The following is a 72,089-nucleotide window of genomic DNA, read 5'->3' on the forward strand; positions in this document are numbered from 1 at the left end:
ACCAGCAACTTTTCACCTCCTTCAGGGAGATGGGGCTATGCTGTGGCCAAGGATGAGGGTGCTCTTTCCCACGCCAAAGCCAGACCCTTTCTCCCAGAACAGAGTAATTTCATACACCGAGCGGCCAGATGGCAAAGCTCAAATGTCATATTAGCCTGTTTCTGAAAAAAACCCACAGCCCAGGACGAGACTGGCAGAGCAGAGGGAGCACAGCACATGAGCAGACACGCCCACTCACCAAAACACAGCTGGCTGGGGTTATTTTTAGACCCGATTTGACAGGGTTCCTTTAAATTTCGCTGGCTTTTGTCAGTTTGTATCACAGAGCGAACTTTGTTTAAACAGAACACATTATTTTTGGCCCGTGAATCACAGGACCCGCTCAGCAGCCTTTTCATGCAAACCACTGAGAGGCCTCTGTTTTTCTCTGCACCGGATTATTGCAAAAAAAAAAACCCAAAAAATCCCTTAATCACCAGGTACTGCGATTGGCTTCAAAGATTTGCAAATTAGGAGTAAGCTATCAAATAGCTTCCTAGGGGCTGTAAACCACAGAAATCCCATAGCCATTAATGAGGGCTTATGCCACTAAATAATAACTTTCTGTACATGTACACACATATATATACACACACACGGAGTGTACAGCACGCCTGGTTGGTTTATTCCTGCGGGAGGCACATGGGATTTCCCCGATGTAGCATCCTTGGTAAACTTAACTGGCAGGGAAGAGGGAGATCTCCCGGGGACCCCTCGCTGCTCCTCCTGGGAGCCAGCGCCCTGGGAGCAGCGGGGTAATTGCTCAGCTGCGGTTTGAAGGGAGATGCTGGCAGAGGAGCTGTGGGAGACAGAAGCGCCAGGGGACTTTTAAGTATTGCAGGGAAAGAAAAAAAAAATATAAAAAACAAGAAGCAAAGTTGGAAAAAAGCAAGGGCAGTTTGTTTTTCAGCTGTACTGGCAAAGACCTTTGTAAATACGTGTGCCTCGTGCCTAACCACTGTCAGGGGTGACAGGGATCTTCCTGGCTCCTCCGTGGCGGCAGGAGGAACATCCCCATGCCTGAGCTCAGCGCCTACGTCGGCTCGTGGTTCCCCGCTCACTCCGGGCTGCGGGCAGCCCTCCTCCAGCGCTGGAGCATCACCAGGACCCTGAGTCACCGCTGCCGGGGCCAGGGACCGCAGCCTGCGCAATGCCCGGGGAAAGCAAAACAAAAACAAGCCACACGCTCCCCCGCCCCGCTCCCACCCCAGGATGGGGTTTTTGGAATGATCTGCAGCTGTCGCTGAGCTGAGCTCTCAGCTCTGGGCTGCATCGGCGCCTTCCCTGCGCCGAGGGGACGGAGGGCAAGGGGGAAGCAAAACCCGAGGAGGGCACAGCTCTGGGAAGCCGGGGCCATCCCAGTGGGTACTGGCTTTCCTCAGCTTGTGCACATTCAAACCCGCTCCTTCAGAACGGCAGGATTATCCAAATCATGACACATGTGTGAAAATGAAAGGAATGCGTGTGTTCGGGTTTTTTAAAACTCAGATCTGCAGTTCCTCTTCTGTTCTAAATTAAAAAAAAAAAAAAATAGGGAAGGAAAAGACAAAACCAAACCCACATAGCTTCCATGTCCCAGGCTGGAATACAATAGTGCAGCGTTTGCTGTTCTGCGCTGGGGATTTCCAGGATGTGCCTTCCCCCGTGCGCTGCTGGTGTGCCCGGCACAGCTGGAGCCTGTGTCAGCGCCCCGGGCAGAGGGCACGGCACCAGTGGGCGGCCTCCAAAATAAACTCAGCTGCGGCCGCATTTCCTCCTCGCCTCCCGTTCTCTGACAAGTCAGGAGCCTTGCCCAACCCTGTCTAGCCCCACTTTTCTTAACCGAGCGAACGCTGCTGCAGTTTGTCCAAAAGGGGTAAAGAGAAGGCGGTGGGGAGGGATGGAGCAGAGCCCAAAAAAACAACGAGGGACAAGAGGCAGGATTTAAACAACAACAATCATTTCCAGGATAAAAATGGTAACTCCTGAGAAAAGACAGCTTAGAAAGTCTCCAGGCAGATGGAGAGTCTCAAAACTTTCTATTTGTTTATTACAAAAAAAAAAAAAAAAAAAAAAAAAGAAAACAGAAGGAGCAGTCCCACCTAACGCTCTCCATTTTAAAGACCACTTTCCCAGCTGCCTTCACTGGCTGCACAGCCCTGTGCAGCAGGCACTTAACATCACACCCCAGTAACACATCCGTGCACAACTCCTCATCCATTTCAATTTACACCCTCATTCGAGCATCCCAAATCCAACCTTTCAAGAGGTACCTGGGGTGGGAAGCTCAGACAAGGAGGAGGGGCTGAGGTTGCAGGTGAGACACTGGCTCTACCACACACAGGTCCCATCACTTTTCCTCACTGTGCCCACAACAAACAACGAGCAAAACAGATGCATCCAAGGCTCAGGGGAAAGGCTGAGACAGGTGCAAAGCAACAGTAAAAACTGGCCTGTGAACATCAGGGTGGATGGTTGATTCTTTTCTCCTAGCAAACATTTCCATTTTGTTCACTCTCTGATGACACTGTCTTCTTTGTACAGCACTCTTGGAATCTTGGCCCTCTTCAGCATCTTCTCTGAAAGACATATCATCCCTTGGGATTTGTGGATAACTTATCCACTTTAAAAAGTACATGTTACATACAATTACCCCAGTAGCTTAATAGGAATTGTATTCTCTCCAAAATAAACACTCTGGGCCAGTGAGCTTCAAGTGACTTTCAGACAAGGTTTACCAGAACAGAAACAAAAGTGAAAAATGACACCTACTTTCTGTATCCCTACCTCCCAAATAAAATGGTTTTGTCCTTAGTGGAAGGTTCTACTAGAAACAGAGGAGAGACAGGATTACATGGAGCCTCCAACATTTAGGAGAGGATGGGGTGTGCTGTTGAGAGAGAGGAAAAGTGATTGCTATCTGCTGTTTCTCCTCAATGGTTGAGAAACAAGGGAAATGAGTTAGTTTTGACACAGACCTCAGCAGGTTCCAGGGAGTAGCATCAAGACAGCTTTTCCTGAGGTCCTTGGGACAAAATAAGCCAAGTGAGGGCAAAGAAATTAGCACTTCAGTGCAGAGCAAGCATCCACATAGGCAGCTGCTAGGATCACCTAATTTTGGGGGCAGGTCAGGTCCTGGGTTTGGGGACAAGGCTGATATGTGTATGCTTGGTCATTTTCAGTAATGTCTAATTCCAGTTGCAGCTCCAGATCCTTGGCAGCACACTGGAAATATCCTGGATTTACTCAAGCTTTCAATTCACCCTGCCTTGGGTAGGGACTTAGCTATAAAAAAAGCAGCCTACAGGTGAAATGTGAGTTCTGACTGAAGAGTGGTTATCAATCACCAGGGTTTCATACAGAAGTCCAATGCAGACAGACTCTTCCTTCCATCAGGGCATCTGATAGAAATGGAGCAACCCATGTAAGGCCATTCAGCATGTCATCCACATGCATGGGCATTATATATTAAAATAAATACAGCGACTCCAGAAGACAGAATCTCCCTCCCTGCTTCACCAAGCCTTAGCAGTACATCTTCCTTTAAGGAATCAATATCCAAAGGTAACAAGGCCATTCTGACCTGCTGCTCCTGACCTAAATGCCTGCTCACATAGGCCTTTAGGTCACAAGGTGATCTTCTACATTTGAAAAGCAAAATACTTTGGAAAAAGTTATGATCCAGCTTCCTGGAGATTGTTTGCTGTTTCCTCTTTTCATCCCTTTAGACTGCATTTTCCCTTGCCCTCCTATTTTCTTCCTGTAGTTCTCATTATATTTTTGAATCCTTCAAACTTTTCACCCTTCAATTTTCTTGCCAGCCAAACTTCTCTCAGTGACCTAAATTCAAATCTAAGCATTGAGGCTCATTGAAAAAGAAGGTGTACTTAGTGAAACCAATTATACAAAACAGAGAGCTTATTTCTCCACTGCAAAAAGACACTTTACATTTTTAAGAGTCCATTCATGTCCCCCAGAATACATGGCTAACTTCAGATTTACAACAGCAATCCTCAAACTCATCATTTAAAGATAGCCAGATCAATGCACTACTGAGTCAGCTCAGAGCCCATTTAAATCTACATTCTCCCACATGTTTCCATATGTATTTCTGGCATTATTTAATATTTTCTTCTATATATTTAGAAAGAAACCCAAAGAGTAAACAAGATATCCATTTCCTGTTGACTGTATGTATCCAAAGTCCCAGCATTGAAATGCAAGGTTCCTGCTGTAGATTGAAAGAAGGGCTTCTGTTCTTGGATCTTGTCTGCTTCTCCTCACTGTACAAGGCTTGCTAGCAAAATAATCTGTTATCTCCTCTCTGCTGTAAGCTGGAGCCACTACTGGAGTGGCTCCTGCAAGTTCTGCATAACCATGAATTTTGTGGAGTCACTTGGAAGTCACAAAAACTAGTTTTGTGGAAGAAGAATCAGCTTTAGGGCAGCTTAGCTTTCTTTTTATTTTTTTAAATCATCTGATTACTCCCCATAGATGACATTTTTACTAATCTGTAACAAAGTCCTCACATGTCCTGATTTTTGTTGTTGGAAAACAAGCTTCTGTTCTGTGAAGGTACAAGCCATCTTTGATGTTTTCAGATCTGCTCAATGCTTCAATTTCACTCTGGTAAAGACCTCCCCTGGAACTGGCTTTTGGCAGAGCAATGCAAAGCTGCACTAGCAAATCCCTCTGCCAGCTGCAGGTCCCAAACCTGCAAAAGCTGTCCTGGGAAGGAGCCCTTCCAATCTTTTGCAGGACCTCTTCTAATTGACTTTCACTGTGCTCATGGAAATCATCTCCAGCATGATCCAGCCTTTGCTGCCTCCATGGATGATGCCTTGTTTGCCTGTGTGCACACACCCATCAGGATGCATTTCAGGGCTCCACTGGAAGGACCCTGGGGCATGAGGCAGGAGGTAAGTTCAAGAGAAGAGCTCCTCTGGATAGCCAGGGGAGCACCAGTGCAGGGTGCACCAGTTTCTACCTCCCACACAGTACAGATGCAGCCCAGGTGGCTCAGAGTTTTTATTACTGCTCTGATGGGGAAGCTTGAAGGAATGTAGATTTGGACAGTCTGGAAGTCATTATCCCATGGTGCTGTCTTTAGAGTAGCTACTCTGTCTTGGACAAGCTCCCTGAGAATGTACACAGGCTAACTCTTATGCAATAATAAGTGAAACAGAGCTTTACACAAAAATAGCAATTTCCAGAGTGTATAGATTTGTCTTTGAGGGAAATATGCATTTGCTGAATTACAAGATCTGTTGTGGAAAGCAAAGATGCTCTACTCAAGGTTGTTACCAAATATCTGCAAAGAACCAGAGGCCTAACTTCATTCAGCACAGACCTTTATTGTGCTGTGCAGCCAGCAATATTCACACATGATACTTGACCTTCCAGAACTGCATACTTTACAGCTCGAGTTTTTTTAAAAAAGCAAAAATAAAAGCAAAAAAGACACTTCAAAGCATCCTCAGCATGTGTTGCAGTCATGTGCCACATCCTAGCTACAGCTAGTGGGATTGAACTAGACATTGTCAGCAGACAGTAGTTTGATCCAGTCACTGGGATCTCAGCAAAGCCTTTCTTCTAGAAGTGCATCAGTTTGCTTCAGCTCTCACACCAAGCTGGCTAGCAGATTACAAAGCTTACAACTTTTCACATGTTAAGACTGTATTTTTTCCATTTTCCAGTCACATAGAGGGCAAAAGTTCTTTCCCCTTTGAGTGTCCTAAAACACATTAGATTTTGAGTTTGGAAAAAATTTACATCCCAATGGAGAGAAAGACAAAGAACAGGGTAAAATAACAAAATATGTGAAACTGGGAAGGCTCATCCTTTTAATGTGGCAGCCTCTGTTTCTCCCATTGTAGTGTGAACTGCAAGTCCCTTCCTTTAACCAAGATTTGCTATTTGGTTATTTCTCAGTTGTCATTTTGCTCTGTTTTGCTCCTGGTTTCCTCCTGAAGCAATACTGCTCAGTTCCCCAGCACTGAGCCCACTTAGCTGACACCAGCACCGTTCTTTTCAGCCAGGGTAGACTGAACCAGGTTCTCTTACTCCACAATGACTACAGATTTAGTGACAAGAGCAGTGGCATCTGGATTCATGCTTATTGCACGAGTGCACCAGCAGGCATGAGGAAAGACTGTGCTGACATTACATGGCTGTGAGAGCTTCTGCCACCCGAGTCAGTGGCACAACACCGAGCTGAAACCGAGGGCACAGGCAAGCTCTGGGCTCTCAGCATCAGCACAGCATCACCCACTTTTCCCCCTGTGTTTTCTGCATACGTGCTGGGCTAAACTCCAGGGATTAATTTACCACCCACTGTGCAGTTTTGCAGAGGAGGAAAACTAGTCTTTGATCTAGTTCAACAGCATGAAGTTGTCACTAATGACGCAGAGGCCGATATTTCCTCTTGGCAGCCCAGAGTGTGGAGAGGACTGGCACCTCCTTAGGTGACACTAGCACTGCTCTCCATGCCAAAGTAGCACCACTGCAAGGCAGCACTGCCCAGACCCATATACATTTGGCTGTAAGAAAAGTTCCAGGTATGGTATCCCAGGAAAATGCCAGCTCAGCTGGTATGGGGCCACTGCTGATGGTACTCAGGGAAAGCCTCATCCAGATCTGGGGTAGTTTTGATTATTTTTATACTCATCCTTTTTTTCCTCCCTCCATATATTTTCCTGCCTTGATCACCTACACTGAAAGGAGTCATCACAAGACTGACTCCTGCTCTCAGACACCTGCAGCAGCACCACTTAGCATCAGTCCATGTCAGCATGGGGCAAAATTTGGGTAGAAACAAAACTCTCTGAACTCCTAACTGTTCTTTGCCTTTTTACCAGCTTGCATCTAATGTATTGGAACCAGCATATCTGCACAGCTTGTCTTGAAATTCAAGTTTCCTTTTTCAAAGCAAGGGAGATGACACCTTCCTTCCTTAAAGGGTCCTGGAACACATGCAGAGAAACCAGTACTGCGCAGTGCCACTGAGTGCCACAATTGAACAGCAGCAGAAAGCTCCTGAAGAAAACAAGCAGGCAGCCCTGTCCTCCACTCTGCAGATGAACTCAAGCTCACTGCCAAACACAAGCAGCTCTCTCACTGTGTGAACAGTAAACAGTACAATTAGCTGATAACCAGCATCTTGAATTTGGCAAGGGCCGTTTTTTTTTTCCACCCCCACTTTTAGGAAGCAAGAATGCATGAAAAATCCAAGGCTTTGAGATGGGAAGTGAACAGCAAACACTGCCTCGCTTTACCAGCTGATCCCAGAAACATAAAGGTGTACAAACTACCCATGTTTTCACTAAGCAGCTAAAGCACATGACTGAGGAGGTTCAGAGCCTGCAAATACATTTAGTGTTGATGAAACACAGCATGATTTCAGAGGGCAGGGAAAAGGAGGCAGCACAAGAGTTTTATACCAAACAGCCTTATTCCGACCTCAAATTCCTCACAAGTATGTCTGATTATCTGACCAGTAACCAAATGAAGTTTTGTAAAAACTGAATTCACTTCTTCTCAGCACTGAAAATGTGGCAAAGGCAAGCCACAGTTGCTACAGGAAGCATAGGGCTCCCCATCACCTCACTCCCCTGCAGAGGGCAAGCTCAAGCTGTGCCCAAGCACAGCCTGCAAAGCAAGAGACAGGCTCAGAAGCAGAGAGAAAATGCTTGTACTGCCATCTCCCTCACAGGTAGCAGTGCCAGAACACAGGTATACTGCAGGTAGGTGCTGTGGGCCAGAATTTGGTCATGCCTGGCAGAGCTCATTGGGCAATACACATCACCACTGCACTTGGAGGAGGTAGGAAAAGCCACCCAGGGAGGAAGACTTGTGAAAATTAAGAACCACAGTGAGTGTGGATACATGACAACTAAGAGGAAGCTGAGATGAGTGGATTGACATCCTCAGAAAGGTACTGGTGTTAGGAAACATCTTTATGTGGGGGTTGGTCCTGGTCATCAGGATAAGAAGAAATGGAGGCAGCAGACCACTCCAGCTTGGGGAAGCAGGGCAGGGCTTGCCCCTTCCCATCTTCACCAGAGAGGCACAAAAATTCAGAGAATTTCCCAGGGTAAAGGGTCTGAATAACAGGGAGCAATTTTCTAGCTCTTCAGAGTTGCAGGAGTACTCACACATTGCTGATGAAGAACTGCAGTCAAGACTCTGAAATATCATTGGTATCACACACAGCTTCTGCTGCAGGATTTGCTTTTTTTGTTTGAGAAGGGGGAGATAAAGAGCAGCACTGACCAGGCAAACCCAACATTTGCCTGCTGGTAGTGCCCAGCTAGAGTCTGATTGTCATGGCAGTGCCTCCCTGGAGAGCTGAGCAGGGGCTTTAGGCTGTGCCTGAGCCGGAATAGCCCTCTGAGTAACCCCTGCTCCAGAGAGAGCCTTCTAGCAGCTGACTGCTCAGTACACAAGGAGGGTTCAGAGCAGACACTGCTGATAATTTTTGTGAAAACCACAGCAGTGGCTCTTGTGTAGAAACCCACTCTCTACCCATTGCTAGAACAACAGTTGGACCAACCCACTGGTTCAAATTACATGATTCTGTAAACAGGTTGTTAGCATCATTAAAACATTGTAATGTTTGTTTTATCCTGTCTTTGACAGACTGATAAAATTACTTTGTTCTTCAGTGTCTGGTAGTGAGCAGGAACTGGACATGGATGTGGTGTGCAAAGGATAGTAGTGTCCCCAGGGAGAGGAGATCCTGTAGTTGCCACTCAGGCCAACTTGAAAGGTCCCAAGGACCTAGTGGGCTTTAGGGAATTCTTGGCATTTACACATGTTTTGTAACCCACTGAGTCATCCATCAGGATGATACCAGTGGTGGGAAGCAAACAAGCACCTCTTCAACATCTCTTGCTGAATTATGTCCTTTCCTCCAACATGCTTCAGAGGTTATCAGGACTTAATGGGAATAATCATTAATTTACATTTCAGCAAAAGCTTTCCATGTGACTAGAACACAGTTTCACTGCTTTGGATTACACTTCTCCATGCACACAGCAGGGATAAGCATTCCATGCTCTGCTCTGCATTTGCTGCAATCTAGGTACTAAAGGTTCTGACCACAGATTTAGGTACTATACTAATACACACTATAGATAGGACTTTATCTTATTATCTAATAGATAATCTAATATTATCTAAGATAGAGTTGCACATAAATGACATCAATTCAGCAAGCACTAAGTGGAGTCAGTGCTGGATCTCTATTGCCTTGTATGTGGAATAATTACTTATGGTTATAAATGGACCACATTAAGAGTAACATGCTAGATCTGCTATCTTCTGAAAAGGAAGTGGAAAAAATGCTTTTAGTAATGTCTCCTTATTAATGAAAAAGTGACTTCTGTGGTTTTCTCTACTCTGCCACCTGCAATTCTTATCCCTTCAGTACAGCAAGATGCTCTTGTGTAATAAATATTTATGAAACTCTTCTGTCATGGAGTTCTAATGTGTTGTCCTAGAAGTTCCTGAGTTTCAGTGGTAGATGAAGAAACCCCATACAAATTTAAAAATGTTGATATGCAGTATATTATCAAACACACATCTATTTACCAGACCAGTTCTTGACAACCCTCTGGAAAGGGCAAAGCAAAAAAAAAAAAAAAAAAAAAAAAAAAATTAATATCTTAGGTTTCCCAACACAACTGTGCAGAAGGACATAGTCTGAGAACCAGACTTTGTGTATACAGGATAAATACCCTGGCATTTTTTCCCTAGTACACTGTGGTGTGTTTCTTTCACTCTGAACTTCACATTGTTTGTGCACAATATTTCTAAGTAGTCAAATATTAATTTTGCCTCTCTGACAGAAAAGAGAAAAGGTAAAACTAGGAAGCAACTTATATATCTCTTAAAAAAAGTATATAAGTTCTTGAAAGCTGTTGAAAATAAGTGAAAAACATGCCTTTTATTTCTAAACAATATTAACCTTGCCAAGAGAGAACACACTCTTGGGGTTTGGTGGTAAGGTAAACAATTACTAATTTCCCCTATGAGTAGGAGATAATGGCATAGGAAAGCGTTTTTCTGATAAAATGTTTTTTAATTTTAACATATCTACTTTTAGAATCCAAGTTGTTAGCTGAAAAGGTTTTGTTTTGATTAATGTCACAATTTTCATTCATTTAAAGGAGTCAGAAATGTCAAATCATTGTTACACAGGAAGTTTTGGACTTGGATCAAAGTGACATTTCATTTAGCAGTCTGAATAAACACAGTGTAAAAGCCAACTCAATGAGAAGGAGAAACTCTGAAATCTGAGCAAATACTTCTAACTACTGAATCAAATTTCTGCTTGTACACAAGTCATCCCTTTGGGACTGAGAAATACCTCTGAATTTTGGCTTTTTGGAACAACCTTTTAATTCAATTCAGAACAAAGATATTGAGATGAGGTAAGCCACTTCCTGCCTTCTCCTTAAAAATATGTATTAAAAATATTAATCTTACACAAGAGAGGAGGGGAAGATGCTTAAGCTGTCTAAGAAATGTGAAATTTTCCTGCTTGCCACACATTAGGTAGATGTTGCAGCATTGTTTGTTCTGAGATTTGTAGTGAAATCTTTCAGGCTATTTTTAATCAATCTTTATTACTTATTGCTGTCACTGCTGCATTGCTGGGCAAAGCCCTCAGCTTTTATTAGAAGTTAAAATATTTTTACACTTGCTGCTCACACAGCTGTGAAGAAAAGTTAACTCAAACCCCCAGAAGCTACCAAAGCCCAAGACAAATATAACCAGAGAGAATTAAGTCTTGTGAGTTACACCAACCACATGACTTTGCCTCAGGATTTGATGATGCCTGGAGCAGACCATGCTGAGCTTGCAGTTTTGTCAGTTATGTTTCATTTCATACATTGAGGCTGTCATAGAATGAATTGTTATCGTAGATGTCCCTGGGGACATAGAGCTCAGGCAGCTCACACTACATGCTAAAAAGCTTTCTCAGACCGGGCTTGTCAGAAAACACATCTTCAGCACAGGCCCCTGCATTACCTGCAGCTGAGCCAGAACAAGGGAAACAGAGCCCCCAGACACATTCACATTCTGCAGAGGATGCTGCACAAGAACAGCCCCGGGCCCCCCTTTCAAGGGATGCTGCCCTAATGCAAGCCAGCTGACAACAGCAGTAAATTAAAAACAACCAAACTAGGAAATCTAAGCGTGAAATAGCAGAACTGCATCAAGGAGAGAAACATGCATCAAAAAACCAGAAGAAGAATGTACTTACCCAACTCTTCATGGCTTTTCTCACCTTATAAAATCACTCTGGCAGAAGCAAGACCACCTTCTGTACCAGTCTCTTATTCTTAGATGGTGTCTAGAAAGGAGAGCTAAGCACAAAGATGGGGGTTTTTAAAGTCTCCAAACCTTTCCTAGGGTTTTGCATGGCTTTGAATCTGTTCCTATCACCTGATCCTAACTGCTGTCATCTGCCAGTAATTCCCTGCCTTGCTCTTGCTTGTTTTGCTATCACTGGATGCTGCCAGAAGAAGCAGAAAGGAAACCTTGCCAGTGCAAAAATATTGAAGAATATTTGAAAGGCACCTATCTGGTCTCTAAACAAATTGTCAGAAGAGAGGAAGCAAGAATATTTGTTTCTATCAGCTGCTCCATTAATGACATGTTGAGGTGGTAATTAAACACTATATGGTAATGATGGGCTTAATTGGATGCTGCTTGATGGCCTGAAAATACCATGCTCATCAGTGAAGGCACACAGTCATCTAAGATATTGCCACTTCACACTGTTTGCTGTCACCCCTGTACTTGAACCATAATGAATCATAACACCATGAGTGAGTCAAACCCATTTCAGTGCAGCCAAGCAAGCTGGCCTAAGTCACTCTCACAGAATTGAGCAGAGGACATTTTGTGGAGACAAGGTGATTTACACTCCAGTTACTTGTCCTATCCTTTAGCTGAACCGTGTTAATGAACTAACTGGGAGCTCCCAGTTTGCTTCAGCACGAAGTCAGCTATTGCTGCACAAATCAGATGAGCCCCTGAAGAGGATTGGGAGCATTGTCAGAGTGTGTGAATGTGGCTCAGCTCCAGGGGAGAAGCAGATGCAAGCTGGGGTGTGGTACCAAGCAGATGGAAAATGGTGTTTCCTTAAACAGTCCCACTAGATCTGCAGCAGCACATCTGCTGCACCCCAGTGTGCTCCTTCTTCCTTTTTCCACTCAGTGCAAAAAGATTTGGGCTGAATCTCCTATTCCACTGAACCTTCAGTTGATGTTCGTACCCATGGAGAGATGACATAAGATATGACCTCCCCCGTGTATTTGCTTGCTACATCACAGTGGCTGTGAAATAAGAAAGACCCCACAAAGTGTGGAGTGTTGGATTTCAGATCCTATTTGGTGCTCATGCTTTCTTTGCAGTGTTTCTGCATCCAAATTTCATCCCTTAGCTAGGCTGAAGGGAATGTATCTTCCTTCTTGTATAGGGGAAAACAAAGCAGATGGTCTCAGTCTGAGGGACAGATGTCCACATCAGAAAACTGTCACCGTGCTTGACACCTTCCCAGCCATACTGGCCAAAATCCTCCAGAAAAGAAAAAACACACCTTGCCATTTTGCATACATTTACATTCATTTGCATGCATTCAGGCACCTACTGAGCAGAATGCTCAGCCTTCCCATTTTTTAAGTTGCACTCAACCTCAGAAAGACTGGTGTGAAGATTACTTCTTAAAAGAGCTGACTGCCTGGTGACTATGGTATGCAAACTATTAATAAAAGGGACACTTCCGTGCCATAGTCCTATTCTCTTCCTGCCTTTTGACACAGGGATGAGTCTAGACAAAGAAGAGCACTGCCTCAACCCAGAAATTCTGTAAATGCAAATGAAAACCCTTTTCTGCTAGATTTTCTAGGACATGAGCAAAGCATTTGACACTGTCCCACATGACATCCTCTTTCTTGCTAAACTGGAGAGAAACAAATTTGACAAATGCACCACTCAGTGGACAAGGAGTTGACTGAATAGTTGCACTGAAAGAACTATGGTCAACAGCTCAATGTCCAAGTGGAAAGCAGTGAAAGTGGCATTCCTAAAGAGTTGGTATCAAGACCAGTCCTACTTAACATGTCTATCAGTGACACACAAACAGTGGGGTTGAGGGCAGCCCCAGCAGGTTTGCTGGTGACACCAAGTTGTGTGGGGCTGTCAGCACACTGGAGGGAAGGGATGGCATCCAGAGGGACCTGGACAGGCTGGGGAGGGGGGCTGTGTGACCCTCATGGAGTTCAACAAGGCCAAGTGCAAAGTCTTGTATGTCAGGGCAATGCCAAGAACGAATACAGGCTGGGGAGAATGGATTGAGAGCAGCCCTGAAAGGTCTGGGGGTTGTTGACAAGAAGTTCAGCATGGCCTGGAAATATTAATTTACAACCCAGAAAGCCAAAGATATACTGGACTGCCTAAAAAGTAGTGTGGCCATCAAGTCAAAGGAAATTATTCTGTCCCCCTATGTCACCCTCATGAGACCCCACCTGTGGTAGTCCCATTCAGCTCTGTTCATAAGAAGGACATGGACCAGTTGTAGCAAGTCCAGAAGAGGCCACCAAGATGCTCAAAGGGCTGGGGCTCCTCTCCTATGAAGACAGGCTGAGAGAGCTGGGGTTGTTCAGCCTGGAGAAGAGAAATCTCTGGAGAGACCTTAGAGCATATTCCAGTGCCTAAAGGGGGTTCTGCAAGAGAACTGGAGAGGGACTTCTTACAAGGGCATTTAGTGGCAGGGCAGGGGGAATGGCTTTAAACTGACTGAGGATGGGTTTAACTTAAATATTAGAATGAAAGTCTTCACTGATGGTGAGGCACTGGAACAGGCTGCCCAGAGAAATTGTGGATGCCCCATCTCTTCAAGTGTTCAAGGCCAGGTTGGACAAGGCTTTGAGCAACCTGGTCTAGTGGAAGATGTCCCTTCCAGTGACAGGGAACTGGGGGATCTTTCAGATTCAAATAATTCTATGATTGTGTGATTCCATGAAAAGACTAGTGTCAGAGTATAAAAAACATAATCCCATTTTGTTTTCCTTTTTTTTTTGTTTTCTTTTTTTTTTTTTTCTGGCAGAGAGTTTTCTCTTCCAACCTCAAACAACCACAGAAGACTCTACATCTTTATTTTTCATAAGTGAGGCAGCAATAATTCTCTGGGATTGTGGTGGCTGGAATGCCTGGGGGATCTGGATGAGGGTAATCCGAATTAGGGGAGAAGTCAATGAAACACAAGAGAATAGTGAAGTGCTTTTGCACAAGGTCTGTTTCCCAACATGCATGCCTATTGCTGCCTAAGTTCATAGGAAATTATTCCACATGGAGCCTTGTGTCCAGTAGAAGGAGGAAAACAAAAAAAAAAAACAGATAAAAACAAACCAAACCAAAACACAACAGATTGCTCAACATTGTCTGTAGGCCAGTTAAAGGGGAGGAAAAAGAGATCTCTTCATGCAGTCTGCTTGGCTAAAGCTGAGCCCTGCTCATGGGGCAACCTCTGCAGGGCAGGAAGAGCATCCTGCCTCCCCATCCTGCTTGGGAAGGTCAAGCTGTGGGTTGGGCCATGATACCTGCTTCCTGTCAAGGCCCCCATGAAACACTCAGGTGGCAATTACTGCTGAGAGCAGCAATTATGGACACTCTAGAAAATGCTCTGTGTGTTTTCACTGCTAATTATGGCTGCTCGTTGGGGTAGGAGGAGAGGGAAAGCAACAATTCTCATGGGAAATTTTTTGTTTGCTTCACTTTTGGGTTATTTTGTATTGATTCTTCTCTTCTTCTCAGTCCTGATGATGCAATGATGTGCCAGGGAAGAGGGCCTGTCTGAAGGTGAATGGCAGCAAACAAAAAAGCAGAGAGGCAAGACATGCTGCTCAGCCCTTGCTGTTTGTCACCCAGGGCCTTTGCCCTGCATCTCCATCCCTGCCAGAGCTTCAGAGTGACTCAGGGTTTGTCCAAACTGCCATGCAGCTGCTGGGCGCAGCATAAAGGTGGCTGTGCCTTTTCCCACAAAAAAATGTTAACAGCCACAGAGACTTTCAGCCCCAAGGACCTTTGCTTATGAATCCTCTCAGCTTCCTTGCCACCTCCATAGCCTATCAACAAATGAACTAGGTTTGTCTTTCACAGGCCATTACATTTCCCACTTCTTTCTTTGGCACAAAGCAAAAAACAGTCACAGAGGCTTCCCAAGCTGAGCTGGAGACATGGCTGCACACACAGCTACAAGTGAGGAAAATGCCACTTGTTTTCACTCTCTGCCTGATACATGACAGCCTGTTACACAAAATCAGCAGCAAAACTCCCCCCTACTTTTGCAAAAAAAAAGTAACCCAACCCAAAACTTATGTAACTCTGCAACTAATCTTTGTTAATCTTGAGCAAGGCATTTAAATCCAGGGAATAAGCCTATTCTTCTCATCTCCCCCCCCCCCCCCCCCCCCCCACCTCCCAGCCTATCTGCACAGTGAAAAGAGAAACAAATAGAAGCAAAGTTCGCAGCCTTGTGGTTTTTCCTTTTGACAAGAGCAAAGTGGCATCGTGTCCTGAGACTGCTCTGAAGTAAACCCTCCTGCCTTGCCTTACCCCAAGCACTGAGCACCTTAAGAGAAAAGCTGCTTTTGGAGCAGTTGTCAGCTGCTCTTGGCTGAAGCATGGAAATCTCTACTCTGGCCACGTACCACTGCCTTGCTTTTGTCTGGTATTTTTTCGTTGCCTATTCCATCACACACATCAAAACAGAGGAGCGGCCATCTGAAGTGTTCCTTTACGGTGGGCAGTGGAAATATTTGACAGTCCTCAATCTGGTAAGCAAATTGTGTTGTACAGTGATACCAATATGTCTATTTGTTTGTCTGCCATCTGCGCCTCAAGACATATGCAGCTGGTGTATTTGCTGCTGTTAAACTGCTTTCTTTGGTGGTTTTTACCCCAAAGGAAACTAAGGAGGGATCTGTGCTTGTGCTGTGAAATGTATTCACAGGTTGCATGCACAAAGAATATTGACTGGTGACATGCTTGGTTTTCAGAAAGTACTTTGAAGCTAGCTGCCTCCTTGTAAAATGACATTATCAGTGAGAAGGACAGAAAAGTGGTGATATGTCCAGCCAGACCACATACAAGTTTGGTGCCTGTTTTCTATACTTTAATTCAAAACATTTCAAAACTGTTTGGAGTTTACTTATTTTTTAATAGGCTTTTCTATCCTCTAAATTACAGGGAAAGTGAAACAAAGCAGAGCACCATGCTAATTTAGCCATTCAGAGCACCTGCTTTGTTTGACAATCAGTTGAGAACACAAGGGAAAGAAATTCCAGCCTGTGAAGAGAGTGCTTCTGATATTAATACAGGAGTTTCAGCAGTGCTATCAACTGGTTGTACATTTCCTCAAAGCACACAGAAAAAGAGAGACTGTAATGTGTTGTGGTTCTTCTAATGTGCTAACATTTCACAGGATAGAAATCAAAGTGAAAGTACATGAGATACCCAGGGGAGAAGAGCCTGAGGTGTTCATCAGCAGCTTGGGAAAGTAGTGCTGGTGGGGTGAAAGACCAGGCTTGTGGAGAGGTTTGCTACAAGGGAAAAATTTCAGGCAGGCACACTTGCTAATTTGAAGGATGACTACAGAGACCTACACTGCCTTTCATCCATTCTGTGTGATTGTCAGAGTTAAATATCACTGGGAGGTCTGGTCTGGGGCATGTTTGTCTCTACTTTTACCCTACAGAAGGAGACACCCTATGCTGGAGTTCAGTGGAAGCCTAAAGGCTCCCCATTTCCAAGGTCTCTTTTGGAGACCTTCAGGGAGGCAGGGAATTTGGTTCTCTTCTATCCTCAACCATTTTGTGACCCTGTGAAACATTTGTGACCAAGAGGCAGTGAATGGCAAGTGAAGTGACCACAACAATCCTGGGGATTCTGGGGGCCCCAGTGCTCTCCTCAGTGAGCAGGCCAGCTGTGGAAGGATCACATATATATAACAACATATATATCATGCAATCAGATGGCATTTGTACTGCTAATTGTGATGTTTATCAGTATAGCCATTTTGGGGGGATAGCTGACCCCACTGAAATACCACCCATACTTGCAGGCAACACAGCATCTCCACCTCCATCCCTTGGCACCTTTAAAATGAGATTTACCACCCAGCTTTAAAGCATGAGGTTAAAAGGACAAAGCAAGTAACCAATCTCCCAGTATTTTGGGATGAAGAAATACCCACTGAAATTATCATCCAGCTTCTATTAGTGACCAGCAGTGAATGGTCAGGGAAAGGCTGCACAAGGCAAGAGCATGTACAAGCATGAAATGAAGTTTCCATGGCTTTACTGTCCCATTAGCATACTGAGTAACCCAGCCAAAAATAAATCCAGGCTAAGGTAGCTAACAGCCATCCAAAGCCTTCCTTTCATCTATCTAAAGGAAAAACATGCCTGTTCATACTGGTACTTCCCCTATCCTTTGTGCCATGAGGCAAGTGTGCCTTGTGTGAAAGATCAGTTCATTTTGTTGGTGTAAACCTGCTTCCTTGGCCACTGAACTGGCCTCATTATTTCTGTGTTGTAATTTTATCGTCCATCCCTGTTCACATTTTCTTTGCCACTCATTAGAGTGGTATTAGATTATCCTCTCAGTTACTCTTTTTGGAAGTCCAAGCCTTTTTAATTTCTCTCCACAAAGGGTTGGTTCTTTCACTAAAGCAACCATGTCACCCTTTGCAGCAGTTTTTCAAGTTTCAGGAGGGGGTAGGTGGGGCAGGCAGTGGTCAAGTTAAGAGCATATATAAGTTTATACAGTGGCCTAAAGGTGTTTGCTTGCTTCTAGTTTAATTCTTCTTGACTACTCTTAACTCTCTATTTGTCTTTTTTGATCACTGGTAGGCAAGCAGACAGCAAGTTGAGACAACTATCCACACTGAGTCTAAAATTACTTTACTGGATGGTGATAGCTAACATAGAACCCACTGTTGAAAAATATATAATTGGAGCTGCTTTTTATGTTTTTTCTGGAATGCTTTACATTGTACTCATCAGTACTGATTTATGCCTACTATTTTATCGCTCAGGCACTGAGTATCCCGAGATTCTTTGGCAATTTTACAGTCAGGTTGCTTTGACAGGGGAAAAAATCCTATCAGATTCACAAAAGTGTACCACCTCAGTATTTTCTCCCTTTGCCAGCTCATTTACAGATCTGCTGAACAGCTCAGGCCTTAATAAATCTCCGTGAGTGAGGGCTCTTGCTCCTCTTCCCCAGTCCTTTGACTCCCAACTTTTAACCCGCATTGATCTGATCCCAGTGCTAAAATGGAGTTGCCAGCCAACAGGAAATGGTTTGGGCTGAAGATGTTGCCTATCTCTCATGCAGAGAATGTGGCAATGGGACAGGGTGTACAAAATTACTCCTTCATGTATGGTAGTCCTCCTTCTTCAGAGATGCATATATTTCAAGAAAGGATTGCCAAAAAATGAAGAGGGAATAGGGAAAGAAATGGTGTCACCCCCCTGCTCCTGCTGCATTGGGTAGCATTTCTGGGTAAAGCAGCAGCAAAAAGGTGGGAAAGGATTCTTGAGGTGCTGTAGAAGACAGGAAGAGGGTGAGAAGACATGTCCCACAGTGCTGTGGTGCTCTCTGTGGGGCTCCATGGAACCTAAAAGATTCATCCCATGGTCTGCCATTGAAGCACTCCCTGTTGCTGCTGAGGAACATGGAGGGGCAAGAGGTTCCTGTCCATTGGGTGCACATCCAACACATTGAATTTCTGTCAGTCTGGACAAAGTCCTAGAAAACACCTGGGGATGTCAGGAGGTATGGTCATGGGGAAGGAGAGTGGCCAAAAGGTTCACACTGGGCTGTTCTGGTTCAGTGGATCTAGTGTGCTGGCAGGCCTGGGCAGTGCCTTGGAGGTTTCCCCAGAGCCAGGAACACAGAGACAGCCTTTGTCCAGCTCTTCTGCCTGTGTCCTGCCATACTGGGAAGGCCTATCTTCTGGCACTGGCTGTCTGAATCACTTGGGAGTTTTCCCTCCAAAATTTCTCTTATCTCTTTGGAATAGCATTTAAAAATTTCTCTCAGTGGAAAACTGCTCTGGTTGCCTCACTGTGATCTGAAATGGAAAGATTGGGAAAAGTAACATTTTCTGGGGATGAAAATGCTGCTTGTCTCTCAGTTTTTCTAGAGAGATGCTGGAAGAATTCCTTCTAGATATGGCCCTCTTTTAGCACCTCATTCAATTCCTTGCTAGTCATGTGGCTCTCCCAAGAGAGCTACAGCTCTGACATTGCTTCAGATTAATCTTATTAATGATCATAGCAATCAAGATTCAGAAAGGAAATATTTTTGTAGGGGAGGGGGAAGGGATAAGTGAGATTTGTATCAAAGAATTCATTGACCCATCATTGAAGAAGCAGAAATGACAGATAAAAACAGTTTTGTATTAATTTCATTCATCTGTGACACAAAACAGTCCAAGCAGAATCATTCATTGCGTGAAATATCTGAGCTCATAAAAAACTGCTCACAGCTGTAAATCCATTAGTAAATCACTGCATAATGAGCACACTGCACCTTTAAAAACTACTAATTGTGTTCCTGCCCCAATTTATTCCTTGCATTTTTGTTTTTCATAATGGAAATACTTTTCAATTGTCCTGAAAGCTGCTTTGTATTTATTTCAGAATAGGTCCAGTATTTAGTAAAGATATTTTCCAAGACAATATCATGTGAATGGATGTGTGTCTACACTAAATGTTGACTTTTATGTCTAATAACTTGCTCACAATATTGGATTTATCCCTCCCTAAAGGGCAGAGCTTGGAGCCCAATTTATTTGTACTAGTAGGAGATTTCAATATACACATATGGTAAGATCTTATACACAAAAGTAAATCATGTCAGGTTAGTTAAACAGAAACACCCTTTTGATCACTGCACCAGATAAAAATTGAGTTTTGTCACTGTGAGTCTCAGTTTGGAAAACTGATCTGGCCAAATTAAATGTTTCTACAGCACCCAGCACCATGGAACTCTGCAGGGTCTGGAGGGGAAAGCAACCTCTCTCCAGCAGGGATAATCATATCCATATTCTCCTCTTTGGGTTAATCATTAGCTTTCTGAATGCTTCCAGTCTTCCTTCTGTTCGTGTGGGAACACTTTAGGGAATCCTTTCTATTTACAGCCAGTGGATTTATATTCCATGAGCGCCTGCAATGGATTTGTGAGTGCCAACACTGCTGCTTGGGAAATTCACAGGACATCTGGAATAACTTGGTGTTTTCATGTATTATTTTTTTTAATGTCAACATTTTCCCTTTAATGGAGGGCTACAAGATTTGGATGCACATTTATTACAACAATAATCACAGTGGGTTTGGGACTCAGATTTTAATCTACTGGGGGTGTACAATGCCAGACTGTGCAGTACTAGGGACAATCCTAGCTAAGTTCAGTTTTCTGGTTTGAAAATTACTTGTGTAACTTTCCATTGCTCTTGAAAACACAGGGTGATCACTAAAGTGTCTGAAACACCGTTGAAACTATGGTGATGAACAAGGGTAGAGCTACAACAGCACAAATCCAAGCTCCTGAGACTGAGTTCAGACTTCTTCAGGAGTTGTTCTTCTCTGTGTTTAGCCAGAGAAATGGGTCAGGTTACACATTCAGATAAGAATTTTCCATACAGAAGATAACATTGTCCTCCCTTGTGTATAACAGAATATTTACCAGGCTGAGAATGTGGCTGTTTTGGGACTGTTTCTTTTCAGTAATGTTTATTTTAGTCAATTTTGAAGCATGGAGAGAAGCAGCCTATCCCTGTCCCATGATTAATGTAAGGCTGGCCATGAACAAGATAATAATAGCCCCATCCTCTGGGAACCAGGCTTCTCCCTAATTGCTTTATTGGCAATTAGTCACCATGTGTCACTGGACTGTCACCACCCTCATGTTCATTTTTCATGCTTTTTACAGAAAGTTACTGCTCACTCTACAGGGTATAACAAGAGCTTCTGTTTATTACCAGGCTTTTCTTAGCTCTTCAAGGACTTGGCATTGGTGAGGCCAAGGATTGGGACAGACATTTGGGCTGAACATGTGTTTGTGTCTAAGTACACTGCACCCCAGCACAGACTTTACTGAACCAGACTCATGACTTGGAGGGCTGAATCTCTACTGACTGAAATAGTGCCTGCTAATTGTGATAATGGGGAGGGGAAAATCACACTTGAAAGAGAAGATTTGGTGCCTCAGAATTGAACAAAAACCTGTGTGGTTCTGATGAAGCTGCTTAGGTTTTTGGGTTTTTTTTTTATGTAAAGATATGTCTGTTCATTATAGACCTTGATAGGAAACATGAGGCTCTGCAGCTGAACTGGGTGATGCACAGCCTCTGATACTTGGTCCTGGGTGACCCTGGGCCAGTTACCCAGCCTGTGTCAGCACCTCCCTACCTCCACTGCTGCGGGTCTGCACAGGGAGAGGGACAATCCAGCAGTAGTACTTACTGTCCTGGCTCCCTGGGATTTGGAAAGGATAGGGAAGGAAGACTGTATCTTTTAGCTGTTCTGGGAAGAAACAAAATGTTTGAGCATGGTTGCGGACAACTGCAAATTATGGTCATTTTGTTGCCCAGGAAGACACAGTCTCTGGAAACTAAAGCTTGCAGAAGCCCTTGTTTGACAACAGACATGGTGAGATCAGAGTCTCCTCATCCCCTCATGTATTTTGATAATAAAGGAATTTCTAATGGAAAAACATTGCACTAATCCAGTCCCCTCCCAAGCACCACCCTTTTCAGCTTCTTCAGAAACTGATGAAGTAACCAGTCACAGCTTCAGAGACTTTGCTCAAAATAAATATCTGATTCAGAGTAAAATCATGGCAAAAGAGATCTCATACTGAAAGCTGTAGCCCTCTTTCCATTTAAACATCACTACCTGATCCAGTGTTTGCAGTAGGCTGCATTTCCCATATTTATCACTCTGGGACAACCTAGCCTTAAAAAGAAGAGGTTACGTGCTCAATGCAAGACAGTGGGAGTATTTTTCTGCGAGGTTCTATTCTGCTTTTGTGTATCTAAAATATCTGGTTCATCTTGATCTGCTGTGTAGTGTTAGAGAAAATGAAGCAATTAGACAAGCAATATTGATTTAAACCACAATAATATGACAATTTTACTCATTATTTGGAGAAATCCTCCTAGTGTCCTCCCCAAAAAATCCCACCCTCACTACCTATAAATGACTTAAAGAAAGAATGAAAAAACTTCAAACCAAAATACAACCTCCCAATCCTAAAATTCATTAGTTATAAACAGTTTCATTTAAACTTCAGTAAAACTTCATTTTTAGTTGGTGACGTCTGGATCTTTGCTTCTAAGCACTTGAAATCCTTTCTTAAATCCCTTTGAGTTCATCAAAAGAGGTTCTGTTTTTGTAACTTCTGCACCTAATTCTCACCTTAGATCATTTTGAGCTACTTGGCACTGAGATCAACTGCACTGTGAGTCCCTAGAAAGAAGAACCTGTGTTGGCTAAATAGTGGAAAAGCTGTCTAACAATTGCTTCACAGGAAGATGTCCTGGCACAATTTGTTCTCTCCTGCTCAAGTACATCCCGTGGTCAACCATCAACATAGGAAGTGTGATGGAGCTGGCTTTCAAGATGTCACTTCACTTTACATATCTGAATCACATCACACATCTCTGTTTAGTCTGTTACCTGGGATACTGTTAAAGTAAAACTCCTGACCAACTTTATTTAAGCAGTTTGGGTTAGCAAAAGAGATTTAGCCAACAGCTATTTTCCTCACACTGGCTTGCAGCTTACAAACAAAACAGCTCCCTGAAGAGCAAGAACAGATTTCATTGAGGAGCATACTAATGAAAGCTGGATGAGTTTCCCTCATTAGCTGTAATTGCTTTAGGTTTTGCAGGCTGTCTTCTATGGGGTGTCCTTCCTGGCTGATGTGTTGAGACTAATTAAGAAACTGCGATGCGCTAAGTGCGTAATTTCCAGCAGAGACCTTCTTTTCAGTGTTCTGGCTTTCCCAGTGTCCACAGTAAGTACCCTTTGTCTCAGTATGTGAAAAAAACTTTTGCATAAATGATTAGGGGTGTATAGTACCAGAAGAATGTGTACGAAATAGATAAGAACTAAGGGCTTTCTTCTACCATTGAATTTGGAATGGATTTCGACCATTTAGAAGAAGAAACAATGCTGAGCTTGTCATGGTTGAGAGCAAAGCCTCTTGCACAAACATTAGGGTTGCTGTCCTCAAGTGGACACAGATTGACCCCACAGGGTGAATGAGGTGTAACCTCTCTGTTAATCTCATGGACCAAATAGCTGTGGATTTATCAACTTAGGGCTTTTCTCTAAAGGGCAGCACAGGTCAGAAGGACACAAGAGGATACCTAAGAGGCAGCAAAACCTCACATCTCCTCCTTTGACACCAGAGTAGCTTTCAATATGCACTGGAGAGAAACAGATTCACGGAAAAATAATTACAGTCACAGCCTACGTCAGATTCATCATGGATCACCTACTCCCTCACAGACAATGCTGTTTATCAAAATGCCATGGGTTAGACAGGAACTGATGGCTTATTTATACACCTAAGTGTGCTCTGTGAGAGTGATGCCTGCAGCCACTGCTGAATCTCAGAGGGCTGAGAAACACTGCTTAAACATGGTCCACAAGCAGCTCAGCTAGCTGGCTCCATAAAAAACCCTGCCAGGGATGGAGCCAGAGAGACTGGATAATTATCTTCCCTGCACAGCAGTGTTCAGTATGCTGCTGTCATATCCCACCAGGCATCCTCACCATGCCTGCAGGACTGTGGCATCATCTCACTCCCCCAGCTTCTCACACCTCTTATTTCTAACCCCAAGCACCAAGTGTGCTCAAATACAAAGCTGAGCCAAAAACTGCAAATCAGCTTCCAGGTATCAGTAACTGATACCAGGGATCATTTCCTCCAGTTAAGTTGTCCCACAGTAGTTCCTGATCTGTTGAGAAAAAAAAAATAGGTGCCCACAGTGTGCAGCTTTCACCTGCAGTTTAGGAATTAGGCTCATGAATTGTGAAGGTAAAGGGTAAGTTTATGTGAAATGCCTTATCAAGATCTGTCTTTATTTTGTTACTGAGCAAAACGAAGGCTTGACAGACAGTCCCTTGAGGAGAACTACTTGACCATCAAAAGAGCCCATCTGCAAAGGAAAAGGGAAAGAGGGGGGGAAAAAAAGCAGCTAATCTCAGATTCCACAGAAAATGTCAGTGTTGGCAGTTTATAAAGCCAGGGGATTTTTTCTCTTAGTATCAACACAGAACACTGCATTTCTGAGTAAATGTGAGATAACTTGAGTTTATCTGGCAATGTCATCATTTTTCATGTAAAAAAACAGGGAGATGTTTGGCCTTCTCAGAAATGAAAGCACTAACCAAATCCTATCAGTTTTGTTTGTCTGACAAAAAAAAAGAGAATCTGACATTTTTAAACTTCTTTCATTTTGCATTTTGGTTCCAGTTTGTGTGTATATCCTTTTGGACACTGTATACCTACAACAGAGAGCTGGTTTACCCCAAAAGCCTTGATGGAGTCATCCCACTCTGGTTAAATCATGCTATGGTGAGTAAGAAACACCTCATCCTCTTGCAGAGAAAAGACAGACTTTGCAACTTTTGCCCCACCACTGCATTGTGCCATTTTCCAGAAGAGCTTCACAGCTTTTCCTTTCTCACCTCCTCCTTCCTGCTTATCTGAATCTGATGTTGAGCTGTATGCAACAATCAAATGCATGTGCTTGAAGCTGCCTCAAGAACACAAGGAACGTCAGTGAATCGGTGCTTGTCAAACCTCTGAAGTCAATGAAATGATGTGTAGTCATAGGGAAGGGAAATCTCACTTATTGTAGCTTAAAAAAGAAATAGTGTCTGCTAACAGAAGTCTCTGAAATACAAAATGGCTGTGAGTGTAACAAAGCAGCCCTTAATTTTTAAAAAAGGTGAAATAACAAAAGAGAATCTGACAGCTCTACAGCTAATAAGCTAGTGTGTGCCCTGCTTTGAATAGCTGTATTGCAATGATTGTTTACAGATTTTCTATAAATACTTTCCAGATTTCTCCTTCATTTGCTCTGGCCATTTTTATGATGTGTTGAATAATCACACATTTCTCATCAGTCAAGTGAAAGGAGGCTGACAGTAACATGGAAACTGTGGGTGGATTGCAAGGTCAGGGAGGCCTCGTGGGGCGAATGGGAAGTGGGAGAGAAGGGAGAGGTTCAGTGCTAGGCTGAATCAGAGAAGCCAAAAAGTATGAAATAATCACAGAAGAGTAATTTCTCTCCAGACCTCATTTCTTAAGAGCAGTGCCTTGCCATCCACTGCAGCAGCCCCAGTGAGTGCTGAAGGTAAATCTGGGGTGTCTGGCTGAGGACAGTTGCTTGAGGTTTGAGCAGCCCCTTGATCTAGACAGGTGCACTCAGAGTCGTGTGACTGGAATCCAAACACACGGAGGCATGTCCGCATTGCTGATACCCGAGAGGTGAACACAGCCATCATGCACTTTTAACCTCATCACCTGCTCTCTGTCCACCAATTCACTTCCACCAGGACCTTTCTGTGGCTGTCCAAACCTCTGCACAGGTGCAAAAGGCTCTTTCTGCTCTTTCTGAAAACCATCCTCCACCAAAATTAAAGATTCTTCATGTCCTCAGCACTGTGCTGGTTTCAGGTCCAGGATTTAGTATGGGCAACTGGTTTAAAATCCTCACAGTGTTGAAGGTGCTGGGCAAGGGGCAAGAGGGGGTAGCACAAAGTGGAGCTCAGAGAAGATAGGCTTTGCTGCTTGTTTTAATCCTGCCTCACAGCTGAGAATTTGCCCTTTCCATTTCCACATTTATTTATGACATGGGATGGTTGAGAGATGTTAAGGCATACATTTTTATTTTATGTGCAAGAATTCTTTGCAGGAACCCCTCAAACACATCTGTTATAACTTCTTCTTATCCTACCTACATCTACATTTCATAACAGAGTCATTTTGACTACAACAAAAAGCTTTTCTATATCAGAAATGTCAAAAACAAGTGTTAAAAAAGGAAAAACAATTCTTCCTGAGAATTATTTTGACGAGAGAAAAATTTCACATAAAGCAAACCTCTATCACAACCTGGTATTTTATTTCTAAAGCTCTTAATACACTGCAGACATCTTGTGCTTGACAGTTCCTCGGTAGGAAATTTTCCTACCAGTCACTATCAAGCATAAAACATCTGCCACCAGCATAGACTGATCCCTGCTTTGACAATCCTAGTGTTTTAGAGCACCTTCCAACAGGTGCCTTCAGGCTTAGCTGAGGCAATTCCTTCTTCCAACACAAAATATCTCCTGGAAACACTAGGGAGATCCAGGGACATAGCAACACTTTAAGGGACAATCTCCAAGTTCTGATTGCCAAGTAGACACTTTTTCTTTGGGTTCATTTCCTTGCATATTGCTATTACATTATGGCTCTGAGATTACAGGCATTTCATGGCAGATTGGAGCAGCATGTAGCTGGCTTTGGAGGAGAAAGACATGGGTGTATCAGTAGTAACCATCAGTGCCATATCATTTGAAGTGGGAGTGCTTTTTTAAAAATCTCAGTCTATTTTAATGTTGCAAACAGGGAAAGCATATGTTGTTATGTAACTGGAGACTGAACCTAAAAAATAACCATGGAAAACCATTTCAGGAATACTGAGCTCCTTGGCTTTGTAGTGATGCTGTAGCATCTTCCTTGCAGAAATAAACAACATTTTTTTTCCTTGAACTGCTTTTACAGTGGGAAAGGGCTATTACTGTTGCCCACCTGGTAGCCCAGAGTTGCAGAGTGAGCACTACAATTGAGCCATGTTTTTGCACTCTGAACAGAAACATTTTGTTTTGCAGAGAGGATGATAAATGTAGAAAGGAATTTTGCTCATATTTGAAGGAGATCAAATATTCCAGACTATCTAGGCTTCTCTTTTTGCTATATTATTGAGTTTAACCCAGAGGCTGGGCCTCGGGTTCCACTTCTGTTTGCCTGGGATAATTATGTTTTACTGTCTTTATACAAAAACCTTGACCTTCGGGGATGAAAAAAGTCCTCTCTACTTATGTCTCAAGCACAATTATTTTATTTGAACAAGATTTTTGAAGTAGAAGATGGCTGAGACAAAAGATACTCTGGCCAATTTGTCAAGTGAATTTGTTTATTTCTTTCCCAGTCATCTCTTTTCAAGCAACATCTGGATACTCTCCAGAAGGAGACTAACTGCTGGAAACAGCTTGGATTAAACCATGTGCATGTATTATTCAACTTAATGGCAGTATTGGGGAACACTACACTTTGAAGGGTCTGACAGAATTGAATCCTAAATAAAGTGGGCCATTGGTGGGTCAGAAGAGATAACTCAAAAATATTTTTGATCTATAACAAAAGATAGATATAAATGTTGAGCAGATGTGTTCGCAAAAATTGTAATGGTACAATTGTGTTTTCATAAAAGAAGATTTATATTTTCACTCTGTTGGCACAGTTCTTCTCAAAAGCACAGTTTTCTTTATTTTCAGACTGCAGTTAAGTTGAGTTTGGCTACCTCTTTTTCTAATTTACCCTGTAGCTGTGTTACCCTTTCACCCTTACAAAAACCAGCATTTTAGCTCCCTGGGCACTCTACTGACACATGGTTATGAATTGTGCATGTTCAGAAGATTTTGTGACCTAAAAAGCTGAGAACAGACAAGGAAGTAAGAAAAATGGAAGTTCAGAAAAAAGCATCTCTTACCTGGCAGACTTTCAGCAAAGATAACAACGCATCCCCCACTGCCTGAGCTTCTGGAGCTCCTTTGTACTTTGCCTTGTTGTGGCCAAGCTGTATCTGAAAATCAAAAAAACCAAAAATGCAAGTGAGTGAGAGAACATGCAAAGTGCATACAAGTAATTTTCCTTCACTGAAGTGGGCCACCAATGCCCTGACAGCAGGAATACCAGCAGGACTCACTATGTCCCCTCTCTTCTTGGAGCTTCTTGGTATATACAAGCTGCTTGTGTTCTGCCTACCCAGCTAAAGCTCACCTTCCCCAGTGTGGACACATGTACATCATCAGAAATGGTATTTCAGTGATCTACTTCCATCTGGAAGAAATGTAAGTTATGTGAATATAAGTTACTCTCATGTGAGGGTATCTGTGTGAAGGATTATATCTTACTATAGCTATTTAAGGAAGCTGCTGCATCACTAACCAAAAAAGGGGGCACAATTTTAGTTTGTAAGGCAGAACCCTCTCATACAGGCCACTCAAACTCGACTCTTACTCCAGGTGTAAACATGTGAAGAACCTCAGGTTCATCTTTGACCATCTTAAATGATTCTCTTTGCAAGCATTATTTAATACTTAATAATTCTTGCATATTTATACAAGGGAGAAACATTTCCATTTGTTTGCATTTCACAGTATCTCATTTTTAAGCTGTCTGGCAACTATGGACATTCACAGGCTGCCAATTACATTCAGCTTTTGGCAAAAGAAGAAGAATGTGTATGTGAGGAATATGGCACACAAAATTAATCACCCCACACATATAAGAGCAAAGATGCTTAGCTTTTCCCAGCACTACGCAGATTTTTTTGAAGTTTCCATTTTTGTTGACATAAGCCCATTTCCTCAGGGAGAAAGTATGTGCTTCACAGACAAATGTTATGGCAGGGAATCCTCCTGGGTTGCTGCTACCCCAGTGTGCACAGGTGCAGTCTCCCTTACCCTCCCCAAAAAGGAACAGCTGGAGAAAAATATTCCACAGCAAAGGATGTGTCACTTCAGCCTCATGTCATCCTCCAGCTGCAGTGCAACATCAGTTTCTTAGACTACATATCTAATGTCAGGGAGAAAGGCAATTAAAATTCTGGCATTGACATTGAGATAAAACATTTGCAAGTAAGCAACTGGATATTCAGCCAGGGCCTTATTCCCAAAAATGCATGTGTGCAGGCAAGAAATTTTATCTCTTTTACCTTTGATCATACAATTGGTCTAATAGTTCATCCATTTTTCATGATAACACTTCCAAACTACCTACATGTTTAAGAAAAATATACAGGTGAGTATGAATGGATCTGGAAAAGGCAGAAACAGATAGTAGCTGATGGTTCAGAGAGGAGTGCTTCTGGAATTAAATTGAGCAATAGCTTCCTCACTAATCTGCCACCACACCTGCTCAGTAACAGGACTCCCAGTGCCTCCCACTCTATCTATAAAATAAATCTGTGGTTCCCTGAAAATGCATTGATGGTTGGAAACACAAGAGACATGTAGCAACCCTAAGAGAGAATTATTTCTTCAACTAAAAATGGCAAGGTACTAGTTAAGGAAATAAAATGGACAATAATGCTTAAGCCCTTTCCACACTGAAAAATAAAGGGAGATTAAGAGAAGAAGAAAAATGTATAGGGGGAGATTGCAAAAGAAAATTTCGATGGAGGCATTTGAACATGGACAAAATAATAGCAAAATAAATCAAAAGAGGGAATTAGTTCCAAAACTAAGCCAAGAAAGGAGAGACCATACAGAGATTTGGAAAAGTATGAGTATAAAACTAAACAGAGGTTATGGTGACAGGAAGCCATTTAGTTTTATTATGCTCAGATAACACAGGCTGTAATTGTTCGTGAAAGCATCCAACTGAAGGAAATTTCCACAGACAAGAGGACGTTTCCCAACAAAGAGCTGAGTATCTGAGTAAACACCTCAAGGGACAAGCAATGAACACTGGCTGATGAGCCTCATAAGGCAACACCAAAGTGGGTTTTTCCTTTTCCTTTGCAGCAACATACCGATGGGGAAGAGAGAAGCGTGAGTATTGGCCACAACTGGTTGTCAGCACACAGGCTCTGCAGGGAATTGGTCTGAAAGGAGAAACACAGGCAGTTTTTCAAAAAGCACTTGATGTCTCCAACTGTGCCCAGTGGAGTTTAGGTTGGCCAGTGGAAACTGTTTGTGAAAAGATCCCTCCCTAAAGTCTCACATGTTAATGGAAAGCAGACATGGAGGGTATGTAGATGCAGACAAATTAGAAACAAACAGCTCTGGTCAACCCAGGCATCATTTCCTTCGCTCTGGAGTCAAACAAGGTCACACTGAGTGAACTGCGATACACGCGTCAGGAGCACAAGTGATCTCAGCAGCTCTGGGGAGATTATTCATGGGCTCAGAGCTCAGCCTAGGCTGGAGCCTGCAGCTGAGCACAAACTCTACCCAAGCCCATCCTCTCAGCCCCAGGAAACTCGCTCTCACTCAAATTCTCAACGGCAAAATGAGGATATAGCATTAAATAAATACACAAATTACTCAAAATATGGGAAGTAAAAATTCCATATGGTCTTAACAGGCACTGGAAATAATATTCAGAGAGGACTATTTATCTCAGCTTAAACTTGTGAACCTGAAACGTATCCTGGGAAACATACAACACAGGGTAGGAAACAAAAAGTAAAGAAGCAGGGGAATGTTCTTGTCTGCAGGAGATAAGTTAACGTGCCAATATTTGAGATAAAGCTCAGAATATGTTTAAGAAACTCTCTTCCCCCTGTATGCATATGCCAGAGTTTGTATGAGCAACAACAAAAAAAAAAACTTTTAATTTTATAACTAGTTCAGATTCACCTGAGTTTTCCAGGAAAGAAGCGAAAAAACTAGAACAAACTGGAAAATCATAATGACTATAAAAAAGAGACACAAAGGATTTTAAAATTGAATGTTTGGAAGCATAATTTAGGCTAAAAGTGTGATTAGTTAACTAATAATAGTCTCTGATAATTTTGAAAGTCATATCACTTTTACCTCTTCACTATAGAAAGAAATAGAAAAACATTCTGCTCTTGCAAAATTTGTAAGCTGAAAGCTTTCTTCAACAAATAGAGGTTGTTAGACTAATAGATACATTAATATTTCAAAAAACATAAAAGTAAGTATCAACAGGATCCCTGCCAAGAGAGGGAAAAGCTCTCTGATTTAGTTTGGTTCATTGATAGCCTGATCAGTACACACAGCTATTGTTTTAGCCTGCTTTCCTTACCTTGGAGTAAAATAGGGTCTTTTTTTTTCCCTCCCTCTGTGATAATTATTTTTGACAGTTTCACTGTTTATATGTGAAACCGAGAAACTGTTAATTGAAATAAAAAATGAGTCACTGTTTCCAGCAAGATTTGCCAATGTTTTGATCTGTGTCAATCTGAGCTTAATTATTAAGTTTTCTTTAAAGGAAGAGGCAAAACTGCATATTTTAATTTGGCCCCATACAAATACTGTGCTCCTCAGACATACGTCAGTTTAAGAATATGAAACGCTACTAAGTAGGATTGAAAATATATTTAATGACTATGCATCAGTGACCTATGGTTAAAAATAATGCAGATGAGAAAATAGATTTTTTAATCTTTTTTTATTTTTTTTTAAGAGAAGGATATGAGAAGGCTTTATAGCCTTTCAGCAGATCTGATTAAGCATGATATATGGTCTATCACTAATGATGTTGCCAAAGTCAACGTCTCTGGGCTGAGAGAGGGAAAGCTTGTGGAAAGCCAACTGTGTGTTGTAGGCAAAGGGCAGGCTCTGAGCCCTGTAGCCATCCATGCATTCCCCTGGTGTCTGCTCCACAAAAAGCATCTGCTGTCATAAACTTGCTCCAGTGTTCAATAGGAATTCCTCTGTGATTTTACTGTTAATGCACAAATTCAGCTTGGCAGATATAGATTCTGGGATAGCAGAAGTGCAAGGGAAGATTTTTCCCACATGTTTACAAGTCTGGGGTGTATGTATACATGAGAAGGAACTGGGGGACAGAGGGGAAAAATGAAAAAAACCCTTTATATTCAAAAAGGAAAAAAAAAATTTAAAATTATCCTGGGAGTCCTTGAGGAAGCTGAGAATTGTTGTAGAAATCTGCCTCAAGAAGGCATTTTCACAGCAAATTTAAATGACTCTACAAAAAATCACATCTAGTTAATATGCACAGCAAAATATATTTTAAAAGATACAACAATTATTTGAATGGAAACAAAGCACAGTCACGGGCCAGTGACATCACTGGACTTGGGAAGAGAGCAACTTGCAGATTTTCTGTGCCACAACAAATTTGATTTTGCTTTTTTGCATTTGTTTTTTCCAAATCAGGAGAGCTCCAAGACCTTTAAGAAACTGTTTGCAAAACAAGAGTAGACAGTCCCACTCCTGTATGCCTTTGCTGTCCTTGAATGTGGAAACATTCTTAAAAGCAGTGGAAAGGTCATCAAACCAGGAAGAGCAGAAATTTCAAACTACCTCTTCCACTAAACTCCTGGCTATTCCCAAAATCAGTCAAATTTTCCAGTTTTGCCAGTAACTTTCAAGCTTCTATTGATTTATAGGCCCCTGAGTGTTTTCTCTAACTCCTACAGAAGTGGAGGAGCCTGACAAAAATGAGGAGTGAAGCATATCAGCCTTTTCTAACCCAGCCCAGACTAAAAAGCAGAAATCCCAGCAATCTTTTGCAGGCATCACCAGCCTGCTGCTCAGCAGCAGTGGCAATGCAGGGCGTGTTTGAGCAGCAGGATGCCCCTCACCACCCCCAGCCTCTCCCTGTGACCATATCCTGCAGTCTACACATTATCTGTGTGCTGCTGGATCATATGTGCTTCCCAGCATGAAGCCACAACTCTCTTGTGGAGCACTGAGCCACCCACCCTTGGACATGGACAGGATGAACACGGAACACTCGTCCCTCACAGTCATCACTGCATCAATTTCCTAAACCTTTGAAACTTCTCACTCTCCTTTCCTCTCTAGATGCAGCAACACGTTCAGTGCATTCACAATTTCTATGCCTGCCTTTGGGCTGCTTCACTGTTCATACTTTCTGGCTCTTTGTGCTGCTCTTTCCTGGGCATGCTCCAAAATACCTATCAAAATGAGGTGCTCTAAATCAGCGTGCCAGCCAAAGCTTAGGCTAAAGCCCAAAAATGAGGACAAGGTGCAGGTTTTTCATCACTGCTGCCTTGCCACAGGCATTTTGGGTTTTGTTCAAGGACAAACTATTGTTCAGCTATGGAAAATAAACTCTTTTAAATCTTTTTGAAAGCAGCTTAACACATAGATTCCTGACTAAAAGAAGTTACAGGGATTATATGCAAAAACTGTGTGCACTGAAGATATTTTTCTGGTTAAATGAATCCAAGAATCACTTGTACAGATGCAATACCTCTGCAATCAACCAAGCAGGTTGTAGATATGAAGAATATCTTCGTAAAACAGAACAGAATAAAATCCCAATGCCAATGACTGAGAGGAACTGGAACATCAAAGAAATATTTTCTATCTCTTTTCTCTGAAAAAGAATAACTGAGGTGGAATGGTTATTTTGATAGAAGAATAGCCAGGTATGAATAGCAGCTCCTGGGTGTGGTAGGAGGGCTGAGGGAGGACACTCAGCTTCCAGGGAGTGGTCACTTGGAAGCAGCAGACAAAAGTGGATGTCCATCTCTTAAACAAATAGCTAAATACATACATGCTCTTTATAGCTCACTGTGCATTTAAAGAATTTAATGTGCATTTTTCACAACCTATAGCATAAATATATGGCCAAAAAATCTTTGACACCATATTACCATATCAGATACTGACCACAGTTTCTGAAAAACATGTACATTAAAAATGTTAGAACCATTTCCTTGGGACAAGAGGAGTCTTCATACCACACACCCAGCAGGTTATGCCTTTAGGGAGAAAGACAAAAAAAAAAAAAATCCTTAGTTCAACATTTTTTCTATTTTAAAGTGTATCTGTATTTCTCTGTTGCCCTCCTCCCATACCTCCCCCATCTACCCATGAAACTATTTACTTAATTAGCAGGAGTGTAAACAACTAATCAACTACAGTTGTTGCTGTAGTTTTCTCTTGCTGCATTTCATTGACTAGTTTTGCTTTGTTGTTCCCCAATGTTTTTTAAGCCATCTGTCCTAGGTATTGCAATTCAAAGTTACTGTTTGCTTGCACAGGGAATACAAAATTTTAAGTGGGGAAATTTCACCCAGGCAAATTATTTTCTGAAATTGTTACAAATCAGTCAAAAATTTGTGGCATTAGCATCCCATGAATCCCTGCATTGGCCATTTAACATCTGAGCCCAGAAGGCTTTCTGCTGTGCTCCCCACATGCCCATGGTGAGGAGCATCCCTCTTGGAGGCAGCTCCTCACCACAAAACTGTCAGTGAAACCAAACTGTCTGCCCAGAGCTTCAAATCCTCCATGCTCAGACAGTTATCATTAAAGTCCTTGACACTGAAGCTACAATTCAAACTCTTCAACAAGGGGAGAAAAAAAAAAGAGAGCGAGAAGGAAAACGCCTTCCTCTATCAATTTAACTACTCTGGAATAAGCTTGTTTGAAGCTCCTTTATCACCTTCAATCACAGCTAACTGAAGTCTCCTGTATGTTTACAATCCCATTTTTCCATTTACAAAGGGAAGCACGACACACTGGGATTGCACTGGAGCAAATAATAAATGACAGTATATAAAATACAATAATGACTAGAAGAGAACATGAAGGCAATTCAGCAATTGCTTAGTGAGCTTAAGGAGCACTCCACTGACATCCTCAACCACACATAACAATAGAGTTCAATATCTTTTGTACTCTAATGAGAATTATGAAAAACAATATTGCATTACAAAATGCAAAAGGAGAGCTCACCTATTATAAACATAGACCATGCTACAGGCAAATCTCATTTTGACATCATATTAACAAGAAAGTTTTTGTGCTTATTACTCTAGGGGTACTTCTTCATTGTAAAAAATGAAGTATGCATGTTTGTATACAATTATACTCCGTATTCTTAAATAATTCTTTGCTTCTGAGCAGAGGTCTGAACTTTGTGATCAGCAATGACTGAAGGCACTGTGATCTGTCAGTGACAGATTCTCTTTTTTCCTCAGCACACAGCTGTATTGCCATTTGCTCTCCTGGAAATCTTTGCCTTGCCTCATCGTTACCCAGCAAAGAAGAAGGGTTTGATCCTACTGGGATTTGTCGCTTTTCTGTATATCAGTTGGTAAGAATTTAAATATTTTTTCTTCTTTTTAAAATATGGCTAAATGCTGTACTTTAGATCTAAAGTTCCCACCCAGACACATGGAGGACAGCAGTTTTTTCTGCAGAGAAATAATTTAAACTTCAGCTGAGATCCATGCAAACTATTTCAAAATGTGAGCAAGGCAGGTTTTCTCAAACACAATACAGGTCCTGAAACCTTACATAGTGTCTCCTGCTCTTCTAAGGCCTCTTATAGGAAAGTAGCCTAATTGCCATAAACTCAGGGATAATTTGAGTAATTTCTTCTGAGCTGGAGTTTATACTTCCACCAGTACCATAAAATTTACCTTCAATCGCTGTTCTGTTCACTACAAAACCACCAAATCCCAAAAGGTCAAGGGAGCAGGAGAGGAGTAAAACCCAGTTTAGGGTTTGGCAGGGACACGTGGCTGGTTTAAGAAACTTGAGACAGAAAATGATACCTGGAGCCAGGTGCAAACTGGTGGGTAGGGAGGAGACATCTGGCCCATCACCACCTCCCATTCCACCAGTGGACCCTGAGAACATTTCCAGCAATGCACCAGTTGATCCCCAACTTGTTGGAGAATGATCCTGAGAGAATAAACTATATATCTGATCAGCACCTCCCACAGCTCATAGCCATCTGTCCACCTGCTGTGTGATGCACCCCTGGAGTGGGTTTGCTCACTGCATCCTGGCTGCAGGGCTGGGATATGGATGCACTGCCATCCCATGTAACAGTGGGCAGCTGTCAACACTTCAAAGTTCTTCAGACTTTCCAGAGGATGCCTTATATTGAGACCCAACTCAGGAAGGGGGATGTATAATTTCAGGGTATGCTGTGATACAACTTTCCAGAGCTGAGGAAACATCCAGGCTCTGGGGTGAAGAATAGAGAACACCGATATAATAACAAGAGGATGTTAGTCAGCAAGGAAACAACTTGTTCTCATGTAAACACTTCTGAAGAGTCTCTGGAACTATGAGAAAACCCATCCTTCCCATTGCTACTCACCAGTTCTCAGTCTCAGCTAGAAACCATCTTTAGCCCAGTGAGTGAAAATCTGAAATAGAAAATAAACTGTTCAGATGAAACACTGGAGTGACTTGAAACCCATCAGAGTGGCTGTGGAAACAGGGGACTTCACTGATACATTACATAAGCAAATTAGGAGCCATTTATTCTAATCCAGCCCAGAGTCTAATAGGATTATGACCATGGCTTCCTAAATTCCTTTTCTATGTTCTGATTCACCCAGTTGCTTAACACCAGCTTTGTTTTGCTTGTCTTATGAAAACATTTGGATTTTATTGTATTTGAGACCAGACTCTTCTTACAGCCATGTGAGCTGTGCTTTCCCTAAAATCCCTATCAGCTGAGCAATTTCATCTCTCAGGAGACATGGCTCACATCAGGACCTGAATCCACACCCAAGGATGAAGATCAACACAAGCATCAACACATTTGAGCCCCCCCAGTACCTTCTGTGAGTTGGTGCTGCACTGTTGCCAGGGTCCTGAGTGGAAGATGGTCCCTGAGAGTGCTTGTTCCCTGTGTGCCAGGGCACTGATGTTTGGATAAAAGATATCAGGATGTCAATATGGTTTTCAAATCACCAATGAACCTTCTGTCTGCTTTCTTTATGCCTTCACTTTGTGGTGCCCTGCAAACCACAGACAACAGCTTTCAACAAACAGCATAACCTTCTGGCCCATGCACTGTAATCTCTACACATGTACATATTTTACTGTTGGTGCTACAACCTGGTGATTTAATAGTCATGTTTGGGCATCATATGTTTCACAAGAAACAGAGTCCTTCCTCCAAGCCTGTCCTTGGATTGTCACTGCCATTGCTGCAGAGCCAATGGGCTGAGAAGTGACTGGTCCCTTCGAGAGAGCACATGAACTGAGCAGCCAGTTACACCTTGCACCAGACACCTGCCTCTGAGCAGTGTGGCTTTGAACACCCTGCACAGTCATTCATTTGGGCTTGAAAACGCAGGTTGGAGTGTTTCATTTGAGACACACCAGCTGGCCAAATTGCACAAAGATAATCTAGTTCCTTGTTATGTAAAAGAAAGGCGGCAGTCACTGTGTTTTATTGTTGGAGATACAATATGAAAAGAGGAGTCCTGTGCATTGAAGAATACATGCTGACATTTGCACAGGCTCCAGTTAGCACCTGGACTTCAGTGTTTCGGCTCAGCTCCCAGGGGCCCTTCCTGGAGGCTTTTTTTTTTTTTTTTTTTTTTCAATTACTTAGGTGTTTCACAGCTCTGTTTATTAGATGAAAGAATCATGAATCATAAAAATGAGTCCTTTCATTTAAATATTTCCATGCTCAGTCCAGACAGTTCTACTATGAATCCCCTCCATTTCTCCACTCTATCTCTTAGGTGAGGATAGTAAATCTTAATTTACAAGCAAGACAAAACCACCTTTTAATGCCCCACTCCTTCCTTCTTTTACTAGAGAAAGGAAGAAGAATCTTTTTAGCCTTTTTTTTCCTCCTTAGCATTCTCCTGTTCCTCAGTGTCATGGCACAGTTTCAGGAGAGTGTGGCATCCTGTTTGTCACTTCTCTTTGAGGCATGATGTTCAGTGTAAGGTAGTAGGCTGGGTGCCATCAGAAAAAATTGTGATTGCATTCCCATGTTAGCACTGGTGGTGGAAAATACACCATAATCCTCAGATATAGTTTTTTAAAAAAAGAATTTAACCTCTTAGGACCACTTGGACTGAAAAATTTGTTTTAGGAAAGTACTGTCCTTGTTAAAATGGCACATCCTGATAACAATCAAAGAACACTTACCCTATTTCTTAAATTCTTTACTTAAACAATACAAATAAATTTATTCACAAAAAAAATTTCCCAATAAAGTATATTTTCCAATACTCAATATATAAAGATCACTTTTATATTCTTAAGTTCAGGCATTCCCTACAAGCCATTCTTATGAGCCATAAACAATGAACATATTCCCAGCAAACTGACAGCCACTACAAGATATTTTCTGAGAGAATAAAAAAGGCAGAAAGAGAGGACACAATTAGAAGAAAAGAAACATTATAAAGAAGGCATATTAATGCTTTTCCTTTTCCTTCTTTTCCAAACCATGTTTTGCAAACAGTTCTGGCACAAAAGGGTGAAGCAGCCACATCTGTTTCCCACCTAACCATCCATCTTCTTTTCCTTCTCTTACAAAAGAAAAGGTGCTGGAGAATTCCTCTTGCTCTCTCACCTCCTGAAAACTTCTTTCCACTCCTCAAAAGAGTGGTCAACAGCAGAAGGATTGAGACAGGGAGGAACAGCTCTGTGTCTCCACAGACTCTAGGGATCTAGATAGGGGCTGAAAAGCTGTTGTATCTAAAAAGCAAACATATGTGAGAGCTTATTTGAATAAGCTCCATTTAGCATAGCCAAGTGCACATCCCCGTTCCTGAACATTTTGCTATTTTACTGTGCTTTTACTGCTGTTAATAGCCAATGCCACCAGGGTGACAGCAGAATATTGTGTGCATTTCAACCTGCATTGAAACACATCTAATTTAGCAGGGGCTCAAGTGTGCTTCACAGCAAATAGCCCAAGTGCTGAGGAGATGTATTGACAGCCGAGCTAATTTTCCCTGTATCAAGCCTGTTTTGATAACTCAGCCCCTCAGGAGTCGGAAATTTTGAAGTGGTTCTTCTAAGTGAATGGTCCTAACCAAAGGTAATTTCTCTCCTTCCTTGCCTAGGGTCCTGTGGATTTATTCAGTAACAGGAGAGTGGGTATATCCTCTCTTTGCTTTGTTCAGCCCCCCTGGGCTAGCAGCCTTTTTTGCCGGTAGCCTTGCCATCATCATCTCCTTCTACAACTTCGGAGAGTTCCTCAACCGTATGATATGGGGTCAGTCCAAGTTTTCCTCATTACCTCTATGTAAATGAAAAAAATACCCTTAAATATGAATACCCTTAAAATGAATTCCTGTGGCAGGCAGGGAGTGGAAGTGGGTGCGAGTACACTGGGGAAGGTGTTGGGGTGGTGGCATTTGGGTGTAAGACAGTGATTGTTGGGTCCCAACCCCGTGCTAACAAATAGGGAACAAATTGGAGCAAGGAACCCAACCCTACCAGACAAGGGTTGGACCAGCTTCCTCTAATTTGTCCCAAGAAACACCTCTTACCAGCATAATCTCTGGATTTTTAATTCCTGCTCAAAGAAGGGGCAGAGAAGCCACATGTTTTGGGCTAAAACTCTTACATGTGCATCACATGATGTTTGTCAGACTAGGGAATAGCAGCATTTACTGCAAATCAGAACTTTGGAAAGTTTTACAAACTGTTGAGAACTTTTCCCTTCTGCTTTGGTAGTGGGATAATCAGTAGTGACCTAAAAAAATGAAAAGCAGCTTCCTTGGCTATAATGGGCAGTTGGAGGGGAAAAAAAAAAAGTAGTTTAGGAAAGCATATTTAACAAGTGGAAGAAAGAGAACTGAGAAAGCACCTTTGGAGGTTTGTCATGGGATGTTATTATTATTATTATTATCATTATTATTATTATTGCTATTATTATTATTGCTATTATTATTATTGTTTCTGTCATTGTTATTCCTCCTGATTTCCTCTCCTTTTTCATTCAAGATTGAATTTTTGAGGATGAAAGTGTTTCTGTCAGGAAAACGTGTGTATTTTATTTAGGACAAATGTGTGAACATTTGCAATTTCTTAAACTAGCTTTCTGATGAAAGGAAAAAACACTGCAAAAACACCTCTGAAAATAAATAAGACAACCTCCCTCTGTTCTCAGGGAACATTTGATGCCTGATCCATTTTGCAAAGTCTCACATGCCTGTCAAGCCAAAGCAGAATGTCTGTAGCTAGTCTCTCACCATCCATACTCAGCTACCTAAAAGCAGCAGATTGGCTTTCAAACGTGCTGAATAACCAACTTCACTGCTTGCTACCTTTGCAAACAAGATGCTTGCTCTACATGTCCATGTTTGGAGATTTTGGCTGCATTCTATCCTGCATACACATAATATGAGATGAGGATTGCTGGTAAATGGAAACAGACCTGCAGTCTTTCTGCACTAGCTCTGTTAAAACATAAAGCATCACATAAATTGTAGCTATTACTAAGCAAAGACCACACCATCACTACATGATGGTTTAAGTCTTTATATGAGATATCTGATACTATGTATCAGATTTTTTTCATCACTGAGTATGTATTAGTAATTTTAGGCCCAGAGAATGCCTGCTGCATAAGCTGGAGATAATCAGAATTAAAATAATTTTATTTTCAAAGTGTTAACTGATTTGACAAAATGTTGCACCAAGCAGAGATCAAATTAACTGCAAAAATTAGATGCATATTCAACAGCTCACTAAAGAAACTGGGGCAAGCACTCAACTTTACTGTGCACACAGAGAGGCTGGAAAGCACCCCAGTTTTGGCAGCATAAATGTAACCTCAGAGTATGTTTATAAACAATACACAATATTCTCTATTGATATCTGGTGTGCTCTTGCAATCCCTGGAGGCCTCATCTGTGTGGTGGGTCTGCCTCTCCATGCATAGTTGGTGTTTTTCAAAGGAGCCACAAAATCCTGGCCTTAACAATTACATGGTGTTTTCATCCACGTGCAAGACACTCCCCTTGAGTTACAGTTCCCCATGTTGGTGCCAAGTGTTTTTCCTGATCCGCTTCCCAGCTGTGTCCACCCAAGAGAAGAGTAGGATTTTCTTAAGCTGGTATCAATAACAAAGTCCCAATAAGTCTTGAAATATAGCCACAGGGAAGCTATTTCAAATTACAGTGTGCCAGAGTTTTAATATATTCCTGACTGAGACAAATTTTTGGTTCAGCATTGCCAGAGAATAAAGAGCTGCAAACTGAATGAAGACGCAATTCCAATATACCTTTGTTGCCACAGCAAACATGGCTCCACGTACTTTCTTTCATTCTACCCCTCCCTGTCTCCTTCCCATCACAATAAGGCAGAGTATGCAGTGGGAATGATCCTGAGGGGGAAAAAAACAAACAAACAAACAAAAAAAAAAACAAACCCCAAAAACCAAAAGCTCCCCCAGTTCCCAAAACAAAACAATCAGTGGTGGTAGAGGACAGATGTCTTCATCTTTCCATACTCTCCACCTTGTCCACATCCTCCCTCATCCAAAAGACAAAGTACATGGAAGGGCACTTTTGATCTCTCTTTTGCTTCCTCCTCATTCCCCAAAGGCAGTTTGGGTGACAGGTTAATGCAGTTATCTACTAGGTTTCTATAGGCATATCTGAAAACACCTTGTCTAATAACACCTGAAGCCACCAAACAATTAGTCCTGATGCTGGTGAGATCTGACAAGGCAGAACTCTCCAACTGGGATGCTGGCACCAGGATTCTCCCCAAAGGAAAAAAAATCGAGGCTGTTGCTTCTTTTTATTTCTTTCCCACTAGAAGGAAGAATGCTTGCCCAGATGTGTTTATTCAAAGGTGCAAGAAGCGATTAACAAACAGCTCCACCAGAGTGGAAAACCTGGCTCGCCTCTGGACTTACATCCTGTGGCAGCCTGTAGGCTGCTAATGAAGGTTGTTCCACAGCACACCATGCTTCATACAGGCTCTTCCACATTCTCTTTTAACTCCAGGCCATTATTATTTTTCCTACAACCAGCTATATAAATATTTACTCTTTTTCACACTTAAAGGTATATTTAGTTTCAACTTATTCCAAAATCTATAGATGGCAGCTTCCAGCTTCAAGCAAGTAAGTGTTAAATCTACATCCTGTCCTTGACCAAAAAGATGCAGTATCATTTCTGAGAGCTGGAAAATCTAGGTTGTAGAATAATACAACCTTTTTCTTTCCCTTTTCAGGATGCCAGACCCTAAATTCATTTTATTATTTATAGACAAACTGTTTCATAAAGTATTGGAGGTTTTAAAAATGTATTATCTCTCATGTGCCTCTCCTCTCCCTCCCCTTGCACAGTTGGATTGGTGGTAACTAAGGCAACCCAGCTGCACAGCCTGAGAGGCACAGAAAATAGTACCAGTAATGACTTCTTTTTGTTTTAAATCCCAGAGTTTCTAGAGTACAAGACAATGTTGAGCAATAGAGAAACTCCAAAGAGGATAATTAGAAACAATGAGCTGATTCTTTTACTGCCATAAATTTACCTCAGCCAAGAACTTGGCTGCAGGGTCTAAGTACCAAAGATGAACCGTGTGATAGTTTCTCCCATTCCTGATGGATGGAAAACATCACACAGGCAACTGATCTCATGTTTCTTTGACCAGTCAAACTAGAATCCTCAAAAATAAAGCAAAGCAGTGCTCACTTGGAGTTTGCTCTTGTTGGGACAATCAGATCCTTGAGAGAAATGCAGATCAAAATTCTCCATATCAGACAAAGCAATCTTTCAAGTGAGGTCTCTTATCTAGAACCAGAATTTGAAGATGGAGCACATTCATTTGTCTTCCATCTAACATATCTGAAAAAAAAACCCCAAAAACATATTAATCAGCTGCTTCATTTCAATACTCTGAAGTGCAGCTAGAGAGGAGCTAGAAACAGCTACTTGCTCCACCACTGATTGAAAAGCCTCCTAAGGGACACCTGGCAAACTACTTGCAACACTTTGTGGGTGCAAGGCTCCTCCCAGAGAAATGCTTATCCCCAGGTGATGGAACTTTCCTTTGGGAGACAAACAGGGGAGGAAAGGAGGCTGATTGCTGGAGTGGGCAGCAGCTCCAACAGATCCACCTGGACGCTTGCTGTCCTCCAGAAGGGAAAGCTTTGGCCAGCAGCTGGCTGAGGAACACTGTCAGGGGCAAAACAAAAATTAAAGGTATTATATTGCAAGGGATAAGGCAGCACAACAAGAACAAGAGATATTGCTCTGAGGAAAGAGAAAACGTATGGTGTAATGACTTTATCATGCTCAGTGCAGAGATGAGCTCTTCTAGATCTATGAGGTCTTAAGTATCTTGGGAAGACATTGCGGAAACCTATTTACCTAAGGCAGAAATAAAGTTAAACAACAATCTTTTCTTTATCCTGTTTTTCCTCTTCTTTTTGGAGTACTTTTGCATTCAATGTGTTTTCCAGAATCATATAACATGGTTTTATAACTGATTATTTTCCCTGAGATTTTTTTTGTATTTATGGGCTTTTGAAACCAAGTTCCCTTAATATCCTGTAGCCTTGGGAAATCCAGCCTATGTGACAGCTCACAGGTCTGTGCAATACAAAGCAGTACTATAATAAGATTGAATTCTTGATGCTGTCATTATTCTGAGCAGCTGTTGAGACTGCAGAACCCAAATGGCAAATAAAGGGATGCAAAGCACAACTGTGTGGGGTATGAAGCAGTGCTACCATTGTACTGATACAGGCTTATCAACAGTTTTTGTATGAATGTTAAAATTATGATGTTCTGGATGTAGTTGTTACTCCAGACACAGGTTCCACCCTTTGTTATTACAGTATCCAGGTGGGATATTTAAACTGAGATTCTTTTCTGGAGGATGTATCATGCCTTTTAAAACAAAGAGTAAGAGTCCAGAAGCTATTAGTTCCTTTCAGTGACCAAATAATGTTTATATCTATAATTTCACTATATTGCTGAGGATGAATGGAACTCAGATTTCACAGGATATAAATCCCAGACTTCGCAAACTAAATATGAATATTTACTTTAGACTCATCCATCTGTCCTAGTCGTAGCACAAACCTGTGATAGCACATTTATGTCCTTCATATTTGTCACTCCTCAAAGCTGCAGTTTACCCCTCAGGCAGAGATGACTGACTGTGTGCAGGACACCTGCACTCTTTGTCACAGGTCTTATCTTTAGTGATAAGTTTATCTGGTGATCCACTGGAGGCAGACTGGATCAGAACCTCTTGCAAACCAGGACTTATGAATCCATCAGTGGAGGCCAGACATTAAAAACTGCTGGTTAACATGCTGGCCCTAGATCTGCCATGTGTTTTTTTTCTTTGTGGTGTGGGGTTTTTTTCCCTCACCCACAAATATCTATTTGGTCAGTACACGCCAATACAATACAATCCAGCAGTTGGTGTCTCAGAGCCTCTGAGGTCTACAGACAAAGACAGATCATTTAAAGGAGAGCTTGATCATCAGAGATTAAGAAGAAAGGCTGAGAGAGTGTGTTAGAAAAGGCACCTGTTGATTACTTCCACACTGGGTGCCCAACAGTAGCACAATAACTGGTGCTTCAGAAAGCTGTGGGATTTCAGTGGGTCCTGTGCTGTCCTGACCAGCCATGTGAGGATCCTCCAGATATCCCAAGTGCAGCCATTACTCATCTGCTGCCTTTCCAGACAAGCTTTATTTTTAAAGCTTTTCACATACTCCTACAACAAACTAGGTTTTCTTGGTGGCAGATACTTTCTCCCACTGGCAAAGCCCAATTATTCTCAGTGGGTGTGGCCCATGGCAGATTTCAAATAAATCCTCAGTTGTTGAGTAATATGTTATTTGCTGGGGACATCCCAGGCTCATTTGACTTCTGCAGCACTTGAGCATTAGCAGCTGGTCCAAGACATGTACTCACAGTTTACTCCCATTCCCAGATGGGTAGAAGTCCCTGGGGATGTTGGGAGGCTGGGGCCAATTCCACATCATCCTCATGCCTGATGTGTGGAAAAAGGACTTCTCTGGTGTGCCTTCCCCCTCCAACATCCCAATAATGTCTTTTCCTCTGTCTCCAAACAGGAGATTCAATAGTAATACTGGACCACAAGTGGAAAGGCAAGTGAATCCTCCTCTTGAAGCCAAACAATCTCTCCATGAATGCTCAAGCCATGAAGTAGAGGAAAATAAATGTAGCTGTGATAAATCCTTTCTCCAATGCATTGCAGCTTCTGGTGAAGCCATTATGACATCAGACATATGGAAAACTGGTGGAAAATATGAAATGTTTGCCTCTTTCATGATAACTCTGCAACTGCTATGAATAAGAAAATTGTGTTCATCTGTTTACACATATTTCTCATCCCTTGCACAACGTACGTGAGGATGTGTCCGTGGTTAAAAGTTGTCACTGGTAAATGCACTCTCTCATGAGCCTCGAACCACTCTGTAAAAGACCTGTGAATGCAAGCCAGCTCTTGTTTGGATTGCCCTTCATCAAGTCTGGAAAAAATTAAGAAGAGAGATAATTTTAACAGTGCTGTGACTTCCAAGCTAGCTAGATAACAAATTGGGCTAACAAGCACTGTAATTAGAAATGTCTGCTCAGAAAGTTCACCAAGAAGCCGAGTTCTTCTAACGAGAAACTTTCTGTAATATTAATATGCTTAATATCTACCCTCCATTTTAACAGGAAATGTGAAGGCAACAGTTTCTTCCTTTTTCTTGGTTTCAGTTAATCTCGCAGCAAAAGTAACCTAATTATACTGACTGTATGATTGCTTTGACAGAAAGCATGTTAATTTAAAGCACTGTTTAACATAAAGCTGCCTGCCATATAATTACACTCCATTCACATGTTTACTAATTTTCCTCAATATAGTTGATTTCTGTTATTAGCCTCAACATTTTGTTAACATCCAAAACACTGGAGATCTGCTTTGCAAACTCCAATAAACATGCAAAACCAAGAGTAGCATAAGTGTTCCTTAATGGTCAATGTGAAAAAGAAAAATCTCTCTTATTATTCCTGTATTCAAAGAGGATTTGAAACTGGTTGCAGTACTTAAATGCCTAACTCCATCCTCATTGCCAAAACCCCTCGTTTAGAGCTACTGTGCACGCAGTTCACCGGGGTGTTATTTTCACCTTTCAAATGCCACTGGAGCTTAGTAAAAACGAAACACATTGTAAGCTGCCTGTGAGCAATAAAAAGATAATGTGTATACATAAGATTGTTCTTCTCATGTGTTAAACACCTGATAAAAATTCTAATCTGGGAAGTTAACATGCAAGGCCTAGACTGTAAACTAAATGAACTCAATGAGAGACGTGCATGCATTCAGTAATTCCCAGCTTATCTAGATAACTCACTGCAGCTAACTTTGCAAGGGGAATGTAAGCAATTACACATGCCCACACACAAACACACTCCTCCCTCCTTTATTCTTGAAGCTGAAAGATGCTGGTCAAAGGAAGTATATTGGTGAGAGAGATAGAAGAAAAAACATGGAGGGAATTAGGAAAGAAGAGAAAGTTATGGAAACTCCATGCACAGGTTTGTTGGTATTTTTGTCTCTATCTCTCTTCTTTTTAAATTCTTTTATTTTGTACTGATACTCTAGTACAAACAGTTTAGTTGAAATGAAAATATGAAATTAATGAAATGAAGCCTGGGCCCCAGCACAGAGGGATAGGTCATTCCACCTCCAAGCAGAGGAGCCAAATGGCAGACCTCACCCTCAGCTCCTGCTCACACCAGGGGTACCTTTGGGATCTGATGTGGGGACTGAGCTGCTGGACTACAGGGCTCTGAGGAGAATCATGGGGGAGGTTGTTTATTTCTTTGAAAAGGGCTCAGAAGAGGCACTTCTCTATGCTACATCCTGTATGAAGAGAAACTGGATTCCAGTCATGCACTTTGGGAAAGCAATGAGGAATGCCTGTCCTCAAAATACAACTGCTGGGATCTCAGATTTGCTGTGTTCCTTTCTCCCATGTCCACGAAACCCTGAGAGGAGGAAAATGTGTCATTGCTCACAAACCAACATTTTCCCAGTGATTTTCAAAAGGCTTTACTGAAACACCCCGTGTGAGGGTCTGGCCTTGACGACGTTTACACCAGATTTCTCTTTCCAGTCCCTCGGTCTCTCTCGTTTCATTTTCAGCACGCAAAGTCAGTCGGAACTGTTTATTTATAGCCGCCCATGTTCGTGGCTGTGTAAATTAGCTGTTGTCACTGGGTGAGGTGCCCGCCCACTCTCCCGAGCAGCTGCACAGGAGCCCTTTCAGGCTGCTCCATGGAATGCAGCCCCAACGGGGAGGGAAACGACGCCGTCCCAGGCAGACGGAGGGACCACGGCTCAAACCCCTGGGCGGAAAACAGCAATTAATTTTTTCCATAGTGCAATCTGCAGCATGACAACCACAATTACTTAATACTGTTTAGACCTGCCACTTGCATTTGGCAGAGAGAGAAAAGGAAGGATTAAATTCACCAGAGGAAAAAAAAACCCTTAGGTTTTCCAGACTAGAACCTACCCCTGGACTTTCATTTTATAAGATTAAGCGATAGTTGTTTAGAGCGGGTGAAGGTGAAGGGACAGTGGGGGGATGAAAATGCAAAACGGGTTGTTATTTGAGACAGAGCACCATCAGAAAATAAGGACTCATCCCATACACACACACTGAGCTGTTGCCAGCAGAAACAGCTGGAAAGCAATATCCTCCACCACGAGGAGCTTTCATCTTGACTCACACCTTTGCAACAGTTTACTTCCACAAAAAGCATAGGCAAGTGCTAATTTATTCCCTCCTCAGTTTCCCACACAAATTTCTTGGTTTGGGTCTCTGCCAGAGCTTCAGGGTCACAATGTGACCTCAACAACATAATTTAAGATTGTTCCAAGCCTTCAGTGGAACTACTGAGGATTTACTTTGATGGATATGGAGCCAGGATCTGGCATGCAGAAAATATACGTTTACATTGTACCAAAGTGTCTAAAATAGTTGCCCAGGGATGCTGAAATTCAATTTGAGACCTTGTATTCACTTGGCAGAGCGCATAATTAAATATTTTGTGCCACAAAATTAACCAGAATCTCAGGGGTATGGGTAAGAGAAGGCTTAGAATCAACCATGAGAGACAAACTAAGACCCACTTCCCAGGCAAGTTATTCAGTAAATATTGGGGAAAAATCATTGCAGACATATATGGATTCATAATAATTTTTGTTAGTATTTAATCTTGCTGATTATCTGTAGTAACCTCTTACCTCAAAAGAAGAGGTTATTGGCAGTCTGGATTCATATAAACAATCCCAATAACAAGAACTACTCTTGAACTAAAGCTCCTGGCAACAGCTAAAAACTGTTTGTCCTTGAATTAACCTTAAATTAATTTGGAAAGGAGCATAAGGTAAAATCCAAATACAATTGCAATAGACCAGACCTCAGAACAAGTGGTCAAAAGCCCCAAAGCAGAATTTTTGCCTTTTAAGGTTTCCAGAGACCCTACACTGCAAGGAGTTGAATCTTCCTGAAAAGCAAACCAAAATCCCTTAGTGTTTGATGTCAGTACCCTTCAGTTTAGATTCCAGACACTGGTAAGTCTAAAAACAAGGGTTTGAGTTAAACCTCTAGGATATGGCCCAATATTTCTGAGCTATAAAGTTTAATGGTAACACTTGGTGTTTCAAATGCCATTTTCCATCAAATGCTCTCAAAATACTTCAGCAAACCTTCAAGTTCCTTTCTACTTGAGAGGGTAATTTCCCTGACTACCTGGAGAACAGCACATATATAGGAGAATAATGCTTTATTTTACACCCAAGAGAAGCAGAATCACCTCCTTCAATATACAGGAAACTTGGTATGGACTGCGTATTTTAGGGAGAGGAGAGGGAAACCAATATATACCAACACAAGACCGCATTTTGAGATGTTAATTCAAGTTTTTGATGTGGAAACCCCCAGTGGGTGTGCCCAAGCATCAGTGCCGAGGTAGGACATGAGGACACATGTATAAAAGAAGTTCCATGGTTGAGCATTTTTCTCCATCAGGCTTTTCTAGCTGCGGACAGAGAGAAGCACAGTCGTGGAAGTGCGCTTCAAGCAGGGAAGAACCACACTTTCAATCATAGACCCATTAAGGTTGGAAAAGACTTGTAAGATCATTGAATTCAAACATTCACCCAGCACTGCCAAGTCCACCATAAACCAGGCCCCCAAACGCCACATCCACGCGTCTTTCCAACACTTCCAGGCACGGTGGCTCCACGACTTCTGTGGGCAGCCTGACAACCCCGCACCCATCGCTGTCCTTGCGGCGCTCACTAGCGGACCCGAGGAGCGGCCTCAGCGGTGCCGAGGGCCCGCTGCACGGCCGGCAGAGGCTGATCGCGGCCGGCAGAGGCGGCGGCCCCGCTCCCCGCAGGTGCCGGCGCGGCCGCTCCGTGCGGGCAATTCCCGGCGGGAAGCGCGGCGGGGCGGGAGCGCGGCCCGCTCCCGAGGCACCGCAGCGCCCCCTGGCGGCGGCGCGGCGCCACGGCCCGCCCGCCCTCACAGCGGGGCCGCGGGGACAGCGGGGGATCCCGGGCGGATCCCGGCCGGCTCTGCTGGCCCCAGCGCCGGGAAGGGCCCTTTCCCACCGCGGGGAGCTGCCGCAGCCTCCCCGCAGCACCTCATGTGCGTTGGTGGGCGATTTCGGTGTTCCGCGGTGCAGCAGCCGGGGGTGGCCTCAGCGCTCTGGACGGCGTTTGTTAATAATTCATCACCAGACACTCCTGGTGTGTTCCCAGAGATGCACCTCTCAAGCATGGGGGCAGCTCTTTGGCACAGGCGTTCCGATACTCGCACATCTGCCCGGCCCGAGGGCAGATCCCCGCGGGTCACAGTCAGCCGGCACCACCTTGTCGAGCCAAAATCGCAGGGAGAGCAAAAAAAAAAGTCGCTTTGATCAACACATGTAACAATTACGTGCAAGAGGGAAAAAACCAAAAGTTAATAGTGCACATTTTTTTTTATCCATTGGTTCAGGTTTGTGGATGCTCTTCACTTTTTTCTTCCCCACCCCGTTCCTTACCACCCCGTCCTCTCCCTCTTTTTTTTTAACTTTTTTTTTTTTTTTTTTTTTTTTTTTTTTTTTTCTTCTTTTAAAAACCACGTTGTCAAACGTTTTTGAATCACACATACTCCAAAATGCCTCGCAATCATTTGTGGAACAACCCCCAGGCTCTAAACCCTTCTATCACTAATGCAGCCTCCTCGTTGCTAGCTTGCCAAACAATGGCCATTGTTCCTGAAGGGTCTAGCCAAAAATAATAATATGATGTGCAACTGCCTTCCCACTGTTGTCTTTGCTAAACTGCTCAAAAGTTCCAGAGATGCCTTCACGGATGGTGTACAGCACAAATAAACCCGAAAGGAGCAGAACAATTTGAAAAGCTTGGAGGAACGTTGGAAGTGGGTGGAGTAGAAATAAGAAATTTGAAGGGGATTGAAGAGAGAAAAGCATGAGAAAGAGCATATATGAAATGATAGTGAAGTGTTTAGTTACCCAGCTGTTTTCATGTTGTTGCAGAAGTGAAACCACAAATATCTGAGTACTCATACCACTACAACTTGCATATAATTTGTGAGTTTGGTGGTTGTGCAATTGCACCTCAGATGATGCTTTTATGCAGCTCTGATTTTGGAAAGAATCACTTTGAAGGAGGGTTTGGGAGGGAATATAAGATATCTACCCTTCCTGGTTGGAGAAATACATTATCTGAATAAGAAATATCTGGAAATGATAGGGGTCCCAGACCCACAGCTAGATATATATAGCCTGTAGCGTATGGTCAATCTGGTGTGTATTGAATTCAAAACTTAAACATTTAGGCGGGGGGGGGGGGGGGAAAGAAAAAAAAAAATTGCGTTCTTTTGAACTGCCATCCTAAAAATTGAATTTATTATTTATGTGTAGTTCGTGAAACACCAGTCCAGGCCACAAAAAAGGCTCCTTCATGAATCACTGGAACTTCACACTGTTGTTCTCTGTGTTGTACATCTCTGGGTATAAAGATCATTCATCTTCCATCAGCAATACCTGTATTGATAAATAAAGCCCTGCAAGGCAGGTCAAATCCACATGCACACTGTATGTGGTGTGAAAATTGACATTCAAACTTTCCTTCACATTTCCACTTCTAATTCATCGATCCACTTAGTCATCCTAAGTCTCAGTCCTAGACTCTCATACAAATTCAGAGCTGAACTTTGACTGCAGTCCTGAATCAGAGGTATAGAAAAAAAACTGAGCAAGTGAAAAAAAGTCACTGCAGCTATTTCAGTGGAAAGATAATTTTTAAAAAAAACAATAAAACCCCCAACATTTTGGCAAACAAAACAAAGCTGATTTTTCTACATAATGTAACTCAATTATGAGGCTTTTACTAATCACATCATGTTTATTGTTAACAAATTGCTGCAAGTGCCTGCTACAATGGGCCTCTGTTTAGCCATTACTGGCTACTTGACAAATGATCTGTGGTGTTAGAAGGTCACAGAAGAGTATTGGAGAAACACTGGGAGGGGGAAAAAAAGGGAAGGAAAAATCCCCTGAACCCCAATTAGACAGCAAGACGAGACTGTGGGAGTATCTCAGATATGTTCTTTAAGTACAGCCATCCCTTTTAAGGAAGAAAATCATTACCAACATAAAGCACAGCCTGTGGGCAAAGCCCGTGCCACTCAGATGTACCCCAGTGAGTGTCCCTGGTGACGTGTCCATGTGCTCATCATGGAAGTATGTTCCACTCAATGTACAGCTGCAGCGTCTTCCTCCCTGGGGACACGGCATCTATATGTCCACAGAAACAACACGTGGGCCCAGGTCTGACCCCCGACCTCCACATGCTGCAAGCTGCTTCCAGAGCTGGGGGAAAGGAAATGACCCGGAGGAAACAATGCAGGACACCATTCCATGAGTGCACTCTTGTGGTCAGCTGGGAAAAAGAAAAGCAAACCACCAGACCAAACAATCGTGACAGAAATTAGGTTGATCTGGTCATTATACTGACAGAAAAAATGCCTTTCCTTTTAGTGGTTGTGGTGCCTTTTAGGAGTTTCAGGTTTGTTTTGCTGAATTGCTGGGTTTGGAGTTTCCCAATTATCAGAGTCCTCCCAAAGCACTCCTACACTCTCTGTCTGTGCATGTGAGTGCCGTCTCCTATTCCCCAATGAGAAAGGCATTTTTAACAAATTGATAAGACAGAATTTTCCCACACAGTCACTATCAGGCAATCAGAGCACTGCATGGTGTGTTAGAAATGAAAAAATGTGCTCTAACTTGGACTAGCCCTCTCGTTCCTCCCCCTTCCTCATCTCAGGGTCACAGCCAGATAGAGAACATCTCCCAGTCTACAGCACTCACATTCCTGAAGAAATTCCAGACACAGTCCTGTGCCCTGGGTTTGGTCCATTTGCCCACCTATTTTAACTGTTGGAGAATTTCAAGGAAGCAGGAAAAACAGCAGCTGAAGGAATGAAAAACCAACATCAGCAGCAAGCACACAAAATCTCTGTGCTGTGTCTTGCTTGTGTGTTGCCCCATATGCTAGGAGGAGCAATCAGTAAAGCCTGATTTCCCTCATCCAGACTGAAAATATCTGAGACCAGAGCTTGTAATGAAAACCATGCTTACACTGGGGAGAGGAGAGTTTTCCTGTGGGAATGAGGCAAGGGGCAAAGTGGAATTCCCTTCTTTCTAATGTACCATCACATAAAGCACCTAAAATATCCAAAGCATTGAAGAGGAGTTTTAGGTTTGGGCAAGAAGGATGGTCACAGAATAATTTCATTATTAATGGAGGGGTTCTTTCATTTAACTCCAGTTGCAGTGAGCTTTCAGTTCTCCTTGGTGTTGGGAGCAGCCAGGGCAGGCAGCAGGCTGTATCTGTCAACAAGGTGCTGTGTGGGCCAGCTTAAAAACCTCTCTTCCTGCCATTGTTATCCTTGAAGCCCTGGAATTTCATCCAAATGGATTTGACCCCTTGCTAAACAGGCTGTGCATACTTCCCTGATTAGGATATTCCTGTTAGATGAAAAGGAGGGGGTGAATGTGGAAGAAGAGTGGCTTTCTCCACCCCTGCCCAAGCAACAGGAGTGTCTTGCTGCACATTGGACTCCAGGATGGACACGTGGCTTTGAGGGAAAACACCTTGGCCATTGTCCAGTGCGGGAGCAAGTCTGTGCACCTCGGGTATGCTCACAAGCAGCGACTGCTAAAGGGGAGAGAAAATAATTCAGGGGATGCAGTTCTTCACCCAGCTTGCATTTGCTTGTGGAAGAAATGTGTTGGTGTCATTTTAACCCAAGCTCTAGGAAAAAACTTTTATTATGTCAAATTCAAGTCTGAAATGCATTGTCCTTTCCTGCGGTGCAGCTTTGCCATGCAGCAGTTCGCAAACCTCTCCATCTGTTTTCCCCCTCATTTTTGTACCAGTCTGTGTCCTGGTAAATTCCCTGTACCTTACTAGATGATCTCAAAATTGCATATAACTCAGAATAATCACTGATTAGTATTAGCACCTGCTTCTAGCTCTCCCATTTTGTTTTTCTCCATTCTATTTCCAAAACCTTCTTACAAAAGAAACTTCACAATTTCTTCCATGACAGGGCTACTGATGTCCAAGGACAGGCCACTGCTACCATTTCAACTCTATCACTCATCATATTCCTCTGCCCATACATGAAGGTGTTCCAATAATCAAACTGGGTTTCCTGGAAACAGAAGATCACTTAAAGCAAAAAACTGACTTCAAAACACCTGAAACTAAAAGGTCTGGACAGAACATTCCAGACTTAATCAGAAGAGGATCTGGGACTTCTTGCTTCTGGCACAGGACTTCATTCCCTTTGTCTTCACTGGGCTTTGGATCAATGCATGCAAAAAATATTTCCACTGGGCTTTAACTTTGGCCATTCACCCAATGTGCACTCCTGAGCTGTTATTGTGGCTCTAATTAGAGAAGGTTACACAGCTATATCTATTGTTTCAGCAAAATTTTGGCCACAAAGTTCACATGATCACACTGAGCTGAGGTTATCAAGCAATAAAGCTAAGCACATTACTTGCAATTACAGCTTATTTGTTTTATTCACACACACTCACCTTCTTGTCCTGCCTTCCCTTCTCCCCAGCCATACTGCCAGCATACAGTTGGATAACTGCTGCAGCTTTGCTGTGAGCATTGACCCTGCATCGTGTAGGCAGCTGAATTAAATAAATCCTGTCATTGTACCCATCTAAAGTGACATTGTGACAGGGGTGACATGGGTGTGCCTTGGCAGCCACGTGACAGTAAATGATATTGCAGCAAAGACACATCACTGGAAAGGACAAAGCACATTGAGTGAAACCTCAAGCCAGGCTGCTCAGAGCCAGTGGATGCAAATGATTGACTGAGAGTTCTTCCCGTGCCAAAACAATAATGAGAGACAAAAAGGGATTTGGACATTTCTCATCTTTCACTCTCAGCCAGAATCCAAAGAAACGAGCATCACACATGCACGCAATTTTGAAACAAAAATGTGCACAGAAGTTTGAAACTGCGGAAAAAACTCGGTTCTAAGCATCACTGTCAGTAGTTGTGTAAACTGCATCAAAACTTTGGCCACTGTAATTCAGTAGAACTTTCATCTTCTGATTGGAAGGTTTATGCCTGATAAGTTACATAAAGTGATCTCTCTATATGGCTGTTTTCTTATTTACATTTCACCCATCTTGGACTGTGTTGCTGAATGAGACCATTTGACTTTTATATTCAGCCTCTCATGTTTTTGGCTCTAAGGAGCTAGCATGAGGTAGTTATGCTTGGATCACAGTGATGAATGCTGATATTCAAAACTTGCAAAAAGTTAGCTTAAAACAGTTTATTGATTGAATTAGCTTGATACCTGGAAACTATTCTATGGATAGTGTTAATCTGTTTAAGCCCTGCTTGGTTTAGTTTAGTTATGCCTCTTACAGATTCAGGTTACTGATAAGTGTGGTCTGCCACCACACTCTGCTTTTCACTGACTTTAAATGGCATGTTGAAAAACTGTGACATTAAGAGTACTTCAACCTGGGATTCTTTTTGCTTGTATTCTGTCCAGAGACCCCTTAAACCCTATGCTGTTCTCAGAAGCAAAATTATGTTTCGAATCTATTTTTCTGCTCTTTGTGCCATATCTATGAAAAATCAGATTTCCTCATAATTAAGTGACACTAGAACTGTGGACTCTAGGCCAAGATGCCACCCCTGTTCAGGGAAGGAAAATCAGGGGCTTGCAGCATGGCTATGGCATTCCATAGAAACAGTCTGGTACTACAGCCTCTTCCCAGAGACCACCTTTTGTTCTTTAACTTCTAGTTTACTAGTTCTTTAACTTCTAGTTTACTCCCCAATAGCTTCTCCATATAGAGGACCCTTAAATAGCTCCTCTTGAGCCCTCTAGCTTGAAAGAAAAATTGCCAGCTATCCTCAAATCTAGCAGTGATCCCTCCACCAAAACCTATTTAAAGCAAGAGTTATTTGTGGGGAACACAGATCTGTTGTTAGCCAAATACTTTGTACCTGTCATGGAGTGGTACCTTCTTTTTAACAAATGCAACAAGAGAAAAATTACATTCCATTTAATTAAATGGTAAGATTTATCCTTTTCTCAGGAATTAAAGGTGTTTCAAATATGGCAGTGAAACAAACTTTACTAGATCTCAGAGCAAATGAAACCAAGTCCTCAAAGAGAATGATTCTTGGTATACCCCAAAATTTATATTAAGGGAAAAGGTGCAGGCAATTCATTGATAAGAGGCTAGAGGTCAGATCTGATATAGTGAGGAGAACATTTTTGTTCTTTATCAAAAAATAAGGGAGGCAATCTGGTCAGGATTCCTCAAAAAATTTGGGCAAGAGCTGACACAAGACATGGTAATTCTGAATGGTAATTCTGTTCTTTTTAAACATCTGTTTTGTTTTCCCAGGTAATGCGTTGTTAATCACAGTATTGATTAGCTTTGATTTAGTGCAGGTTCTCGTGTGACTGCTTATCCATAACAATGAAGATTTTTCCTCCCTAAATGGAAATAAGAAGCAATAACATTTTAGAGCAGTAGGCATCAAACCCCATGGTGGCTTAAAAAATACTGTTCATTCTTAATAAAACAAAATTTAAATACTCCCTTTATTATACCTACTTTTTTATTTCCCTTCCTAACTTCCACATTAATAAAGGCTGTAGCTATAATAAAGTCTGGGAAGCTAATGGAGACATAAAGTACCTTCAGAACCAGGTTAGAGTAGTGAATATCAACCCTATTTCATTTGACACCATGTAAGAGAAACACCCAGTTTACCTTTCCCAAGCAACTTTTTACAGTTCTTTAGGAACACAGAACAGCTTGTATTTTGTTAAAACTGGTGCCACTTATGGAAAGAAATGAGAACTTTATAATACAGCGATTTCTAATACAATTCATCTGTTCCTGCATGAGATTCATATTGCAACCAAAAATGAGAGGCATAGATTAGTTGTGCACTGGAGACTTTTTGCTAACCATTTCATTCCCAAACTCTGAAGAGGCTTGCAATTAAATCTGGCAGACAGAAGAAATTACATAACATTGGGCTCATACAACACAGAGCTCCTGAGAAAGACCAGAACAGCAGATACTCCCATCCCAGGCTTCTGTTGCTTCTCAAGGAACAGCGACAAGAATATGTTATTGCACGAGTACCATTTGTTTAATTAATCTAGTTCAGGCTGTCCTCATGTGAGGCATCCAGTCACTGGATGGCTGAGCAGGACACAGCAGATGACACTGCTGTGGTAGGGAGGTAGGATGCCATCACTGTGCCAGACAGTTTGTGCAAAGGCACTCTTCTGCTGAAATAAAGGTGATGAAAGGCCATGCCCACCTTCTGCCCCTTCTGGCAATGACCCTGAATCCTGTTCCATGTCTGTTCAGCTGACTTGCTGTTACACACCTAGAGAGCAGGAATGAGCAGCAATGTAAAGCCTTGGTTGGCATTTTGGGAAGGTCTTTGGTTGGGTTTGTTTCTCCTGCCTCGTCCTAAGAGTAGTATTTCTATTTCTGTCTCTGCCACTTCTCCATCTCTAATGGCATCTTTAATGTCAGACACAGAGTCAAAAAGAGAAAAGAAAGTATTACAGAGAGAGATTTGGAAGCTGCTACAAACCAAACACTTTTGCTAAATCTGTCTCTGCGTTCCCAATTTCCATGAGTACCTGTTGAGACCAACATGAGGTTGAAGAGGCATCCAAAAGTTCCATGTTACTTTGAGCCAGGTTTTCAATTATTTTCTTTCTTTTTGTATGAAAATGTTAAATGAACCTAAAAGAACAATTTTATTTAATTTTTTTTTAAGTGCTTAAAAAAACCAGAGTGGTGCAAAGACAGGAGTCAGAACTCTGTGTAATGGATGCAAAAATATTTTAACACCAGAGCTGGTGTTACAGACTTACTTTCTATTCCATAACTTGCTCCTGCTTTCTTCCTCTTTGGTGTCCTACAGTATTGTACATGTTCATGGAAGTCTTCCAGTGGTGAGGTTGCAGTGAGAGTGAAGACAGCAGCCCTCACCTGCAACAGAAAATGAGCTTCAATTTATGCCATGGATATCCTATGCCATTTATAAATGCAAAGTTGTTTGGTTGTGGGTTTGGGTTTTGGTTTTTTCCCTAAGATACATGCATTTTGGAAAACATGCTTGCTTTCCCCAAAAGTTAAGCAGCTTCACAATGTCTCATAGGGAGGAAATATAACTAACAGTCATCTTTAAAAATGTGACAACTGGCACATGAGTAGCAACTGTGCCTCATGCAGTATAATTGCTGGTATTTCAAAAGGTGATTTTGTAAGTAGGGATGTTTATAAGGCATCCTGCTGTCTGCATACTATTTAAAAGTTGCTCTGGATTTGTGTGATTAGAAAAAAAAATGTTTTGAGCTTTTATCTTCTCCATAAAAGCAACAGTTTGACATTAAAGGAGAGTTTGGCAGGCAGTTTAGCTCTCAAGTAACAAAACTGTGGTCTCATATAGTGTGTCTGATATCAAAATAGAACAAATGAAACATGGAGATAAATTCTGAAAATTATTGTAAAATACCTACTTCTAAAATACTGTGGCTCTTTGTGAAAAAAACAGTTGTGCAAGAGATAAGCATAAAATGAACTTCTACCAAATAATTTTTTCCTGAAATTTCCTCAGGTGATCTATTTGGATGGCCTGCTGTCCTCTCAAACAGGTTTGTAGGATCATGGACTAAGCCAGGTTAGAAGGAGCCTAAGGAGATCATCCAGTCCAGCCTCCTGACAAAGCAGAGTCAGCTGTGAACATGAAGATTTTAAAAAACAAATCTCCCAATTCTTTTTGTTTATATCTTAACCACCACTTAGGACTAGAAGGCAGCCTCCTCCTCATCAAGCTTTTGAAAACAATTACATATGAATTTATTTTTCTTCTTTAAATACAAGGGTATTTATTTTCATATGACAGAACATGAAGCCTTTTCCATAGTGCAGTGAACAAGGCAGGGAAAGAAAATCTCTCTTGGTAAATAAATACATCAGCACATACTAGCAAGGATTCCTGGAGACAATGGAAGTGTGGACATCTGTCTTGTACCAGTTTACTCCAGGGAAAAGAGGTAAAAAACATTATTGCCCTTGACATCTATAGTTAGGTTTGGAATTACAGTGATGTAAACGCAGAGTAAGCAAGTTCATGATCAGACTTTTCAATCTAGTCAAAGGAGGTGTTGGGGAGGGGTCATGTTGACAAGCAACTAAAGTATAACTGAGACAGTATCATGAACAAAAAGTAGCAGAAGAAGTCAGAAAAAAATATTGCTATCCCCACTCAAACCTCCCTCAAAACAGTATTTTTACTTTCAGGTCTGACTTTGATGTTGTTGTTCACATGTAGCAAACTTGAGTTGAAGCCCAGGAAAGCTAAAGGGTTTCCAGGAAAGAAAGTGGCTCAACAGCCAGAGTACTAAAAAGGTAAGGAAGTCCACATCATGTGCTGAGTTCTGAATGTCTGCTCAAGGAGTGAGCTAATGTGCAATGTGACAAAGCAGGAAGCTGCTAATGACAGACAAGCTCCAAACTGGATTGTTCCTGGGGATTCCCAGGTGCCTATCAGATGAAAAAAAAATAATTGCAGTGAGGAAAATGCAAGAAAACATTAAAAAAAAAAAAAAAAAAGTATTCTTATGATCTCTTGGTTGTGTAACAGTCTCCATAGACTCATCTTGAGTCACTTTTCCAAAGCTTTGTAAAGTCAATTGAAAATACACCTCCTAAAGAAACAGAATTTTGCTGGCAGGGAGAAAGATGCAGTGATCCAAAAGGTATTTTCTATCTCTAATTACCATGACCTCAGCTGGACTTGCCCAGAAACTTTTAGAGAGGAATGTGTGTTAACACTTCCATGAGGACATGGGCCCCTGGGGAGGTGAATGTGCAATTGGTCCAGCAAAGAAACATCATCTAACTAGTCAGGAATGAAAAGTTATTGTACACTGAGCCAGCTGAGCAATTTCTTGTCCTTTTTTTATAAATTTTTCTTTATAATGAACAGTGTCCCCATGTGATCCATGTCAACTAGGTTTTCTATCCCACTTAGCAAAGAATCTCCCAGATTTCAAATATTTGTAAACTTCAGATCAAAAATTTAATTCAGTGGTATTTTATGATTTTTTTTAATATTGTATCATTATCAGATAAGCAAAATTTTGTTTTAGGAAGAAACTGCAACATGCTTCAAATAGTCTCTTTGCTGAGTGTTCCCTCCAAAAATCATTGACTGCAGTAATGGCTAGAAATGTTGTACTACTATTGTTAATACTACTTGAATGAAGAAGAACTTTTCAGGAAACTTTAGAAATATTTCTATGCTGGAAAGTTTTTAGCAAAAATCTCCCCAGGTTTTAGAAAAAATATTTCTGTTCTTGCTTAGGTTTCAAACAACAAAGATTTTCTTTTAAATTGTTACAAAAATTTTCAGCAACATTATATGCAAGTTTTTTATTTGCATCTTTCTATTCAACAGGTACATTGAAGTGTCATAAGAGATTTAAAAAAACCCAAAAAACTGAACAACAAACTTCAATCATATCCTTTTATTTCCCGACAGGGAAAATGAATTTCTGACATGTTATTGTTGTTTTAATAAGAAGAATAGCAAGTCCTGAGAACTTGTCAGAACAAATAATGACTAATGACTAAAGTGGTGATAGTTGACTGCAATTAAATTCAGCCTTCCCAGAAGGCTTATTGCATAATCAATGTGAACCTACATGGTCAAACCAAATCAAAGGTTTAACAAAAAGATCAGCACAGGAGCATATATCTGTGTCAGACCTAGGCATTCTTCATCTCTGACTTTCAGTGTCTGAGGCAAAGACCTGGGAATAACACAGAGAGTGGAACTATTGAGAAAGCTGGGGAGGCCTCAGCTTGACATGGAGCAGCAACAGGGTGCCCTCCAAGTCTGAAATCAAGGAAAGATGTTGTAGTTTTAGAGTCTTTCCCACCCCAAAACCTGCCCACCACAACCAATGTAGCACTAGCTTAAAACTTGCTGAAGAGGATTGGAAAAGCACATATTTGTGTGCATATGCCTCTGGCTCTTGGTATCAGTTTTGTCAGAGCTGAAGATAAATATTTGAAGAGAAGAATTTACACTTTTTTATTTTTGTTTGTTAAAACAATAAAGGAAAAAGCTCCTGCTTCTTGTTCCACAGTGATGTGACTGATCAATAATAGCATTCAAATTGCATTGGGGGCTATGATGGGAGATACATTTAAAAGAAAGATTTGAAAGAGGCATTAACTACTCTCCAATCTTTGAGCAAAGTGGAGATCTTTTTATCATCATCATCATCATTACTTTGTTATTGTCTTGAGATTAGCCTTAACAACAAGAGCTATTTTTGAAACTGAAACACCGTGAAAAATGCTTGGGTACTGAGCCAAGGTTTCCTAGGGCACTGTTCCTTAGCTGGGTTTTAAAACATTGTAGAAAACACTTCAAAAAGTTTATTATTTTTAACTTTTTGTTTTTTTGGTTTTTTTTTTTAGTAGCATACACAGTGCAATGCTCCTTAATAAGGCTAAAGCAGACCGGGAGATGCTCGATTGCAGCTGAAGGCAGGCAGGGCACTCAGGGAAGACACAGCCATGCCAGAGGCACCTGTTTCTGTGCCTCAGAAATCCCTTTGTCCTCTGGGTGGGTGAAAGGGCTACAGTCAGAAACTTACCCAACCATGCTCTTTTAGGGTCACTATTTAGCAGGGCCTCCAGCCCCACTTGTGGGGCCCAGCTAGGGCTGCAAAAGATGGAAAAAACTGCTCCCTTCCTCCCTACAGACTGGCTTTCCATGAAAGCAATGCTTTTCTAGAATGTAGCTTGGCTGTGTTTGTTAAAAATATCAAACTGCATGGACTGCACATGACAGATACATATCAGCAAGGAACTTGAGTGTGTGCACTGCCTTTAATTAGTTGAAAACAACCTGTATGCAACTGAATATGCATTTACGCATTTTGCTTAATTGGAAAGGGTAAGATCTACAGGGGACTGCTACAATATAAATCAGGCACATATTGCTCCATTTTCTCAATTAGGAACACGCTGTTAAAATTTGGAATGACAGTTTAATGAATGTAAGATGAAAGAAATGTTTTTCTGTGTTGTTATGAAAATTCTCATTGATTAGAAATAAATATATTACAATTGACATTTTTTTCCTGAGGTAGTTAAGGAAAGAAGAGCTTTTCCTGTCAGCAAAATGTGATTTTTACAAGGCCGTTACATGGTGGAGTGGAGATAGTGGGCACCTATTTCCAAAAATGTGACAGCTTCACTGTGTCCTTAACTAATTAAGTGCATATTGGATTTAAAATTATGTTCTAGGGGGATCCTGTCAACTGTACAAATGCCTTAGTGTCTACACTGTTACCATGTGAGAGCTGCAAGGTGGTTTGGCAATGGATTCCTAAAAAGGGATTATTTATTGTTTTCCTCTCAGAACTGAGTTCTTAAAAAACAAGAATAAAAAGGCAGAGTCCAAGAAAACCTGGCATCTGCCCAGCTGTATGTTGTAAATAACTTATGAATTAGCACTTTGTAAAGCACAAACTCAGCCCGTGTTTTGGAAGTGTTTTCTGCGTTACCCTTTGTTTGTCACTGGGCTGCTCTGCACCTGTTTCATACTGTACATATTTGGAATTTTTCTGTATTCTTCATCATTTCAAAGACAGGAACATAAACAGCTCAGCTTTTCCTGAGATGACTGTGTGTGTGTGTGTGTGTATGCATCACTGAAACTTCCTAGACTCAAATGCTGTTTTCTCTTGCCAGACTCGCCTGTGGGTCTTCCTGAACAGCAGGCACTTTTTCAATAGCAACTTGGAGATACTGAGGGAGAATAGAAGGTCATTTTCTAAGACAGGATGCCAAGAGGACAGGAATTGAATGGTGCTGGCTGGCCACTAGACGCCACGCAAATCAAGAATGCAGCGTGGTCCCCAGGGAAATAGTTCAGGAGCCTGGAGTATATGATAAATCTGCAACCAAAGCCTTCTTAGGCAAGCGCGATAACAATGTGTCACATTCCAGAGGAGTCGAAAACAAAGGTTGCAAAAGTCCTTGCAAAGCAGCACTCCCGTAAGACAACTGTGCTTTCAAGGAAAGGGAAAGATTTGTCAGGTCCTGTCACTTCGGGCTATTTTCTGAAAACAACAACCAACGGGTTATGATCAGTCTGTCTTGAAGCCTCTATGTGAGTGACAGCAGAAGAGAGCTATAAGCATTTCTAGCCTTTAAGAGGTTAAAAAATTAATATGCATATGCAGTCATGTACTGAAAATAAAGTAAATGCCACAATAAGGAGGTGGTAAACAGATTTTTCCACAGTACTTTACAAATAATTACCTGTTGTAATGTAGTGTTGGCCGTCAGCTAGACTAAGCTGTCTCTTTAATTGCTTCCTTACCTTTCCCATTTGCATATTGCACTACTTTCATAAACAAGCAGTCACTTCATTGCTGCTCATAAATTGAGAGTAAACAGTTCAAGAGATGTACTTCTGTTTGCCATTGTTCAGGGACCAGTCTGTGCAAGCAGATCATGAAATAACTGCACTGAGGAGATGTTTTTACTATTAATTACTGATGTTGACTGACTGGCCAAGTCCCATGGTCTGCAGGGGAGGGGGACAAGGAATGGGGGACCAAATAAATCACCCTCGTTGAGGAGACAGACAAAATCCTGCCCTGTGTATGAGCACAGGTATGATTCCACAGGTAGAGCATAACTTATGGTGTCCTGAGAATCAAGGGAGGAAAGATCAAGTGTGCCCCAGAATTCAGAAAGTAACTACACTGTTCTTTTGTGAATCAGATCAAGCTTACTGCCTCACCCTGCTTTCAACATTGAGGTTTGCTGCTCCTCTTTCAGATCTGAAGGATATCTGAGCTCATATGCTCCTTTGTTCCAGATATTCCTGCCAATAGCAGTACAAACAGCACAGATCTTTGTGGTGTTGCTTCGTAAAAATTCTTTGATATCATCAAAGATCCCTTCTCTCTAGCAGAGTATCACAGTGCCCCTCACAACACACCACTTCAGCAGTGGGATAAAGACCTTTGTGCCAAGCTCTAGAGCCAGAGATGATTAGCTGAATTGCAAAGAGAAAAAAAAAACAAAAAAAACCAAAGGTAGAAAAGCTGGAAGAAAAAAAAAGAAAAAGAAAAAATAGCAAAACTAAAGGCTGGAAAGACTGCCAAGATCACAGCTGAGCTTTCTGTAGCAGGGCTATGTTTTTAACAAGAGCTGGTAAGTCAGGCTAAAGTAGGCACTGACTCCTTATTCTCAAAGGCACCCAGAATTATGCATAGGTGAATATGAAACACACATCCACATCAGAAAACAGGTACAAAGAGAGCCCCTAGAACAGGATCTGCTGTGCAGGAGTGTAACACCATACAACCAAGAAACCAACAGTGTTCAAAACCAGGCAGATGTCCTGTATAATAACTTCCATTTCTGGCACTGTTTCTTAAGGCATATTTCCACCTCTTACTGTTTATGTAGTGCTCTATTTCTGACTACAATTACAAGATAACCTCTAACAGGCCTCAGAAGGAACTGTTTGGACCACCATATTTTAAAAAATTAAATAAAGGCTTGCAAGTTACCAGTCATTCTCATCTTGCAAGGACCAAAAGTTATCCTCAAGCACTCCAACAGCTTCTGACTAGAATAGAGAAAGTGTCAATTGGATCACAGAAAGTGCTAATAAGCTCTTTAACAAGTGCAATTTGCCTTCATAACAGTCTCCTGAAGTAAAATCCAAAGGTTGCCATTAATTTTACTTTCTCTTATCAGAAGTGCATTTAAGACAATCATCCCTTTGCTTTACTGGTAATCCACATACCGAAAAAAGTTTTCTCTTTCTCCTCTGCCCCCATCTGTGCTTTTGAGGAAACACAGAGCCTTAGAAATAAAGGAAAATGGCAATGTCAGTGATTCACTTTTACAGACCTCCCCTTTCTCCCAATTAATGTCTGCTGGCAGTAGCCTGCCCACTCTGGATAGACAAAAAAAGTTATCCATCATCTGGCCAGAGCATTAGAGAGGTTTGGGAAGCCAGGACATTTTGTTGTTTCTTCAGCTAGAGAAAATGCAGTCTTTGTGAGTACCTGAGCTGTGCAAGAATCACAGGTCTCCTTTCCTTCATCCCATCCCTGTCCTGGGCAGTTTTCCAATCAAGTTCAAATCTCCAGGTGATTTTATCTCTCAGAGTCTCACACATACCAGAGATGACTATGAGTCTTGGGTTGGGATTTGCAGCCTGAATTTTCCCCACCACTCTTAATTGCTTACATTTAATCTTTCAGTTTAGACTCACCTGCAGGGATTGATTTGGAAAAACAAGAATAGCATATTAGAACAGTGATTCAAAGCCTGCCAACTAAAAATAGATCAATTTTCAATGCAGATATCACTTATAGCTGAACATATGCATTCATCACAAATCTGTATAAGTCCTGGCTGTTGTTTTCTGTTTCCTCATACTTAAAAACCTCCTACAAAATTATTTCCTATATGATTCTTTCCTTCCTACCCACCCGAGCCACTGCCCTTCCTGGTAGTGCGCCAGTTCTGTTATTGTTCGAAGGTGAAAAACAAGACCTATCCCAGGAACTCACTCTAAAAAGCTTAATCCAAAATGATTAATTTAAGGAGAGGGAAACAATCCAGTACAGGGGCCTCTGAGCAGGGCTGGTAGCACTGATAGGGCACAGAGAGCCTCGTGCATTGCTCTGCTTTCCACTGGCTTCACACTGACAGAGGGGACAGTCCTCCAAGCACAGAAAGCTGATGACACTATAGGAGGCCAAAAAGTTACACTTAGGATTACCTTCCTGGCAAAGCATTAATAGGTTGCCATGAGGGTGCTCTGGGGTTTCAGAATGAAATGGGGGGCGAGCCATTAAGTGGTGAAGAGAAGCAGTGCTTCTCTCCCACATAGCCTCAACACACAGCTAATGATTTTATCCATTTATACCCTTTGTGGAACAATTTGACTCGGCATCTGGGCTGCCCAGGGGCAACCTGCAGCTTCTGCAAAGCCACCTACCAAATGAAGCTGAAAAATGAAGTTTTGAATATTTGTTCCAACTGGAGACCTGCTCCCCCAAGGATTATTGCCATTCTGTAAAATTTCACTGTTGAAATTTCACACTTCTCTTTCCAATTTACAAGATGAACTCCCTGGTACTTTGTTTTATTATGTCCTTTTTATTTTTTCTCAGAAAAGGCAGACACTATATGGAAGTGAATTAGCCTTCATTCAAAACATGTTTTGCAAAATGTTTGATTTCATTCAGTGCCAGCCAGAGGACAGACAGTGATCTTATTTATGAGGTCTGGATCTGTTGTCCAGGTGTAATTAGCTGATTGTTACACTTCCCATTTCTGTTATTGTAGATCCTTAATTCTTTTTGCAACATGATGTTCTTTAAAAGATGTTTTTCAGAGCAAGAAGAAGACATTTCTATTTGTCCTAATTGTTCAGGAAATTAAAACTGCCAATTTTTTTTTTCCAGCTAATTAGCTGAAATAATTTGTTTGCTACTTCCAGAACCGACCTGTAACATCTTTTTGCTCTCTCTCTAAATCACCAACTGCTCATTTGCTTCCTTTCACCATCCTACATCACTCAGCAACTTTTTCTACAGGACATTTCCTCTCACCAGTTGTTAATTTGCCCATAACAAAACATATCCTAATGGACACATTGAACTTTTTTTCTCTCCAGATATGACATAGCATACTGCTGTTGACAGCAGAAGTCACTTCTGCAGAAATAGAGGCTGCTGGCTTATGTAGAAGGGGAGGAGGGGTGTGCAACAGGCCACTGCACTACAGGCATAGGTAGGTATGATGCTGAACAACTACTATTCATGTTCACTGTATTCTTTTGTGAATATTGTGATTGTGGGGGGAAAAGAAAAAAGGGAAAAGTTTTAGGGTTTTGTCATTGCTGCTTTAGCCAGTAATTAATGTGAGCACTTTTTGTAAGTCATAAAGGTCTTTAGATATCTCTGTCAGCACCTTATAGGACCCATCAATTAAGTCTTTCACTTGACACACAAGTTTCAGAGGCCTGTTTTACAAACATTTGTCTACACTTTATCTAGGCTAACCACCCCCATATAACTTTCTGTAGACCCTCTTACTTCAGAATTAATTACTCTTCCACCTTAACTTCATGTTATGGAAGCTGTCCATAGGAGGCCAGGCCCTACACATCTTGCAAACATCTGTGGGTTTTGGAAGTGTTTGAGATTGTGCCTATCTATAGGCAACATTTTCTGTAGCCATTGCACCTGGTATACCTTATCCTTCTTCAGATCCCAAACTGCTGTCACAAGGCTAAGGATTTAAAACTAAATTGACCCCTTCTTTTGACATTGGATCGATGCCCCCGTGAAGTGTGCTGCAATGAAGAATCAGGAGTGAAATGCATTTCCTAATGTATGGTTTGCTTTTACTGCTGCTTCAGTGAAACACAGAGTGCTTGCTTACAGAGATCAGGGACATGAAACATCTATCAAAAGTTTTTCTATGAAAATAATTCAGAACATGCCTGAAATAACAGTAATTTTCCTGAAGGGCTCACAAATACTATTTGGTACTGAGACAGGGAGCATGGTCTCTATCCATAAATCAAGATGCCACAGAAAAAAGCAACAGGACTTCTTCATAATCTCCTTTCCTAGACCTTCACCCCTTCTCTTGTGATATCCTTGCCCCAGCAAAATGATGAACACTTACAGGAAGAAAAGAGTTCTGCTGCCAAGCCTGCTCAATACACAGATTGTACTAATAGCTTGCTCTGGTGGTATTTGCAACATGAACAGCCATCTGCAAAGCCTGAAATCATCAATATACTTCTAAATATATTCTGCATAACTGAAAAGTTTTGAAATAGCTATATCTGGGTTTGGGGGTTTGTTTGGTTTTTTTGTTTTGCTTTGTTTTGGAGGGTTTTTTGTGTTTGGTTTTTTTTTGTTGTTGTTGTTGTTGTTGTTGTGGGGTTTTTTTGTTGTTTTTTAAGTTTTTTCCCCCTTTGGTTTGGTTTCTTTTTATTTTAAGTGTCTTGTGGCTTAGGAAAACCATACCAGAGATTTTAAGATATGCATATCAGCAGAACACCCTGTACATGTGTTAACTAAAGCTGTGGTAGTGCTCATCTAACTAAGGAATATTGTTAACTTAAGCTATTATCCTAGAAGTGCCATTTCCTAAAATAATCCCAGGTCTCAGAATAAAATTTGGGAGTACACACAGTACATCTTTCCCCCTTTCTCCACTCTAGTTGAAACACAAAGTCCTTATGGCAGGACAGCAAGTGAAAAACAATATCGTGTAAGATACACACATTTGCAAGAATATTGTGCATCTTCAGCCTGAAACTCCTTACTGCCCCCTGGCAGATTGCCTTTCCTAGAGCTCCATGGAAGAAGAAAGAGAGGAGATTTTACTGTTGTACACCCATGTTTTCCCTCAGTCCTAAAATCCAAGAGGCACATTCTCTGTACTGGTGCTCTTTTGTCTGGCATAAATCAATTATTTATTTTCTCTTATATAGCTAAAATTAGTCATAAATGCATAAAGTCACACAGGTACTGCATGTCCTTAAAGCACCTGGAAAAAGATACCCGGGGTAGGGAGAAAACAGTAAATTTGACTGCCCATAATATAATGGAGGATTTTTTTTCTTTTAAATAATTTTTAATAGGTTTAAAAAAGGTAGTTATAGGCTGCATAATTTCTGTCTCAAGCTCAATGAATGTAAAGTTCTCTTTTCCATAACTCATTTAAGGAATCCAGCCAAAAGTAAACCTAGGAGAAAAGGAATATCTGAGAGTACTTATGCAGAATGTCATATTTGTAATATCAACTATCCCAGGCAGTTCAAGACAAATAATTTTGGATATCTTGCAGCAAGCTTTATTGGAACTGGGGACAGAGGGGAGAATAATGCAGGGGCATGCAAAAGCAGCTGTAATTTCACATCAGAACAAGAATTAAAACATTTTTTAAAAGTGTCATCTTAAACAAGAAACAGGAAGTCAGAGAGAAACCTCCAGAAAAAATAAAGGCTATTTGAAAGAGAAAGAGGCATATATTCAGCATAGGTGCCAGCAAACCACAGCATGAATAAGACCTGGCATATTACTGAAACTTAAAAACCCTTTAAGTGCTTTGTTAAGAGCAGCTAACTATCATTGTGTGTGATGCAGGACTGATATACACAGGGAACTACTCCTTCCCCCAGCTTGTGTTACTCTAATAAATATGTATGTATGTATGGGACAGAGTGTACCCAAAGGATTATTGCTTTGTATCTAAACATATCAACTGATTATGGCAATGAAAAAAATGGATCCCATATTTTTATTGAATCTCCTGCTCACTGTAAGGAGTGAGCTACTGGTGGCAAGGGGGACCAGTAGGGAGCAGGAACCAGTGCAGGTAGGTGGCAGCCTTTCAGAACAGTCCTGCTGCACAAACCACATCAAGAACCTGTGAAGGAGAAGGCAACAGAGCAGCAGGAGTAGTTAGTGAGTAGGAACTATTGAGAAAGAAGCCAGCCTTAAAGATATTCTCACCTGGAACTTAGGTCAGTCTACCACTGACCACTGCCTACACACCACTCCCTGTGCTGTTTGCACAAAAGCAGAGTGTGCAGGCAGTGGGAAGATTTCACAGAATATTCACTGTCACAGAAAGGAGCACCCAAAACTTACACCATATTTGGGTTTTGTAGGGCTCTTTTTCACTACAGACTGATAAATGTTAGGATACTGTACCCCATCCCCCCAAACTGTGCATGCTCTTGTATTGAGCTCTCAGCCTCTACTTTTATATAACCAGAGGAGCCAAGCAATTCAACCATGACCCCATTAAATTACATGTTTGTGAAACTGAGCCTGGAAAGGGAAATTTCCTGGCAAATACAGTAGAGAAGCTGGAAAGATCAATTGATATAACCTGTTTGTGACCCATCTGTTATTCAGAGGAAGCAATTGGGCAGACACTGTTACAGTCACTAATATTTTCACACAGGTGCAGCACCATCTGCTTCTGCTCTTTTTGGCATGGGGCTATTAGACGTTCAGTCCTAATTCCCTGATTTAGGTGTAGGATAAAATTGGTGGGTTTAACCTTTACAAACCAAGGGAGACCAGTGTCAAACACTTGAAGGAAGATCAGAGCAGAGAACACTTAAGAAGTCTGACACTAGGCTGTATCTTGCAGACCTGTGGCATAAAATCTGTTATAAGCATTTTAACAAAGAACAGATATAGGGTTCATTGTTTAGCTAACTGAGACTTCATTAAAGGAGGTTGTCCCCTTGTCTCACGTGGAGAGAGAAGTCAGGGAAACAAGCTCTTGACCAGCCCTAGCTGCACATGTTCACCCTGACTGCTCTGGGTGTTCAGAGGGTTAGGCTGGACTGTTTGCTCTAGAAGATGGACATCCATGTGCATTCCTCCTGCACTTCCTGAACTCAGCCTGACCTTTGAGTATGGACTTGTTTTGCAATAGGTCAGATTATTTAGCCTATTGTTTGCTTTGTTTTGAAATTAAGGCATGATATCTTCAAAACTCATAACCCTACAGGCTTCAGGTTCAAAACTGGAACTGTGTGAACTTACTCAGTGGTTCTTCTACCACTTGTAAGTTGTGTTTTGACAAGGAACAATGACCCCTCATGCAATCTCTGGCATTAAATACCTGCTTGCTTTACTCTTTTTGTTTAATTACTGGAATAATAAATGTATCATTTACAGTTTATTTAAAGTAACTCGTAATCCCAAGCACATGATCCACACACTACATTGTGCTTAGAGACCCCTTAGCAAAAGCAAGAGCATTCAACTTTGAATTGTAAACTTACTAAAAAACTCACTCTTCAGACTTATGGTAAAAGACAGAATATTGCTGTTATTGGCATTGTTGAAAGTTTACAACAGGGACTCACCATTTATTTTTTCAACTGGAAGTTTCCATGGGATATCTAAAAGATGTTTATAGCTTAGATTAAACAGATTTCACCATGTTGAAAGAATTAGTTGGATGACTTCAGTTAGAAGAAGCACTCCAAAGGCTGTTTAACCTACTTGAAAAAGAAAAAGGAGGAAAAAAACCCAACAAACAATCCCCCACAGGTTTTAGATTTGGAGATTTGAAGTCTTCTTTATCTTATTAACCTCCTTGAAATCTGTATTCAGAACTTGACAAAGTTAAATATAAAGAGCAGACTATCTAAATTTGAAATTGAAAGGACTGTCTTAGGCTGAAGGTCTTATTTTCCCTGATTGGTTCCAGGATAAAACATTATTATAAAATAAATTAAAATAGTCGTAAATCTTCAATATGAAAATGCATGGCTCAGCTCTGGGCATGTGCAATCAATCTGATTATGGGACTGTTTAGGCAGATGAGTGGAAGTATGGGGGGTTTTATCCTTGTATAAGGAATTTCAGGCACATTCCCTCTCTACTGTAAAGTTATTGGAGTTCACTACAGAACTGTTTGGAATCTTTCCCATGGGACATGAAATCCTGTGAAAAAGCTCTACTTCCAGTGGGAACTGGTAAGTTTCTCTTGCAGTTGACTGAGATTTTAATGTGACTGATGATCTGGCTGTTTTCAGGCTGATCTTCCTTAGACTATGCCAGTCAAGGCATTAGCTGATCAAGATCCTCTCTGCCTGCAAAGTAATTACTCTGAGTGTGAAACATCTGGGTAGTGCTTTGCAGAGATTTAAATGCAACAACCTCTCTTGGCACTGAAGTGCTGCTTCCTGAAATGTCTCATATCTCAATCTGACCAATTAGAAAGCCAAGAAGCACTTCACTTTCCAAAACACATATTGGAATGAGATGTCTTAATGCAATGGCTGTGCACTGAGAGAGGGATGGCCTATGGAATTCTGAGTCCCAGCTTGCATGAACACAGATGGCAAAACTATCACATTCCTGAAAGACTCCTGGTTCCACAGGCTCACTCTGTCAGCCTGCAAAAAGTGTGGAGTTAGAGCTGCACTGCATGGAAAGCAAGGAGCTGTTCCAAAGAAAGCACCTGCTGTGTCAAGTCAAATAGAGGTATAGCCTCAAGAAGAGATTCCCTTATGTCCCAATTTGTTACCCATTCCCATTTTTACTGTTTCCTTACTACCTCTCACCAGGCAAAATCTTGAATTTCCCTGAATTCCTGAGCCAACACACTACTGCTCTGTTCCTTTATTTGGGAAAACATCCACTGCTACCACCACCAAAACCACATTTCTCTTTGAGTCAGGTAAAGAGTAATTTAACATTGAAGTGTTAAAGATCTGGATTTTCTCATCTGCTCCTGTAGTTTTTAGTTTGAATTTTAGAAATATTCGTGTCATACAGCACAAGGTTAAATATGCAACCAGGAATAAATAATAAATAATACCTTGAGTACAAGACATCATAAACAAAGATAAAGTTAAGAGGAAAAATATGAATACAAATAGTTTCAGTCTGTCCTAAGCTTTTAAGTGCTAAGACAATTTACCTTTGTAGACATAAAATTCAGAAGCAGCATTAAAACAGGATTGTTACTTTGGTCATTATCTCGAAGTGCAGTGTGAGAGGAA

General features: G+C 41.7%; 1 protein-coding gene across 1 annotated transcript; it reads left to right on the forward strand.

Annotated features, from left to right (window-relative positions):
- Positions 1–15,591: 15,591 nt before the first annotated feature.
- ADTRP (androgen dependent TFPI regulating protein) lies at positions 15,592–46,021 on the forward strand. Its single transcript, XM_079300829.1, has 6 exons — positions 15,592–15,866; positions 22,984–23,118; positions 24,586–24,687; positions 35,060–35,175; positions 38,918–39,069; positions 44,911–46,021. Exons 1-6 carry the CDS (start codon positions 15,714–15,716, stop codon positions 44,952–44,954), a joined length of 702 nt encoding a protein of 233 aa, XP_079156955.1. The 5' UTR covers positions 15,592–15,713; the 3' UTR covers positions 44,955–46,021.
- Positions 46,022–72,089: the final 26,068 nt, after the last annotated feature.

The sequence above is a fragment of the Erithacus rubecula genome, assembly GCF_903797595.1.
Source record: "Erithacus rubecula genome assembly, chromosome: 3".
Classification (NCBI taxonomy): Eukaryota; Metazoa; Chordata; class Aves; order Passeriformes; family Muscicapidae; genus Erithacus; species Erithacus rubecula.

What these genes read in the sequence shown, in the direction of transcription:
- ADTRP (XM_079300829.1), top strand. Translation starts at nt 15,714, where the DNA reads ATGGAAATCTCTACTCTGGCCACGTACCACTGCCTTGCTTTTGTCTGG. An exon ending in TGGCTTTCCCAGTGTCCACA is followed by an intron (nt 23,119 to 24,585) that starts GTAAGTACCCTT and finishes TTTTGGTTCCAG; the next exon opens with TTTGTGTGTATATCCTTTTG. An exon ending in TCTGGTTAAATCATGCTATG is followed by an intron (nt 24,688 to 35,059) that starts GTGAGTAAGAAA and finishes TTTTTTCCTCAG; the next exon opens with CACACAGCTGTATTGCCATT.